We start from the raw sequence: 60948 nt of genomic DNA, 5'->3' as shown, positions 1-60948 counted from the left end.
TTCTAATATTTGAGATATACGCCATTTACGTAACATGTGTTTGTTTAATTTATTTTAGTTCGTCACATTTTCAATAATCATACATATTTCTTATTAATCAACATTTGCCTTTTATTGAAATTGATCTAGGGCAGAATCATATCTTAAATGAAAATGAAAATGAAATGGAATTCCGCTATTGGAAATTGCCGTAAAAGTAAATAATTGCTCGTTTGTAACGCAATGTGTGTTTGGGTGAGTGGGGGTGTGTAGGGGGGGTGAGTGACGGGTGAATCATATGTTAGTCCCAAAATGACCTCCCTCTCTCTCCCTCCCCCCTCTCTCCTTCTCTTTCTCTCTCAGTCTCTCACACGTAATAAATTCCGATATTTTTTATGCAGGTGTATATTCTGCAGAGGACCATGAAGCAAAGATTGTTTATTGTTATATCGTAAGTATGAAGCTAAAGGCTTGTCTAATTCTGTTACATTCAACACACAGAGAACTATCTACTTTGATAATAGATCTCTGCCCTGAATTGGTGCCATATTTAAAAATTAGTATACTCTGCTGTAATGTCGTTCTAATCCGTTTTTCATATTTCATACACACAAAGACTTAACATGCATTTTCAATTTTATTACATGGACGTACAATTCTAAATATACTTAGTGTTTTCGGCAAAAATCGTCCATTTAGGTATTAAAATGTTGGTCAGTTAGCTTGAGGCTTACAGGCATTGATTTAGTGAGTTGGCTCAGGTCCTCACCAAACCTCAGTACACCACTGCAACAGATAATACATTGTACAAAGCATATGTGTGGGACTTCATTTAAATGCTTAAGTCATTGGATGAAAGTTTTGTGTACCTCTTATCAATGGGTTCATTAATGTCAGAAATCCATATCATTTTAATACGAGTGTACGCTCATAATTGACTTGGAAATAAATTACCGTCACCTGTCACCCCGTCCCTAATTCTGCAGTTGAGAGATTAAAGGATTTTTTTTCTGAGAACTAATAATAATTTGTCTTACTTAATTACAGATTTGTATTTCTCGGAATTTTGTGTATTCACTTAATTGTGGGTAGAAAAAAAATCGTCACTGCTAACGATGTACAACGACCAATAGCTATACCTGCTAGTAGAAGCAATAGTAACGAGTTTTCAACCCAAAATGAAACTATGAAGACGGCGCATTCAAAAACAACAACGGACCATACTACAACACAAGTACAGACAACCAACACAAGTGAGCCAAACCCGATTTGTATTGCTAAACAGAATAATATCGTTTTTTTAAAAGTTCATAAATGTGGAAGTTCAACCGTAGCAAATATATTACAACGTTACACATATAATAACGCATTAAATGCTCTCCTACCAGATAAAGACCCAACAGAACAAAGCTACTGGGTTCTTAATCGTCTGAAAGAGCAATACATGTCTCAGATTATACCCATCCCAGAAGGAGAGTCATATAACACCATGTTTGTTCACAGTGTTCATGACCATGATATTTTTAAACGACTGTTTCCGAACAATTCGTATTATGTTGCCATATTAAGAGACCCAGTTGAACGTTTCATTTCGTATACCTTCTACTACCAATTGGTGGCTAAAATGAAAGAGGATTATCCCCAATCAGAAGACAACCCTTACATTTTCTCTAAAGCACTTTTAAAGAAGCCATTTCCGTATGGAGTATTGGGTCCTAGTTACGATTTAGGATTTCTACCGCGGGGGAAAGTTAATAAAACAGAAGTAGACAGGTTCATTGACAACATCGATAAAGATTATGATTTTGTTATGATTATGGAATATTTTGACGAATCTTTGGTTTATCTCCGACACCAGTTGTGTTGGGATATTAAAGACATCCTGTACATCAAGAGAAATGTGAACTTCGAGAAAAGGGGTTACGCTTTGTCACAGAAGGATAGACAGATGATTAAAGCTATACAACCCGTCGATGTTCCCCTGTACGATTATTTTTATAAACAATTCTGGAATATATTAAAGAGACAGCACGTTAGTTTTTTCGAGGAAGTTTATAACTTTAAGAAGATTTTAAGTGGTGTAGCTGATTACTGTAATTTTGGTAGGAAATTAAAACCAGAGGTTTTGTTCGCTAAAACTCAATGGCACGATGCGTTCAGTGTTACTTCTGAAGACTGTAGCAAGATGAAATGGTCAGAAGGTCACGCGATTACCATACTGGCAAAGAAAGCAAGGGAGAAATATAAAAACTCTAAAATGAAAAACTAAACGAGGAACTTGGTCTTTATAAAGGTGGTGACTGTTTCACTGTGTATCTGCGTGTATTGCAGCCCCCCCCCCCCCCCCGCTGCATTTATTTTTATATACGTACAGGAAGTTAACAGTTCATATCTTAAAATAAGAAAACAAAATTCGGCGACAATGTATTATTACTTCTTTGCAAGTCAGAATTTTGTTTTGAAGGATTGTTTATCAAATTCACAGGGGTAGTTTCTTGGGTCTAGTGAAACAAAGATCGGTTTTTGTAAGATTGCCTTTTATGTGGACGTATTTTGTAATCCGGAGATCGGTCGCTCGTCGTCAGTTTCGAGTAATTTCTCTACTAGTTTTCCAGGTATCGTTTTTGTTTTTAAATTAGCAGGAATTGTTGATTGGGTTATAAGAAAGACGCCACTGTTCGATGATTTATTGTTACTACTCCACACGCCGGACTCTTGGGGGATTTTTATTTTCAATATTGCTGGGTTTGCTCACTGACAGGCTCCTATCGCAATTAAGAATTTTTCGATCGTGATTGCAACGAGAAGGCTCATTTTTTTGTGGCCCTGGTAAATTTCGAAAACATTTTGCGGGGTTGTCTTTCCGGTCATATTTTGACTTTTTAAACTTGTGATCAGGTTACGGGATAGCGTTCTCTATGTTTTGTTTTTAAAACTTGGTGGATTTGTTAACTTGCAGCTAAAGGAACCTTCTCGAAATTCATGATGTATTTTTTATAGTTAAATTTACGAAATCCTTTGAATACTTGGTGAATCTGTTCATAATGGCATAGGAAAAATGCTATCAAAGTTCAATATTCGAATCGTAAATATGGAACGCGTTTTCCGTAGTTATTATTTCATTCACATTTTGACTGTTAAAGTCAGTGAACTCGAAGAGACAGTTCTCAATGTGATTTGATAAAACCTAGTGGGGCACGAGGAACACGGTCGAGTATTTTGATGATATGGGTTATCCCCCTTTTACTATTCACGGAATATTTTGAACGAGATGTGATTCCCAGAATTTTGTAAAACTGGGGGAGACGACTCGGTGTGGCATTATAAAGAACCCGACACAATTCTAAAATTTTAAACGCGTTCTAGCGTTCCCATTATGACTGTTAGAGCTTGTGAACGCAATAAAATAAAGTTCTCAGTGATTGGGTGATTTCCATCATGTTCGAAGCGACTAAAAGAAAAAGATTAATCATTCGCTACGATGTGTGAGTTTAAATTTTGAATTAATAAAGGCAACTAACTAGGAATTTAAAAAGAACATGATTGGGGGTTAATCTAATATAAAACATAGAAATGATTATCTAATAAATAATAGAATTTTTTTTCTCAGCTGGGCTTTTATCATGTGTTATTTTAAAATAGACTTCAATATATCGTTCGTTTGTTGTATTTTTATGACCGCCGAATCCCCTTCTGTATTTGTGTTTAAACCCGGAAGAATATCCCTTTAAACAATGTTAATTTTATAGCGTCACAATTGTAGGTGTGTCGATGATCATACCAATACAGCTCAACATCATATTTTGACTTATATAGTCCTGTTCCGTAGGTAAAAATGCATGGAAATGGCCAGTTGAGGTCTGAACCCGTATGCTTAGAGATGTAGTTAGGAGAAATGCACGAAGGCACGATTAGCCTCTGGAGGCATTCAGTTAGTGTGTGTGTGTGCGGGGGGGGGGGGCTTTCCTGTTTTCACTCCCGTCCCCCCCCCCCCGCAAATAACACAAGACTGGGACAAATATAGTTTCATTACAGAGGCATTTATGGAGTGTAACATTTCCTCCTTACTATGTCGGAGCCGCGGTGACTCAGGTTTGCTCCCTGTGTTGACCGAGAGAGTTCTTTGAGATTTTCCGGCGTGAGGCCTGGTAAGTAAAAGCGTTTAGTCGTTCGGATGGGATGGAGGAAACACCGATGTCTAGTGTAAGAATTGGCATGCACGTAAAAAAATCACTTGGTGCCCTGGCCAAAATGTCCACCATATCACACTGCAGGTACAGAACTGTAGGATGCTAAACCCCATTTCATTCATTCATTCATTCATTCCTTGTCATGCATAGTAAAATTCCTTTCTAACCACGTATCATACATTTCAGTAAATGCAATTCAGCCTCAGATTATTCCACCGTCAGAATTGCCGATCAAAATAAAAGAAAATTGCCGTCAAATCCATTAAAATTTTTTATATACACAAATAATGAGATCGGTGACAAGACGACTAATGAAGTTATCAAAGAGAGATAGAGAGAGAAATGGGGTGTAACGTCCATTGGACACAAACTACGTCATTTCTGGACAAACATAATATGGTTCAATTTTATTTCATTAATTCGCAAGCCCGTAGGAGTTTTTAGTAGTAGGAGGAAACCGGAGGAACCGGAGAAAACCCACGAAGTTGGACAGGGGAATCGAAACCACGCCAGTTGACTCAATGACAGGCCTTATGATACAGCGAGCACGAGCTAACCATCCGACCCCCAATTAAAACAGAGGTAACCGTGTTATTCATAATGATGATGTTAAAACTATATATGTGATTAATAATCCGTTCTCTTCTGTAACAATTTCGGATATAGCAGCCCTTCTCAATACCTCCCATACGCCTTCCACATTGTGATAATGAAGTTATCATTAAAGCGGAGGTAACTGTGGAAAAGATATCTCAGATGTTAAAACTTTATATATCATTAATAATCCGTTCTCTCCTGTTACAAGTTCTGGTATAATATCCTTTTTCAACACCTCCCATACTCCTTCCATAGCAAACTTCTTCCATAATGGTTCTAGTCTCTCTACAAATTCTGGTACACGATTTAAGTTGCTTTCTATCATTTCTATACATATGATACCACCTATAGGAACGAACAAAATCATTTAATTATTACAAAGGACCCGATTAACAACAGTGGGTAAATATTGCCAAGCCCGCGTGGTGGCATGTAGACACACATGGCCGTAGAGCAAATACCGTAATTACACACTGATGCTATCGGGCCAGGATCATATTTATTATTTTTTATTTATTACATATGGCCCCAGGATTTTAATTACGCTACCCCCGCCACAAAACAATGCATTTCTGAATATTTATGTTACGATGTTTTCTTTAAAACTGGTCAAATTTGAAAAAATTGATCAAACCTGACCTTTCATCCGTTGTATTTGAGTAGACAGTTTAAATAGTAAATACAAAAGTAACACCGATTCGCCTGCAATTTTACCATGCTTTAAATGTCTTCATTTTTCTTCAAGAAAGGGTTGTGTCAATAATTTGGAGAAATTGTAAGTGTACAAATAAATGATTTAATTTTAATGCGCGCATTTAGGATTCAACAAAATTGTACCCAAATTTCGTACTCTTTACATTTTGGTAATTGTTTATTCCAGCCGAATATACGGAACGAAAACAACATGTTGTTGTAATAAAATACGTTTTAAATAACTACCTGGTTTAACGATTCTAACAATTTCAAACAAAGCATTGCATGGCAAAAAACTTTGTGAAAACCCACCGGATACAACAGCACAATCATAGGCATCTACAAAATATATGGAATTGAAATGAAATTAAATAGAGGTCATAATGGATTCCAGTGGCAATGGCGGGTGTGAATTAATATACAATTATACGAAATTTATATGATATGAATGCCTAATTGGTGTACTTTGTTTTTCAAATGGAAAAAAAGATTGTTTCTAGATACTGTGTCTAAACAGTGATAGTTTAGCATGATAGTGTTGATCCCAGAGCATAAGCCCCTTTAAATATTTGTACAAAACTAATTGAACGTTTGAGACGTAGGCGCCTGTTTCACCTTTGAACTAGGCTATCGCACGGATACAACAGCACAATCATAGGCATCTACAAAATATATGGAATTGAAATGAAATTAAATAGAGGTCATAATGGATTCCAGTGGCAATGGCGGGTGTGAATTAATATACAATTATACGAAATTTATATGATATGAATGCCTAATTGGTGTACTTTGTTTTTCAAGTGGAAAAAAAGATTGTTTCTAGATACTGTGTCTAAACAGTGATAGTTTAGCATGATAGTGTTGATCCCAGAGCATAAGCCCCTTTAAATTTTTGTACAAAACTAATTGAACGTTTGAGACGTAGGCGCCTGTTTCACCTTTGAACTAGGCTATCGCTCGCATCACACTCTTTTGAAAAAAAAGAGCCCACCATTCGTCCCAAGATCTATAAAGCTAACCTGTTTCAATAGGCAGTCTATGACCATCAACATACTCTACATAGTATTTATTAAAGATATTTCTTTTAATTGCAACTTTCATCATTTCTTCACTAGCGTCAACAGCATCCATGTCTTTGAAACCAAGTTTCTTTAGCTAAAAACGTAGAGTTACAAAAAGCATAGTTTCTTTCACAAGTACTGTACTAATAGATGCTAAAGAGTAAATCAAAGAATACATAACTCAAAAGATATAATGGATCATATCAACTAAACAGTAAGTGGACTATTTAATTTGGTAATTATTTGAACAAAGAACTGATGTGTGACCGCAAACATATGAGACATTCAAAATGTACCTTACGTGGGCGTGTCAATATCAATCCAATCAACTGTTTGTATTATTTTCTTGCGACTAAGGAAAGCTGTTCCGTAATGTATTGTATCACCAGCCTTAAATTTGTAGAGTGACTTGGCAATTTAACATAACGCTTACCAGACGTCTCATGCAAACTTGGATAGCCTGTGATGTATCATTGTATTCAGCAGGACACCCTGTCTATCTATAATGAAGTCTTGTTCTTGAAAGCAAAAATATGCCTTTAGTAAACATTATTTACCTCCACAGATACTAATCCAGTACCAGCAGCGACATCTATAACTTTAATATTTTCTCGGTTTGTTTTATAATATTCTCCTACTGTTCTACTAACAATATGGTATCCTTGGTTACCTATAGAATCCATGTCCTGCAAGTGAAATGAAATGGGGTTTAACGCCCTACTGTTCTGCTCCAAACTGGGCTAATGAAGACGGACATACGCCATACAGTGTGTTATGAGGGAAAATTTGCCCGGACAGCGGCACTACGGCCTACTCTTATATCAAATTCCAACTGTCATGGGATCTTTTACGTGCATACGTGCACACCAATGTGTACACGGGACCTCGGTTTTTCGTCCCATCCGAACGACTAGACATCTGTCCTTGTCCTGCAAGTGAAACCGGTTCATACATCATATCGGTTGTATAATATTGCCCTGTATTAAACCATCTATATGTCAGTCCCTTGCACTATACATTTTAAAATATTTTATTTTATTCAGCAAATTTTTCTTAATCCGTTGAAAGGGTTTTATTTTATTTTTAGATAAAAAACGAATTATCTCGCACATTGTTTTTTTGTAAGAATTTTGGAAAGTTTAACAGTCAACGTCTGTGCTTTCTTCATTATCCCGGTTGGTGCACACAATCGGGACGTTAAACCTCATTTCCATTTATTTAATACTGTTGACTTTTATCAATAACAACAGACTTAAAATCGATAACCTTGGCAACCCCATCTTCAGTATATAAATAAGCATTATGCAAGAGCTAAATCTGCCAGTTGCACGTCTTTCTCTGGCTTCAAATGTTATATAAATTATTATTTAGGCACATTGTCACATGCCAAGCCCATCTAGAAACCGGGTGGCTAAGATATTGAATGAATTAGACAATGTCTGACATGTCTTTGTTAACTGAAAATCGAGACCGTTTATTATCATGGCAATAGTACTTGACAATGGCGGCAATTTAGCATATTTCTTGTCACATTTTATAACTGGGCTTAAAATAGGGTATTTTTGGCTAACATTTTGAAAAGATTAATTTTTCATTATCTATTTTTTAACTATTATAGCAATAACGGCCAAATATTTATATTTGTTTAGATAATACATCTTTAAATGCTACATTTACATTTTAATTGGTCACAGAGTGAGATTATTGAATCACGTATTGATTTCACGTAACTTTGAAGTAACGATAAGATTAAAGATAAAGGACAGTGCAAACTCAATACATGTATATAAAACAAACCTAATCAATTCAAACCAGAAGACAAAATGCCGGTCAATGGACAAAATATACGAAGACTAAGTGCCCCGATCCCGCCCCCCTCCTCTCCCCTCCCCTCCCCTCCCCTACCCATTTGAACTTTTCACATGAGAAAAATATCGAATGTAAAATCTCACGTCTTCGTATTTTCCAGCTCTGACCCACTCGTCTATTTTCGCTACCATTTGGGTGGGATTCAATTTTCGTCTTTCTTCAAAATCATCTTGTAGAGTAAACTTCTCGGGCTGACTACCAACGTTTGACATTCTAGCCTTCAAATAGAATTAAAAATAGCATGGAAACACCAACTGCAAATGGCCATCTTTACAAGATTAAACATATACGCCAATAAAAACAAATATTAGCTGAATATATTCTAAAATATAATTTCAAGTCAAATAAATGAAAAAAATATAAAACAAATTTTTAAAATTTGTCATAACTTCAATTGTAAACTGTGATAATTTAAATAGCAAAATGTTTAATTTAAAGTTAGTCACATTTGTATTGCAAACATAATGTCGTTTCTAAGATATATGTTGACGGGTGTAATAATCAAATTTAGCAGACGGGCCATAAACATATAATTTAATTTATAATATTATTTGGTTCATATAACATGGTTAGTAGCTAGTGTTTGACGAAAATTGGTGCGTGGGAATAAAAGATTAAAATGACTGGCAGTCTTTGAAAACGAACAATTTGTTCACGTAGATTGCACAATGATAATTCGGTTTCGAAAAGCCCCCTGTTAACATTCTTTGTCGGTCTGTATGATATTGTTTGAGTATCCACTGAAATATTTATGATAACATTAAATATACTCTTTAAAAAAAGGAGGGGATATTCAGAAACAATACAAAACTGCGGAAATGCACTGCTGTTTTTATTAAAGGTAACCAGTGTATGTTCATAACAGGCCAATTGCGTACACATATACATAAACAGTTCATATGGGCGGCTTATCTGACGGCCCCATTTCACTCGCAAAGAGATAAACTGTCAAAAGTAAAAATGGACGTTTTTGATATCTGTCTTAATAATAAGTAATTGTTCCACCAATCCTCAGATATTCAGCAATTCGTCGTGGCATGCTCCTAATCAACCGTCCAATCACGATTTGGGACAATCTGGTCCACTCCTCTTGCAGTGCCACGGCCAATTCTTGCGATGTTGTCGGTTGACGTTAACGTCGACGAACACGTCTCCCGATCAAATTAAACGTAACACACCAAAGCAAAGATACGCTAAACAGTAAATCTTATGCAAGTACCGATAGGAAAGCAAACATGAATAGTTTAATCCAGCACGCGGCAGTTTTCATCAAACCTTCCTTGAAGTGTCAAATTTGACTATGAACCCCTCCCACATGTATGACGCTATTGCGTGTCGCCAATGCAGCTCGGTGGTTCTGTTGGGGCGATAAGTTCTTCATCTGTGAACGTACTCTCAAAGCATGTCAAGTGTCCATTGTAGCACCATAGGTCTTTTGTCCGACGTGGAGAGCGGACCAGGAAACCAGTCGCCACATCCTACGTAGACCCATGCATCTTTTCTTACTACATATTTCTGTAGCCTTGTGATCGTCTAGAATTTGTCTCTAGCTGTCTTTACTTCTGCTTCACGTTGTGTATTTACTTAATCCAGCACGCGGCAGTTTTCATCAACCCTTCCTTGAAGTGTCAAATTTGACTATGAACCCCTCCCACGTGTATGACGCTATTGCGTGTCGCCAATGCAGCTCGGTGGTTCTGTTGGGGCGATAAGTTCTTCATCTGTGAACGTACTCTCAAAGCATGTCAAGTGTCCATTGTAGCACCATAGGTCTTTTGTCCGACGTGGAGAGCGGACCAGGAAACCGGTCGCCACATCCTACGTAGACCCATGCATCTTTTCTTACTACATATTTCTGTAGCCTTGTGATCGTCTAGAATTTGTCTCTAGCTGTCTTTACTTCTGCTTCACGTTGTGTATTTACTTCTTACAGTTTCTTAAGACGTCTGTCTTACCAGGAATAACAATGCGACAGTTTGCTTCTACATATTTTGTATATATATATAGCTGAATACAGGTATACAAGCATAATAGATAACAATACTAGCTAAAACCATTTCTCTATCCTAGCCAGCCTCGCGGCTGTCTAGGAACTCAGATGTTAGTTCTCTGGAACCTAATTTTGTATCTACTGGTTTTGGACATTCAATTATCCAATTGGTCAAATATGATGTAAATAATTATAGAGATTGGTTAATTGAGCCCAATGACGTCGACAACCCACCCTTATATGGGGGAATGGAATTTAACTGAAGAATATTCTCATGAGATATCTGTTAACATGTTGTTGACATAGAACCAGTTATGTTATGGCTCTACAAGTGTTTTTATATCACAATATATCATTCAAACCCTAAGTTGATTTAAGTATTTTAAGTACATATCACATATTATGCGAATATGTTATTTCTTGAGCAAAAATTCTACTAAAAGTATTACATTCGTCCCTTTCTTTAAGACTTTTTGCTCGGTATTGTGTAAAAGATCCCTCGAATCTTTTATAATAACCATACCAACATCTGTAGAATTATATAACTATTCATAAATGTAGCAGAAATCTAGAAAATCAACATATACTATTCAAAAAAAGTAGGGGATATTTGATTTTTAAGTGTTATTAAAGTCACCTAATGAAACTGACGAAGAAACAAATTACAAAATGAAATGAAGTTCACATTCATCGATTTATTCCAAATGATCGTTAGACTAAGTAAGGCACAGACTGACCATTATAAGGGTAAAATGATACCCGGGGTCAAACAGCAAAGTTACAACAGCATCACATTCAAGTCAGTAACGGGTAAATCCTCCTCTGTTTGCCAAACAAGCATTGATCCGACGTGGCATACTCCTAATGAGACGTCTAAGGTCATTTTGGTCCAGATTGTCCCATTCCTGTTGCAACGCAGCAGCAAGTTCTTGGACATTGGCAGGACGTTGTTGACGTTGACGTAACCTCTGTCCAAGCATGTCCCAGACATGCTCGATGGGGGAGAGGTTGGGACTCAGTGCTGGCCAAGGTAATGTTGTTGGAGGTAACCTGTAACGATCCTGGCCCTGTGACATCTTGCGTTGTCATCCTGGAAGATGAAACGGCGGCCATGACGTCGTGCGAACGGCACAACATGGACTGCCAAGATGTTGTCCCGGTAGTACTGGCCTGTAACACGCCCTGCAACAACATGTAAAGCCGTTCTCCCAGCAACAGTGATGCCTCCCCACACCATAACAGAACCACCCCCAAATCGATCATGTCTGATGACGTTAACGTCTTGGAAGCGCTCGTTTCGACGACGCCACACCCTCCTACGTCTGTCCAAAAAATCAACAGTGAACCTTGACTCATCTGAAAACATCACATTGCTCCAGCGTCGATTATCCCAGTGTTGACGATCCCTACACCAACGACGTCTTGCCTGAATGTGATAATCTCTCAAACAAGGGATCACGCGAGGACGTCGGGCGCGAAGGTGACCCCTATGCAGTCGATTCCGAATCGTCTGGCCACTCACTCTCACACCAGTGTCTGTTTGAAGACGAGCGCTGATCTGATTTGCTGTGATGACACGATTTCTCAAGGCCAATGTACGGATAAATCGATCCTGGGCTTGAGTTGTCGCCCTTGGTCGACCTGAGCGTGGTCTGTCCTGTACAGATTGTGTATCACGGTATCTGGACCATAGCCTGCTTATGACAGACTGAGAAACATTCATCGTCCGCGCCACAACCGCCTGTGTTGTGCCGATCTGTAGCATGCCAAGGGCACGTAACCTTTCATTTTGGGTAAGCCGACGCATATCAAAATTTGTTTTCTGGTCACTAAAACAATTAAACTGATGTTTCCACCCTGGAATTCAATGCCACAATGACTGTAACATTCAAAGTCAGAGTCGTGCAAATCTTGGGTTGGACCCCCATGATGATCCCAAGCATCACCTGCATTCCATGCGGTAGCTATTGGTGCGTTTGGGCGTCACATGTAACTGGAAATGTTTCTTCTGTTAGGTTCTATAGTGACTTTTTTCGTAGTCATTTGCATATTTGAGTATTATGCCCCCAAAATCAAATATCCCCTACTTTTTTTGAATAGTATATATCACCCCCCCCCCACACACACACACACACACACTTGCTAGATTTATGCTAAATGAACAAGTAGGAGACTCTTAAAACTTCTATGTGCTAAACCCTATAATTATTCATGCAACAGGCAAATATACTATACTATATAACAAAACTGTGAAAACACAAACACACATAATCAAAAATCAAAAGTTGCATGCAAAAGTTCTCCAAAAAGTTCATCACTGTAAAATCATATGAAAATTCACTAAGCCTAAACACAGAAAACACAAATTGTCTTTTTTAAATCTTCAAGTGTCCTAATTTCAAAACACTATAACACATCACGTAATATTTATAAAGTTCAGGTTTCACTTTAAATTCTGTCTCAGGATATCTCAATTTGGTAAACTGGTAAACCATATCTTCTTCTTGGATTTGTATTGGTCTGTTTCAGCTACCATGGTATCAAGTTGAAAACTTTCTTTTTTTCTTCTAAGTATGATTGGGTTGTACAATTTTATCCGTCAATCAAACATGTCATTGCCATCAGACCAAGAACTAACTATTCCTAAATCTTTAAAACTATTTTGATATTAGTGTAATATTATTATTAATATTTTATTCTGAAACCTTAAAGCAAATCGTACTCTTAATTAAAATTAAACTTCATTTAATCATTAATAAACTTTGATGTGTCCCTTTAATTATAAATCTTGAAACTAACTTTGACCTCTTGACCTAACTCGATCAGTAATGGACAATTTTATAATTACGTTTATGTTTTAAAATTTCCGTTTTTGTTTTAGAATTCCGCCATTATTATTTTATATTTCTCAGTCAGTAATGTGACCTTTTTGACCTAATCATTTACAATTTTGTATTTCGTTTTTTAAAACACTAACCATTATTACATAAACATTTCCTATCAGACTGACACTGACACAAACTGAACTCACACTTATGACATGTTACATTTTACCTAGAATAGAACTGTCAATCAAATATGGCCAGTATATGAATGACATTCCATTTTATCCTACAGTACCTATTCCATCATTAGTATTTTATAAACATTTTTTAGAATCATGTTCAAAGCAAGTGACATGCACTTCTCTCCCTCGGAACACCAGTCTATATTCTATAAACAAAACAATTAGAACTTACCTAACTTTTAATAACACATACAGTTAACTATATCCTATATATTATATTAATGCGATCCGTGACTTTTACACACGTCAAATTTAACACAGTATGAAAACTATTGTTTATTATAATTCGACCTCATGTCAAATTACATCTTCCTAATCATTGCGTACATATCGACAGCAATTAGCAGTATATATTAAACGTAAATATTACGTTTCTAAAGCAAAAATTTAATTACATAAAATTATATACGGACAAATTACATAAAATTATATACGGACAAAATTTTCTAAAAAGTGTCGTATTCTTAACTTCAACCTCCTATAAAACTCGTATTAATGACTTTGCGATAATCTCACAATTTAACGAGCCGTTAATTTTAGTTTTTTCCCAGGAAAACTATATCCAACATCCCTAGATGAACCATATGGGATTTTCAACATAACCTAACTTTTTAATCAAAAGTTAAATTACAACAACTCTAAGGCCTGGACTAAGGGCCTAAAAATTATATAGTATATGAAACAACAAAAAACACAAATTAACGTATCACAGTAGAAAGCACGGTCATCTTGGAAACTAGAGTTAATCACTCACAAACGTCATCCTTAGATCTGCCGTCTTCCCACTGCGATCCGGAGACAACATTAGTTCCTTATTTTATCCCCTATTCCGTTTCTTTATCATTATTATTCCTAGTTATATCAAAACATTTTTTTTTTTAAAACCTACTCCCTAAACTTTCTCTTTAACTTTAATTTTACTCAAATTTACTACAGGTCATGTTAACCCGATAATATACATACCTAACTCATGATATTATATGTTTACTAAACCTTTCTATCAAAACTTATGAATGGCTATAATTTATTCTCTATACAGTTAAATTTTAAATGGGGAGTGTCACCAAAAAACACCATTGCAAATTAGTCACGAATTGTGCTCTGTGAATACGATTACCTTTATGTGCGGACCATGAATAACCACATGGTTTCGGTGTTAAGAATACAATACAAAAGTAGAGCACATATTGATATGATCAATGATAGATAGGCGTCCACCGATGATTTGCTATCCAGTAGACGTGGTACAAGGGTTAATCAGCGAACTGGATGTATGAGATGTGTTGTTGACGTTTCGGAAAGTAGGACGAGGGGAAATGTGTAGGGAGTGAAGTGCTGTAAAGGGGTAGTTAGATGTATTATGAATGGTTAGAGTGGCTGTGGTGTTACGGTGAAATACTATGCCGCCACCGTAACACCACAGCTTTATGATTTGTTAGACAGGAGTGATGTAATGGGTGTCAACAACTGGGTATGCTGGTACCGTCGCAACGTAGCCGTGAAATATATATTGTGGGGGGGAAGGGCGGAAACGGAAAAATATACAATGTTGACAGTATGTGCCAGGCATGAGGCTGCGCAGACCGAGCGGCAGCTCGATAGGGAGTGTGTGGGAGGGTCACCCTCATAAAAATTTTTTTTTTAAATTTCAGTTTTCTGTAAGCAGTGAAAACACTATTTTGGCATTGTTTGCGGGATTAAACCTAAAAATCACATTAATACACCTATTGCACGATATTGTGAAACTAGCTGACAAAGACAGCTCGGGCGGCGATTGTTCGACTCGGGGCTGCTCTGTCAGTATCTAACAAACGCATTTAGTTCGCGTACAACTTTTAAAAACCGAATGTCAGTATGGTATTTCTCACATAATTGGTTATCGCAAAAACAGAGTAAACTGAAAGCGAGTAATCTCGACTCAAACCTATAGTCTATAGCCTACTTTAGTACTTACTACACTCGTCACTAAGCTTCCTATATTATTGTTTGTGGACGGTTTACTACTCAGTGATAAGCCTGCGCCGCAAAAAGAGGTCTCGCCTTTTATTATTAGTATAATGACTTCCTCATGTGCGGCAGGTTAGTTTGCTTCTAAAAACACTGTTTTCCGTTCCAAAAAATACAAAAGTAATTTTCTACCAGATGACCATGGTTTTTTTCACCGAGACTAGATAATTTCTCTCGGTGTAAGGATATAGCTATGGATAAGTTCATACAAGGTCAATAAATCCGCGGTCACTTCTGGTCACACTGTTGAGAAAATAAACCGATGGGTTTGTTTAGTAGCAAATCGAGCGTGAATCAACTGAGTTTCTACTGAAAAATTTTTGAGTGATATGTATGAACTGTCTTCACACATTCGGTTTATAATTAGCGATACACAGGTAAAGTGGCAAGTGTTGTACGTCACAGACTGTTTACCTCCGAGCTACCTCCGCACGAAATCCCCGATTTGGGTACTTGTTAAAAGAAAAAGAAATAGTACCTGTGCGCATGCCAGTAAAAAAAACCCTAAGAGTTCGCGCATAAAAATGCCCGAACGTACCAGGCGCCAGGTCATCCAGCATTGAATTGGACAAGTACCCCGATGATTTGAACACTGTAACCAAAACTATCCATGGCAATAATCACAAGCTTATAGGCATTGTTAATCAATTCCTGACAACTACTGGGCATCGGTCTATCATGACGACTGTGTAACGTTTGGTGACAAAGACATTCAAAATAGACTGGTCAGACTGAAGACAAAGACTAGGAAGCTGGGTAAAAGTAAGGCTAAGTCCAATAAATCTATAAGATCATGCGACGATTTTCTTGACACCCCATTTTCCCCCGGTATAACGAATAGCGGACGAGACTCCATCGGCAGGATATTAATAAAATTAATTTCATAAATAGAGAGACTCGGGTATCTGCCGATGCGACTTTGACTGATTTATGTAGGAAAAATAGGTATTTGCGGCGATTGTCAAAGTATCATAAGAGAACAATCGCCAAGTTAAAACATCGACTTAGGAAGACTAGAAAAGAAATGATTCGCATGTAGGCTAATAACGAAAATAAATTTAAAAAAATTGGCAGGTAAAATAAAATTGGTTGCAAGTCCAAACCTTTTAAGAAGAACTAAGTACTTTTGTATGATGTCGAAAATCAAAGATACACCCCAGAATGCCATAATTTGGTAATGGAACTTAAAAATCTAAACGTTTCGAATGATAACTTAGCAGCGGTTATAACCGCATGTTTGACTGTCGCGGGACTAAAATCTAATTACACTCCATTAAAATCTACAGTTCAAAGAATATTATGTGAGCCCGTCGGTGTATCTTTAAAACATGTTTCGGAAACCTTAAAGTCAGCGAAAAATACCACATTATATACAGACGAAACTACAAAATTTGATTCTATTGACTGGACACATACGCTACAAATTCTAGTTCTTCGTGAAATGGCTGATAATATCTGCGCAAACTACATCAAACATTAACCGAAATATTGGCAGATCTCGACGAAATTGCTGGACCATTTAGTAAAACCGTTATTTCCGAAATTAAAATACAATGTCATACAGGGCCTGCACCGAAAAGCTGTTTGATTCCTTATGTTCGCAATACAGAGGCAGTGTTTGCGCTAAATTAGTAGAAAACTGGTCAGATTTATCAGATTCGGAGCGAAAGATTCATATGAATATTAATCATTTCTTGTGTGGTCTTCATTTATTTACTGGTTTGGCGGATAAAAGCGCTCTGGTATTGAAGAAAACTGAAGAACTGTATTTTAAAACGTTCTCGGCCCAAATGTTTAAAACCGCTAACGAATCGAGGTGTGTTCGATTGGTTCGAACTATTTGTAAGGCCTTTTACTCAAGGTCACGATGAAATGTGTTTTGTTAAATGTTATTTAGCGCTTTGGATGCCTTATAAATGTATAGAAAATAGAACCCGACAAGTCGACTTGTCGACTTCTTCATAAGGCGACGATTTAGATGACATTTGAATGGCCGCTAACAGCAACCATATTATTCAACAACGTATTCTTTTTTCATAACAAACATCATGTGGCACCTCTCATTCCATTATGTTTTCCTCTACACTGAAAAAACCCTTGTGTTGGATCTCAACACAAGAACTTGTGTTAAAAATATTTAACACATGTTTGTGTTGTATTGCATTGCAATGACACAAGTTTGTGTTCTTTTCAATGTCTTAACACAAACTTGTGTACATTTATAAAATCTTATGTGGTTTTTTTTTCCATATAATTAATTACGTCGACATTAAAGATAACATTTATTATGTTCCTTTATCACATTATGTTTTTTATTTATTGAGAAAATCTGAATGGGATTTGGGAACTGGATTAGGGATCTGGCCTAGCCTATATGTAAAACCACTCTTCCTGAATTTGAATGTCGAGTAATTCACTTGATTTATTTTTTAATATTTCTAATTATCTAAAAGGATATTATATTAATTATTACAAACATTAAGTAGAAATCGCAATGTATGTATCGTGCGATGCATTTAATATCTCTTTTAAAACAACGTATTTTATAACAGTATACTGATATAAGAGATCAAAGTTTTAGTCAATTATTATCTAAATATAAACTATTTATTTAATTAGATATAATAAAAGATTATTCTGATTCTACTCTTTGTTTATTTTCACATCTTGTCTCAGACAATATACAGAGACAGGTTATTACAATGTCTGCATTTGGAAGTGTCTGATTGATATCGCCCCAATAAACTTGACACATCAAAGACAATAACAATTGTGTTATATCTACGTTTTAAAAAAATGTTTGAATGGGCGTGGAAATAGTCGAGTTAATCTTTTTATTTAATTTAATTGGTTCATTAATCGAAATTGGAAATTTATTCTTACCTGTAAATGACCAATTAAAATGAATTACTCTTAAAACAAAGAAAGAAATATTTATTGAAGTAATTTTGCGGTATTAAACCCTGTGGTACTGCAAATGTTAACTGTATTATTAAGCATTAGTATCGAAAAAAAGTGATATTGTTGTGAAAAAAGTTTGTTCAGAAAATAAGAACATCAGGTTTGTGATTTTGGTATTTTTTAATACAATGTATTTATAACGCAAATTTTTCGTTTCGGTTAAAACAAAATATACGTCCATTTTAATTGGCCGAAGGATGTGTGACTAATAGAAATATGGCGGGCGGACAAACTGACCAAACAGTATATTTCGAGGTATTTGAGGTAAGCTAATTTAATATTATATCATAACTGCATGTGCATAATTGTGTTCTGTTTGATTAAATATTCAAAAAATCATTCTTAGGATACAACCTCGACACCAGTCCGCCCTGAATTGCAATGTTTGTTTTGTGTTCTGGGCGCCATTTTGAATATAATACAATCCAGCGATAGTGTAGTCTAATTCCTTTAAAAGGGAATCCGAATTTGTTAATTTTCTGCAATATCACTTCGGTGGAAGCGGACGTTAAATAAAGCTATTTCACGTACAAAGACCTACAATAAAATCCAGGTGGATTGGGAAAAATATTCATGTATTTTCTTGATGAAGAGTAGCTATTTCAATTTGTAAATGCCCAGTCATCTTAGACAAATAATAATTCCAACTTCAAATCAGTTGTATTTATTCAAATCATACCATGAAGAATTGTATTTTTCCACTTGCATAATAATAAAAACTTGACTTTTATTATTTTATTTCTTCAGGCCAAGAGCATGGAAAATTGGTAATTGCCTTGTATCACTGCTAACTATAAATCACAGGGAGCCTTGGGCAGAAATGATAATATGGTTCTCAGATATGTTACTGTGTACAGACTGAACAGAAAATATTTATACACTTGCTATTACAGTACTGGCCAAATTAATAGCAATTTTTTCTAAAAACGTTGCAGAAGTAACTCACTAAAATTGAAGTATGAATAAAATCATACACCGTGAATATATTGAACTGAATATTCTTACACATAACCATAGGCGTACGGGGAAATTTTTGACTGGGGGGCGGTGGTGGTTGGTGCCCCAAAAATGTAGTTAGGTTCTTAGTATGTTACATAATAATAATAAATTCGCTGTTAAATTGGACACATTCAAGAACACAATATTTCTTTATACAACTTTTACAAAGTACAATTGTGTGCCCAAATTTTCCCAGCATTTGGTTCCCAAAATCGCCGCCCCCAGCCCCCCCCCCCCCAGCTCGTACGCCTATGCACATAACCATATTGACATCTACTTCACATTGCATGGTTGGTCGACGCAACGCCGTGTATAGATAAAGTTGCGACAACTGTGAAGCCAGGAATTTCATATGACGTCATGCAAACTTATTATCTATTTATATGACCTATTATATTGTTGGATGTCATAGATTTCAGCGAATAAGTGTATATAGGACATAAAACATACATTTTTTAAACGAAAAGTATAGCTGAACATACTATTATTAGTATTATACAACAAGAAGCGCACATTATTGTTATATAGCCTTATTCTATAAGAAAAATCAAAATAAAAGATACACTAGATAAAAGTACTATTAAACCAGGGGCGGATCTAGGAATTTTGAAAAGGGGGGGGCTGCAAAATGAAGGCATTGACCGCGGAGACGGGGCTTGCCGCTGAGGGGGGGGGGGGGTCCCCAAGAAAATTATCCGTCATTTCCTTGCATCTGTAGCCATTCCAAGAGCTATTTCCCAGACTGGTGTGTTTGAGTCGATGGTTCGAGTCATTTGGGATCCCTACAACGGGTTGGGAACTGACATATTTTAGTCTGAGAAAAGGCACTTTCAGCCGTAAAAAAGGGCACTGTTGAAAATTAGGGAGGGGGGGAGCCCCTCGCGCCCCCCATTGAATCCGCCTCTGATTAAACATATTTAACTTGCATTCGCTTTTAAAGGAGCTAAATCGCTAATATTTGGGAACTAGAAATTGTCACAAATGGGTCGCACTAACCTTGATGTTGACAAATACGTAAGACGATATGAACATCAAGGTGATATATGCATATATCCAGCATAGATAATTAAAACTTCTATTCAAGTTAAACCAACTGTATCTATTTATGTCTTACGTCGAGCTGAATACATTTTATGATTTATTGTCATTAAAACATCTATTGGTGGTTAACAGTGTGTAACTAAAAACTAAAATTGGATCTTATTATTGCCAATGATATAATGTACCTTGAATTTTTCATCACGAAGTCTATCGCATCCAGATATTTAAAGCGCGTTTAAAATATATTCATTTTTTTGTATCGTAAAATTCATCTTCATTTGACGAACTACACCCAAACTACAGTCAGTGTAAACACGGTTTGGAGACTGTATCTGAACTACAGGGTACATCGAACTACAGTGTACATCATGCTTAAGAGACACTATCTAATATCCAACAGGAAAAATGACGATTAATTTAATATCCGCCAATTGGTGTTGCTGCTATTTTGTATTTTCAAAATTTATCTTCAAATTCAGAGACATCGAAAACCATATAAAGGACATTGCAAAAGTCATATCTTACGTATCTTAAGAGATGCCCTTTTAGTCTTACCAAATTTATGTTTTTTTTGTTAAATTGCCTTATACATGTATTACCAAATTCGGTAGCCCTTTTAAAAGAAATGCCCGGCACCACATGGAAAATACATTTCTTTAATTGATGTTTGTCAAATTCGATTTCCGCACATTTCGCGTACATAACCACGATATAATGGTCGAATATTACGTACATCAGATAAACTATTTATAAAGCCCAAAACTATTCAACTAGTCTCTTTTAGTTATCAAGCACCTGTTTTATGGGATAATCTACCATTTAGTTTAAGATCTTGTACATCTCTATATTCTTTTTAAAAAACAACTTAAATCACATTTATTTAATGAGGCTTTTAACTGACTCTGTATACAATTGTTAACATGTCCATAATCTTGTTGTTTATTTATGATTACATTGTCACTTTGTAAAGTGCCCCTGAACATGTTTTATGAAAGGGCGCGCTATAAATATGCTGTAATAATAATAATAATAATAATATTACCAAATTTGGCGGCCATTATGAAAGAAACGCCCGGCACCATATAACAAATACTTCTTTTTTTTAATTTGACGTTTGTCAAATTCGATTTTTCGGCACATTTCGCTTGCATAACCACTCCGTGTTTGAGGAATTTAAAAAGAAATCATTTATAATCCAACGAGTAAATAGTAAAACACACTGATTACGAGATATCGCTCTCAGAAAAAACCCAGATTTTGGGTATGATTTTGTTTGATATATTTATCACTGAACCAAACTGCATTGGTTTCTTTTGCATTTTTTTTTAGGGTAAAACAATATATTATCCCTCAACGCCTAATACTGCAAGAAAAAAACAAATTTTGGTATGTAAACCTGTATGAAGCCATGACGTCATAGCTTTTATGGCGTCATAATTGGGACCCAAAATGGCGCCTGGAAATGAGTTGTCGTAACTTTCCCACAGTCTACTCACTCATGTGCTCATCGTTGTATACCAACTATCGTTGAAAAAATCAATTTACGTCGATTTTTGAACATTTTAAAAGCCGTAGTTCGATTCGGCGCCCAAGAAAAGATATAAATCTACACCAAAAACATGGCAATCAATCAAGTTGAAGCGTTTTGGCGTAAAACATCTGTGTAAGCGAGATGACGTGTTTTTGGTGTACATGAGTAAGCAATAATGCTACCTGACTAAAATACCCCCCCCCTCTTGCATTCGCATGTAGTCATACATATGAGTCTCAAAATAATATAATATATTGTTAAATTATGCTCTTTTCAACTCTATACCCATGACTGGTGTACCAAGTTAAATCCACATCAAAACCCCATTTGTCGATAAGTGTATTTATAATAATCACTTGAACATCCTTGGAGAATTATATCTATTTAGTGAATATTAATACCAAAGAAAGAAAACAACTCTAAATTCTGAATATAAAGTCATCAAATTCTTTTACAGATCTTATTGTGGAAACCCAAAAGTTATATGTCACCATTGCCTTTTTAATCACATTTTTTTTTTAATGTCAAATACCAAACCATCTCTAATATTGTTTCATTATATATAATGCAGTGTAATCCTAAACACTAAAGATTTTGCCTGAAAATTTAAAATAATATAGAGGGATCATCAATAATTAATAGTAACATTCGATAATTATAAAAATGTATTATTGTAGGATGAAATCAACCTTTATTTTTAAACATTTAGTGAACATTTCGAATGTTAATGCCTCTTTTATATAAAATGGTTTTATTAATTAATCAATTTTTGTTTTACAAATTTTTAATTTTCTCCATTTTGTTTGATTTTTATGCTATATTTATTTTATCTATCTATAATTATTTGCCTGTGCTTTATCTATTAGTTCCCATTTATATACTGTAGAAAATTTTGAATTCCTAATCTGTTAAAGGGACTATTTTTTCTTAAAAGTATTTCAATTTAGTGCATTATTAATGTCTTTAGTGCTTGGTTTGGTTGATATTAAATTTAGATATATTTAAAATGTATGTTTTGGGACCATGGGGTAGGGATATTGTGAACATATATATTATATTCTCAGTTCTTATTAAGGTTAATTGTAAAAAAAAATTAAATAGCTTTTTTTGAGGGGTGGGGGGATATTGTTATTATTGAACACAATTTTATTAGTATTGAAATTAACTTTTTTGATTAATATTCCAAATGTCTCGGTGCTTTATTTTTCAATTTAAATAGCTACTTTTTATTTAATAATTGGGAATGGGGGTGGGTATTTTTTCATTGTATAACACAATTTTATTAGTATTGGAATTAACTTTGTTTATTAACCTTCGAGATGTCTGTATTGGTATTAATTAGGCATTAATTTATTTTTTCATATCATTTATTGAATACATAATAATTTAACAAACAAAATTATTATGTCATTTATCAATAATTACAGTTTAAACAGAACGAATGGAAGGGGTTGCATTCGAAAGGTTGTTATACTGGATATAAATTGGTAAAATACAACACAAGTTTGTACGAAACAACACGAGTTTCAGAAATTTCAACACAAGTTTCAGAAATTTCAACACAAGTTTCAGAAATTTCAACACAAGTTTCAGAAATTTCAACACAAATAATGTGTAGATTTTCACATAAGTTTTGTGTTGTTTCAACATTTAACACAAGTTTTGTGTTGTTTCAACATTTAACACAAGATTGTGTTGTTAAATAGAGACACCTAACTTGTGTTGAAAATAACACAAGTTTGTGTTGTTTCAACACAAGTTTTTTTTCAGTGTATTTTATCCGACAAATTGTTCTTTAATCATAACAAACATCATACTGCACAATATATTATCTATGGGACTAACATTAAAGTGTTAAATTATTAGAAAATGCAATCGTCTCATACTTAGCGGCAAGAAAATAAACGATGTTTCCCGACTGCGACTGTGATTTGAAATTTAGTGTCACAAAGAGTTAACTGCCTTGATAGTGTGCTCTGAACATATTTTTAACCAATTTTTCAAACATGCCAAAATGGTTATATCTTCAAAAATCAAACGTGGCCAGACTTCGATTGTTGATGAATGAAGTTTTTATGGTAAGTCTTACCATATAATGCTAAAATAAGCTCGAATTATTGTCTGTGTTGTCAAATTTGTTGAGGTTGGACCACTCTCTACACTGAAAAAACCCTTGTGTTGGATCTCAACACAAGAACTTGTGTTAAAAATATTTAACACATGTTTGTGTTGTATTGCATTGCAATGACACAAGTTTGTGTTCTTTTCAATGTCTTAACACAAACTTGTGTACATTTATAAAATCTTATGTGGTTTTTTTTTCCATATAATTAATTACGTCGACATTAAAGATAACATTTATTATGTTCCTTTATCACATTATGTTTTTTATTTATTGAGAAAATCTGAATGGGATTTGGGAACTGGATTAGGGATCTGACCTAGCCTATATGTAAAACCACTCTTCCTGAATTTGAATGTCGAGTAATTCACTTGATTTATTTTTTAATATTTCTAATTATCTAAAAGGATATTATATTAATTATTACAAACATTAAGTAGAAATCGCAATGTATGTATCGTGCGATGCATTTAATATCTCTTTTAAAACAACGTATTTTATAACAGTATACTGATATAAGAGATCAAAGTTTTAGTCAATTATTATCTAAATATAAACTATTTATTTAATTAGATATAATAAAAGATTATTCTGATTCTACTCTTTGTTTATTTTCACATCTTGTCTCAGACAATATACAGAGACAGGTTATTACAATGTCTGCATTTGGAAGTGTCTGATTGATATCGCCCCAATAAACTTGACACATCAAAGACAATAACAATTGTGTTATATCTACGTTTTAAAAAAATGTTTGAATGGGCGTGGAAATAGTCGAGTTAATCTTTTTATTTAATTTAATTGGTTCATTAATCGAAATTGGAAATTTATTCTTACCTGTAAATGACCAATTAAAATGAATTACTCTTAAAACAAAGAAAGAAATATTTATTGAAGTAATTTTGCGGTATTAAACCCTGTGGTACTGCAAATGTTAACTGTATTATTAAGCATTAGTATCGAAAAAAAGTGATATTGTTGTGAAAAAAGTTTGTTCAGAAAATAAGAACATCAGGTTTGTGATTTTGGTATTTTTTAATACAATGTATTTATAACGCAAATTTTTCGTTTCGGTTAAAACAAAATATACGTCCATTTTAATTGGCCGAAGGATGTGTGACTAATAGAAATATGGCGGGCGGACAAACTGACCAAACAGTATATTTCGAGGTATTTGAGGTAAGCTAATTTAATATTATATCATAACTGCATGTGCATAATTGTGTTCTGTTTGATTAAATATTCAAAAAATCATTCTTAGGATACAACCTCGACACCAGTCCGCCCTGAATTGCAATGTTTGTTTTGTGTTCTGGGCGCCATTTTGAATATAATACAATCCAGCGATAGTGTAGTCTAATTCCTTTAAAAGGGAATCCGAATTTGTTAATTTTCTGCAATATCACTTCGGTGGAAGCGGACGTTAAATAAAGCTATTTCACGTACAAAGACCTACAATAAAATCCAGGTGGATTGGGAAAAATATTCATGTATTTTCTTGATGAAGAGTAGCTATTTCAATTTGTAAATGACCAGTCATCTTAGACAAATAATAATTCCAACTTCAAATCAGTTGTATTTATTCAAATCATACCATGAAGAATTGTATTTTTCCACTTGCATAATAATAAAAACTTGACTTTTATTATTTTATTTCTTCAGGCCAAGAGCATGGAAAATTGGTAATTGCCTTGTATCACTGCTAACTATAAATCACAGGGAGCCTTGGGCAGAAATGATAATATGGTTCTCAGATATGTTACTGTGTACAGACTGAACAGAAAATATTTATACACTTGCTATTACAGTACTGGCCAAATTAATAGCAATTTTTTCTAAAAACGTTGCAGAAGTAACTCACTAAAATTGAAGTATGAATAAAATCATACACCGTGAATATATTGAACTGAATATTCTTACACATAACCATAGGCGTACGGGGAAATTTTTGACTGGGGGGCGGTGGTGGTTGGTGCCCCAAAAATGTAGTTAGGTTCTTAGTATGTTACATAATAATAATAAATTCGCTGTTAAATTGGACACATTCAAGAACACAATATTTCTTTATACAACTTTTACAAAGTACAATTGTGTGCCCAAATTTTCCCAGCATTTGGTTCCCAAATCGAGCGTGAATCAACTGAGTTTCTACTGAAAATTTTTTGAGTGATATGTATGAACTGTCTTCACACATTCGGTTTATAATTAGCGATACACAGGTAAAGTGGCAAGTGTTGTACGTCACAGACTGTTTACCTTCGAACTACCTCCGCACGAAATCCCCGATTTGGGTACTTGTTAAAAGAAAAAGAAATAGTACCTGTGCGCATGCCAGTAAAAAAAACCCTAAGAGTTCGCGCATAAAAATGCCCGAACGTACCAGGCGCCAGGTCATCCAGCATTGAATTGGACAAGTACCCCGATGATTTGAACACTGTAACCAAAACTATCCATGGCAATAATCACAAGCTTATAGGCATTGTTAATCAATTCCTGACAACTACTGGGCATCGGTCTATCATGACGACTGTGTAACGTTTAGTGACAAAGACATTCAAAATAGACTGAAGACAAAGACTAGGAAGCTGGGTAAAAGTAAGGCTAAGTCCAATAAATCTATAAGATCATGCGACGATTTTCTTGACACCCCATTTTCCCCCGGTATAACGAATAGCGGACGAGACTCCATCGGCAGGATATTAATAAAATTAATTTCATAAATAGAGAGACTCGGGTATCTGCCGATGCGACTTTGACTGATTTATGTAGGAAAAATAGGTATTTGCGGCGGTTGTCAAAATATCATAAGAGAACAATCGCCAAGTTAAAACATCGACTTAGGAAGACTAGAAAAGAAATGATTCGCATGTAGGCTAATAACGAAAATAAATTTAAAAAAATTGGCAGGTAAAATAAAATTGGTTGCAAGTCCAAACCTTTTAAGAAGAACTAAGTACTTTTGTATGATGTCGAAAATCAAAGATACACCCCAGAATGCCATAATTTGGTAATGGAACTTAAAAATCTAAACGTTTCGAATGATAACTTAGCAGCGGTTATAACCGCATGTTTGACTGTCGCGGGACTAAAATCTAATTACACTCCATTAAAATCTACAGTTCAAAGAATATTATGTGAGCCCGTCGGTGTATCTTTAAAACATGTTTCGGAAACCTTAAAGTCAGCGAAAAATACCACATTATATACAGACGAAACTACAAAATTTGATTCTATTGACTGGACACATACGCTACAAATTCTAGTTCTTCGTGAAATGGCTGATAATATCTGCGCAAACTACATCAAACATTAACCGAAATATTGGCAGATCTCGACGAAATTGCTGGACCATTTAGTAAAACCGTTATTTCCGAAATTAAAATACAATGTCATACAGGGCCTGCACCGAAAAGCTGTTTGATTCCTTATGTTCGCAATACAGAGGCAGTGTTTGCGCTAAATTAGTAGAATATTCAAAAAATCATTCTTAGGATACAACCTCGACACCAGTCCGCCCTGAATTGCAATGTTTGTTTTGTGTTCTGGGCGCCATTTTGAATATAGTACAATCCAGCGATAGTGTAGTCTAATTCCTTTAAAAGGGAATCCGAATTTGTTAATTTTCTGCAATATCACTTCGGTGGAAGCGGACGTAAAATAAAGCTATTTCACGTACAAAGACCTACAATAAAATCCAGGTGGATTGGGAAAAATATTCATGTATTTTCTTGATGAAGAGTAGCTATTTCAATTTGTAAATGACCAGTCATCTTAGACAAATAATAATTCCAACTTCAAATCAGTTGTATTTATTCAAATCATACCATGAAGAATTGTATTTTTCCACTTGCATAATAATAAAAACTTGACTTTTATTATTTTATTTCTTCAGGCCAAGAGCATGGAAAATTGGTAATTGCCTTGTATCACTGCTAACTATAAATCACAGGGAGCCTTGGGCAGAAATGATAATATGGTTCTCAGATATGTTACTGTGTACAGACTGAACAGAAAATATTTATACACTTGCTATTACAGTACTGGCCAAATTAATAGCAATTTTTTCTAAAAACGTTGCAGAAGTAACTCACTAAAATTGAAGTATGAATAAAATCATACACCGTGAATATATTGAACTGAATATTCTTACACATAACCATAGGCGTACGGTGAAATTTTTGACTGGGGGGCGGTGGTGGTTGGTGCCCCAAAAATGTAGTTAGGTTCTTAGTATGTTACATAATAATAATAAATTCGCTGTTAAATTGGACACATTCAAGAACACAATATTTCTTTATACAACTTTTACAAAGTACAATTGTGTGCCCAAATTTTCCCAGCATTTGGTTCCCAAATCGAGCGTGAATCAACTGAGTTTCTACTGAAAATTTTTTGAGTGATATGTATGAACTGTCTTCACACATTCGGTTTATAATTAGCGATACACAGGTAAAGTGGCAAGTGTTGTACGTCACAGACTGTTTACCTTCGAACTACCTCCGCACGAAATCCCCGATTTGGGTACTTGTTAAAAGAAAAAGAAATAGTACCTGTGCGCATGCCAGTAAAAAAAACCCTAAGAGTTCGCGCATAAAAATGCCCGAACGTACCAGGCGCCAGGTCATCCAGCATTGAATTGGACAAGTACCCCGATGATTTGAACACTGTAACCAAAACTATCCATGGCAATAATCACAAGCTTATAGGCATTGTTAATCAATTCCTGACAACTACTGGGCATCGGTCTATCATGACGACTGTGTAACGTTTGGTGACAAAGACATTCAAAATAGACTGAAGACAAAGACTAGGAAGCTGGGTAAAAGTAAGGCTAAGTCCAATAAATCTATAAGATCATGCGACGATTTTCTTGACACCCCATTTTCCCCCGGTATAACGAATAGCGGACGAGACTCCATCGGCAGGATATTAATAAAATTAATTTCATAAATAGAGAGACTCGGGTATCTGCCGATGCGACTTTGACTGATTTATGTAGGAAAAATAGGTATTTGCGGCGGTTGTCAAAATATCATAAGAGAACAATCGCCAAGTTAAAACATCGACTTAGGAAGACTAGAAAAGAAATGATTCGCATGTAGGCTAATAACGAAAATAAATTTAAAAAAATTGGCAGGTAAAATAAAATTGGTTGCAAGTCCAAACCTTTTAAGAAGAACTAAGTACTTTTGTATGATGTCGAAAATCAAAGATACACCCCAGAATGCCATAATTTGGTAATGGAACTTAAAAATCTAAACGTTTCGAATGATAACTTAGCAGCGGTTATAACCGCATGTTTGACTGTCGCGGGACTAAAATCTAATTACACTCCATTAAAATCTACAGTTCAAAGAATATTATGTGAGCCCGTCGGTGTATCTTTAAAACATGTTTCGGAAACCTTAAAGTCAGCGAAAAATACCACATTATATACAGACGAAACTACAAAATTTGATTCTATTGACTGGACACATACGCTACAAATTCTAGTTCTTCGTGAAATGGCTGATAATATCTGCGCAAACTACATCAAACATTAACCGAAATATTGGCAGATCTCGACGAAATTGCTGGACCATTTAGTAAAACCGTTATTTCCGAAATTAAAATACAATGTCATACAGGGCCTGCACCGAAAAGCTGTTTGATTCCTTATGTTCGCAATACAGAGGCAGTATTTGCGCTAAATTAGTAGAAAACTGGTCAGATTTATCAGATTCGGAGCGAAAGATTCATATGAATATTAATCATTTCTTGTGTGGTCTTCATTTATTTACTGGTTTGGCAGATAAAAGCGCTCTGGTATTGAAGAAAACTGAAGAACTGTATTTTAAAACGTTCTCGGCCCAAATGTTTAAAACCGCTAACGAATCGAGGTGTGTTCGATTGGTTCGAACTATTTGTAAGGCCTTTTACTCAAGGTCACGATGAAATGTGTTTTGTTAAATGTTATTTAGCGCTTTGGATGCCTTATAAATGTATAGAAAATAGAACCCGACAAGTCGACTTGTCGACTTCTTCATAAGGCGACGATTTAGATGACATTTGAATGGCCGCTAACAGCCACCATATTATTCAACAACGTATTCTTTTTTCATAACAAACATCATGTGGCACCTCTCATTCCATTATGTTTTCCTCTATTTTATCCGACAAATTGTTCTTTAATCATAACAAACATCATACTGCACAATATATTATCTATGGGACTAACATTAAAGTGTTAAATTATTAGAAAATGCAATCGTCTCATACTTAGCGCCAAGGAAATAAACGATGTTTCCCGACTGCGACTGTGATTTGAAATTTAGTGTCACAAAGAGTTAACTGCCTTGATAGTGTGCTCTGAACATATTTTTAACCAATTTTTCAAACATGCCAAAATGGTTATATCTTCAAAAATCAAACGTGGCCAGACTTCGATTGTTGATGAATGAAGTTTTTATGGTAAGTCTTACCATATAATGCTAAAATAAGCTCGAATTATTGTCTATGTGTTGTCAAATTTGTTGAGGTTGGACCACTCTCTATACGGTCCATGATCACATCACATTGTATAATATGTCAGAACGTTTATCGACCCTACGATCGTATCGACCGGCGGCTGCTGAACATAAATAAAACATGTACTCACAGCCTGACGTTGTTGACCTATTTACTCAACAATGCACGGTTCAACATAATATTTTTTCAAATGTTCTGTTATATTTTTGTTTCTGTGGGTTTAATATGCGAGATGAATATATGTTATGTTGGATGGGAAGTACATAGAAACATATAATTTAATTAAAGAAATGTACGATTTCTTGTTTTTGATTTGTGGGCTATAGGCGACAGACTTAAATAATTATATTTTTTTTTACGACATGTTGACTTTATTGTTTACTAGCAGGTTACGTGGCTTTGTTCCGGGGCCACAATTCGCAAGGGGGTCCAATTCGCCAAGAGCCCAAATTAGCTCATGGCCCAAATTAGCCCGGGTTCCGATTCGCCCGGGTCGCAAATTGATCATATTTATATATATTTATCTCAATCGTAAAACATCAGTGATCGATATTTCGGAATGTTGGCCGTATGTCTAAATGCAAAAGGTTTGTGTTTCGTTAATTTAAATCATATTACCTAGGAAACTTGGCACACGTCCACGTGAAGAATCCAATATTTGTTTCAGCGCTGTTTTAACACAACTGGTGAGAAGGAGTAACGATTTACAAACAGCGATTAATAGTCGTAATGAAAAATAGAATAGCTTGCTTGGTTCGGATTCACTGAACTTGATATGTATATCTTCACCTTTGTTATGGCTGGATTACTTCAAACTGATAACGAGGTCACTAGTCGACTGAACTTGTTTATGTCACGATCCGCTTCAACTTCGTTATAATAACTATTCGAATCGGTAGTTTGTAGTACAGTGAATCGCCTGTTATTGCAGGTCTTTCTCTAGGCCTGAAATGTTATATGAATTATTAAAGATACATTATATAAGATTTAGATAAAGAGCTAGCCATTCTTACTATAACAGTTAGAAAATAGATAATTCTAAAATGAATAATTTGGAAATTCCATTCAAATTACTCTATTGCGAGCGAAGATATTAGTCTTTGAAGGTTTGACAAGACGTGTGCAATAATTTCAACCACCGTATTGTTGTTCGAAGCCAAATCTCGCTCCTCCATTTTTAGCTTAAATCAAAATATGGCTGAACTGTTTTAATCTATTTAATATTGGAAAAATCCGATGCCATCGAGAGTTGATTATGGCCTGGATAAGTTAATTAATGTCTAATTAATAATTTAGAAAACATTTCAGGCCCAAAGAAAGGCCTGCGATAAGCAGATTTAGCTCTTGCATAATATATGTTTAAATAGACAATAAATAACTTACCAAGACCATAATCAACTCTCGATACCATTGGGTGGCTGCGATAAATAGATTTAAATACGTTTTGTAGTCGATACGGTTACCGTAAAAATGAATGAGACTTTGTTTATTATCGTAACAACAGTAGTAATGATAATCGAGGCTAGCCTATAATTGTATCGCCGATATCTAGACTCAAATTGAAGTAATTTGACTGAAATGTTCAACATATTCTCCTTTCAGTATCCATTTTGAACTATTATGCCGAAAACTTTTAGCTTTTTATCTAATTGTACCTAATGCCGGTTTAAGCTCTTGTCGTACAACGAGTAGGTGGTATATAGTTGGGTATTTAGTAACTACGCCATCCAGTGAGTAAATGTTTTATGGCAGTTATCCAGTATACGATCGTACCATCAACATTTATGCATTGCAATTCCAATGGGTTATAATATCAGTGTTATTGTGATAAGTCACGAACCTGGTATCGATGGTAAGGTACAACTCGTCCAATTCAAACTACCGACTCTGTTTCGCCTGTTTCATAATATCTATCTATGTAAAGTGTGCGACCTGTCGACCCTCTTTTGTGACCAAGGTGTCATATCACTGTTTAAATATGAAAACTAGTCACTCTAATCATAACATAACGATGTAATGGGGTTGTCCACTCGCGCATCGATTCTCGGGTGGCGCCACTGGAGTATAGGTTAGTCTTTTCATAGCAGACAGCAAATCATGCGGAAAATAATTACGGTCGATTTACTGTTGCGAAATTGAAAGACGAGTTAACTAAATGAGGTGCAATTGCAACGGGCAGAAAAGAGGCACTTATTGAGAGGCAATAAGTGTTATCGAGTAAACATTATAGACCTAAGTATGTCCTGTTTCCATTCCAGCGATACCTTAATGTGAAATTATTGTCCTTCTTCAGGACACGGAACCTCGTTTTTTTTTATCCCACGTTGTCCCTTGTCAGGTCTTCCGTCCTACACCACTGACAAGAGTAAACCCCACCAGAAAAATCCCGGGCAAACGTCCTACTCACTGAGCCGCCGTAACTCACACTTCATTTCGATTCCAGACACGGGACCTCGGTGTTTTGTTTTATCCCATTCGAACGACTGACTATACGTTGTCCCTTGCCAGGCCCTCCGTCCTACACCACTGACAAGGGTCAACCCCGCCAGATAAAACTTGATGAACATTGATGAAGTAAGAGTGCAAACGTCCTACTGACTGAGCCGCCGTAGCTCCCATTATTTTCATTTCGATTCCGGACACGGGACCTCGTTTTTTTTATACCATCCGAACGACTATACGTTATCCCTTGCCAGGCCCTCTGTATTACACCACTGACAAGGGGAAACCACGCATGAAAAATCCCGATGAACTTTGATGAAGTTAGAGAGTAAACGTCCTACTCACTGAGCCACCGTAGCCCCCACTTCATTTCGATTCCGGACACGGGACCTCGGTTGTTTTTATCCCATCCGAACGACTATACGTTGCCCTTGCCAGCCCCCCCCCCCCCCGTCCCACAAAACTGACATGGGGGAGCCACGCATGAAAAATCCCAATGAACGTTGATGAAGTTATACAGAAGATTTAAATTGAATACAGAATTCAATACTATATGTGAAGAACAGATTGAAATTGGTTAGGACTATTACTGATGCTAGTTATATGTTTGATAGGCCCTAATTTCATTTGGAATCCGGGTGAGAGATTCCGCTCGGTGTATTGCTTCACAGTCAGAATATACTCCATCTTGTGGTAACTATGTATTGTGACCTCACATCTTGTGACAACTATATTTGACATCATAAATTAGTATGCATAGATAGTTATTTACATTAAAAGATCAAACTTCTTTTTTGAGTGTTATTAAAGAATTTATTGTTATAGCATAGATAGTTATTTATATCAAAAGACCAACTTCTTCTTTTTGAGTGTTACTAAAGAATTTCTTATTGTTACAGCTTTGTAAATGTATTAATTGGTTTTATATTTTATTTTTAACTTTTTCCACGTTTTCACTTAAAAATGTGGTATGTGTTTTCTTGAAAATTAATAAAAACTTACCAAAAAAATATTTTCTTTAAATAAGTTCACATAAACAGCTTCATTCTGGGCTTTATTTCATAGACATTGACAGAAAACTAGAGCAGGTAGGATGTAGGATAAAATTGATATAACGTCGGCGGCCATATTTGATGACGTCATACCGGATAACCTAGCAAAGCCTTGTATATACGGATTTGTAACCTACCACGTAGTGAGTGTCCACGCAAGTTCAAAATACTCACTTTGGCACCCACTAAACATTTCTACAAAACAATTCTCCCTACCCAAACTTTCCTACAGAAGCATGGTCAGATTCTGGATTAATACACCATACAGTGTTCTATGGGGGACATTTTGCCCAGAAATCGGGCTGTGCCCTATCTTATATCGAATTCAAAGGATCTTTTACGTGCATGTCGGTGTGTACACGGGAACTCGGTTTTTCGACCCATCAAAACGACCAGACAGGTGTCCTTGTGAGGCCCTCTGTTCTGCACCACTGACAAAGGGAAATCACGCCGAAAAATCCCAATGAACTTTCCATGTCAACCCAGTGCACTCGCGAGCCAGTGTCTCACTCACTTAGCCACGGTGACCCCCGATGTGTAAGAGAACCACGACATTGAACTTATTAATCATATGCCCTTTAAGAAAACATTGTCAAATAATAACAGAACAAAAACGAAAATTATATTTATTGGAGATTTTCTTTTCTTCTAACATTTACATTTAGCTTTATCTGCTTGTGGAAGACTCTTCACGTGAACTAAATGGGTTAAACCTGAAAATACACACATAATAATTATACGTAAATTACTGTTGAGATGATACTAATAAAAAATTAATGTATTCTAAATATAGGTATACATTCCTTAGAAATCAATATATAAATATATAAGCTTACTCTTCCGGACACCTGTTACCACTGTTTGTCGTGTATTGTACACTATTTTGCCTATAACGTTTTTTAGGACTTCGAATTCTGTCTTATGGTTTGGATTGTTCGTACTTGGTTTTATTTTATTGCAACTATGTGAAATTCTGTTCACATATAGTTGGTACTAGCATACAAGCTGTATTGCCGATAAAACACAACCTTTTGATTATTTTCAAAAAAGCTTAATATTTTGAGCTTTACATTACTAGTATATTTAACACCAAAGGATTTTATATTATTTTCAAAACTGTGATTTGAAATGGCGATATATTCGAATGCCGTTAAGATGTATAAAGGCTATTAAACTAGACTGGAATATTTAACCCCACTCGTATACTCTGTGAAATCTGACAAGGTACGTTTAAATTCACAGCAGGGCTGCCGACAACCAGTATCGCAGCGCAATTTGCGATACATATTTTGTCCGTTGCTAATCAAAAATTAAAATCTAACGTTTTTGATTCGCAGTAACTGCGAATCATTAATATGCCTGTCATTATGGATATTGACACAAGGATAATCCACTTTCAACGTGTATAAAATGCCGAATAAAATTTTATAAACAAAACTGAATTCTCCGTGTGACATTTTCTTCTCGAACTACCCAGACACAATTCATTATACTACATGTATATAATAAAGGGACATAACTCTATGAATAGCGACTATTAAACCGGAAATAGGGAATCAAGTAGTACCACTCACGTTGCGGGACATGTCAATTTCAAGTAATTATATCAGAAAACATTTTGAAAGAAATAAATCCAGTGTATGCCCGCGTATTGTAAATAAAATTTATAAAACTAAATACATCTTAACGTATTGTAACATGATAAATCAAAGTAAGAATTCCCGTAAAATATTATTGTTCATATCGCGTGTGTCTAGTTAATAATAATAAAGGTGCGCGCGATTGAACCAAAATAGTAATACACGATAAAAAGCTGACGAAATTGTTTTCTAAAGAAGATTTCTAACGTAACAAAGAAATAACAATTAAAATGAGTAGGGCTTCGGAAGTCACTGCCAAGATTTGGCTTCAGACATTCACATTCACAAACTGTCACAACTACATGTGGCAGTGCTAAAAAAAATCTAAGAATGAAATCTAATCATCATATTTGTTATGAATTAAAGTAATTTCTTGTTATTTAGGTGTTTTATGTTGAAACTGAAAAACTGCTAATCAATTTTTATATTTGCTAATCAAATTTGGCGAAATTGGACTTTTTGATTAGCAGTGCTGCTAATCAACTGTGAAAAATTACCGACAGCCCTGATTCACAGTAGTAAGCGCATCATGTCTCTTTATTGCTTCTCACATTTTATTTCGACCTTGTGAACTTGGCCTGTAACACGTTGACTTATCAGTAGTTGGTTATCAAATTAACAAGTAGCCTACTAGTATTAACCGACCTTATCAAAAGATACAGGAGACAAAGATTACCACTAAAAGACAACGTACCTGCAAGAGCTGATTGGAAGCCCGAATTATAATCACAGGCTACTTCATTATGGACGTAATCGTCTCGTTTATCAGTATACTGATCTCTGGCATCTGGTCCACCAACTAGAGCTCCAACTAACACATGAGGACTAGGACTAGAACTGTGGAGTACATTAGAACTGCATGTTTGGGGTATATTAGGACACGATCTAAAATGAAAAATATCAATCTATTCAATATTTTTAACGTCCCCATACGGCCATTACATATACCTTTACTCTTCCGCTGATCTGAAACCAACAGGACAACAGGAGTTTCCATACCCCGTTTTGAATAGGTCTGCTATAAGTAAATCGCATTTTAGTACGTCTTTATTTTAATTTCCAATTGGCCACATTCCTGTTTAAAAATTTCAAGTATTTCAAGTCTAAATAAAAAAAAATTATACTTAGAGAGATTAACACAGCTGCGATTTGGCTGACCCTGTAGTGACGTTATATCTGTCGGAGGTGTTTGCAGCGTAGTGCTGAGATTAGAGGCGAAATTCTAATGGTCTGAAACGAATCTTACTATATTTTGTTCATTCTGAAGATATGTGAATTAATTCTACTCACGCTGCTCTGTGGTGAGGTCTCAATGGATATTTATTACCGAAACCAATCATATAGCTGAAACATTTATTGTTGTCGCCAAGAATATAGTTGATCTGACTCTGGGCCCATTTTCGGTATTGTAGGGCGTTGATGCCATGATCAGCAGCCATTAAAGCAACGAATGCGGAGTTAGCTGCGGAAAGATTTATAATTATTACATACACAAACACACCATGATAAGTTGTGTGAATATTCCAAATTGTTGCAACTGAAAAGTTGTATTTCATTGGGGGGGGGGGGGGATGGCTGCATGGTTAGCGTGCGCGCGCTGTATCATACAGTCTGTCATTGAGTCGACTGGCGTGGTTTCGAATCCCCGGTTGTACGTGACAAGGAGTAGGGTCGCCTGTCCAACCTCGTGGGTTTTCTCCGGGTCCTCCGGTTTCCTCCCACTGCTAAAGACCCCTACGCGCAAGCGAATTATAGAAATAAAATTAAACCATATGTTAGTTTGTGTCGAGTGGACATTAAACCTCATTTCTCTCTCTCTCTCTCTCTCTGTATTTCATTGAAAGAGTAACATACCCTGTCTCGTGTAAGACCCTGTCATTCGCCACTCCTTAAACCATTTTGACACAACAACCTTCTTGGAACGTTATGATGCGAATAGGGGAGATATATAATATGATGCACGATATCAAGAATATGCGTACAGTGTCTAGGCAGTATTTATATATCGTAATTTTTCTGTGGAGTGGACGTCACTGTGGAGTGAACATCCCTTTAATAAATATAGTCAAGCTATAAGTATTTTGTTTTTCAGATTTTTCGTTTGATGTAGTGTTCCGTTTTATAATTGTTTAATAAAATGTTTATGCTTTCATGAAGCCAAAATTCGTAGAAATAAAAGTTAAAAAAATATATTTTTCGAACTTACCTGCATATCTGGTGGAACCCCATTGGTCCCTCCAGGCTAATCCACAAGGGGTATATTTGATAGAGCCACCAGGTAGCCAACCCTTAAAGTACCCCTCTACTTCCGTCTTGTAAGCGTTGTCCTTAGTGGCTTCAAACAACAACAGCTAAAAAAAAAACTAATACGTCAACACACGAATGACAAAGTTGTCGCAACCCCATGATCTAGTTATAAGTTCCATTCATAATACAATCCATAAAACCAATGCATATATTAAGCAAGTTGCGATCTGTATCCTGTTGCACGGACAACCCACAAAACATACTTGTTTTGAGAGGGAAGTGTAAATCTTGCCTCCACTCTCAACACTAGTAATGGAAATTTGCATCCCCTCAACACGAGCCTGGTAATTTCATGACTTGTGTGGCTTTTTCAATAATCCCGATGCGCACAGGTTTTGTTTGTACATTTGAAGTAAGAGTAAACCTACATAAATGAAATATCCACGGTTTAGACTGGTGAAGCTGCCTCATGTCACGTAAACCCACGGGATCACGCTCCTAAATAGCAAAGATAACGCACATTATACCCCCCCCCTCCCCACCACCACACATACACACTTATATGAAATATGTGATATATCAAATAAAATTGATATGTAACAAAATCATAAACTAATATAACAATATAAGTCAGTCTACCTGGCAAGCAACTTTCTTATCATCCCACGATAAAGCCCAAGCCCAGGCGTTTTCGTGATAACTTTTAGCTTCATTCAGGTATCCCTTATCTCCTGTAGCTTTATATAACCATATAGCAGCTTCACACAGTTCATCCTTGTAACCACTAGATCTGTTAATGTACAGAATTACTTTAATTCAATTTGTCAGCCATGCGCATCCAATCTATAGGTAATAACGCAGTTGATATAATTATTAACTTACAACACAGGACTAATCTTGATGAAACCAGTTTTATCACGTCATCACATATGTAAAATTAGTGGGCACCATCATTGTCCTTTAAATAATGAGATTCCCAAATCAGCGTTGGCAAATACGCCTGACCGGTCGTATTAAAATACAATATTATTAGTGCACTTCCATGTCGTCTTTCAAGGCTGAAGTGTCTAAATAGCAAAAATCCGAAATTGGCAAGAACATTAAAGCCATATTGTGGAAAAGGGATAGTACCCCTCACGTGTATTTCGCTAGTTTCAACTTTTTGTACCTCTTCGAAAAGGAACCTAATTCTCCATCAATTTGAGTACGATCGACATGAAACTAGCCATGCTTGTTCTTTAGACACTTGCACATCGATTGACGGACTTTGTGATGTAAAGTTACAATTTAAATATGTCGGGGAAGCCGTCATGTTCGGTGCTCTCTCCACATAATACTCCAATACTTTTTGTTACAATGTAAACCCAAAAACAAAATGATAAAATCGTGATCAATCACACTCATTGATCCACGCGTTGTTTTTATTTTATCAAATTTAATACAACTTACGAATAAAACTGAGCAGCATTATGGATGCTCTGACTGTAAATTCCTTTGTGGGATTTAGCGAATGTGTACAGACTTTTGGCGGCAGTAAGCAGTTTTCCAGAATATCCATGATCTAATTTAAAAAAAACAATACTAAAATACATAATTGTGTTCGCTGGTTCTAATTCATTTTCTTGCCATTTAATCATCATGTTATTTCTAGCTAAAGGACTTCATTCTCTATACTATGTTCAAAGAGAAACATGCAGTGATCTAAACCGTGGGACGTACTATTCTCATTGTGGACGTACTATTCTCATTCTCCCGGAAGTGATTATCATAATCTCATTTGTGTAATTCATAGACCAGTAATAGCTGCTGATAATAATAACTACATGTATAATGTATTCGCCATTTACTTTAATGGTTGTTTTCGTCTATTTGACTGACTCCAACTTTTCCCAAAATTGTCGTTGGGCTAACACTTTCTACCAGAGACAGGGTAACACGTATGAGGATCGCCCAGGAATTCTTGTGATACACAAACATGAAGCAGCATACTAGTAAACGTGTAACTATCCGCCCTACATTTCCGCGTAACCACGCTCTAAACTGTGCCGTGTTATCAATCCGCCTAAAAATCATGAATATACACCAAAACCTGGTAGAAAATGTAAATTTAAACCCTTTTTTCGATTATACACAAAATACGTCAACAAATGTCAAAAGAAGAAATGTAGAAAAGCAACAGATGGTGGCAGATAGAGTGTTAGAAAAATGGGTTTCGCATCCACTTGATACTAACCAGGTCACCGTGATCATTGGTAGACCCGCATAACACAGTTTGTTGTTTAAGGACGTTTTTTTTATAATTTCGTGCAATCCACATTATACAATGGAATGGAATTAAATGCGGTTTAATATCTTGTCATGTTGTTTCTCTGTGTTGGGTGTCCGATGTGAGGTAGGATAATTTTGCCCATGTACTCATTCGTTTGAAACTGTCTATGATTCTTTTGGGCCAATATTTTACTAAGCTTACCATGTGATTTAAAGGCAATGGATCCAGCAGCCAAAGCGGCGGCGGTTTCTCCGGCAACATCACTTCCTGGTTTACTTGCAGTTACTTTAAAGGCGGGTCTGTTCATTTTCATATCCTCTGGTCGACCCCAGAATGAATGGTCAGCATTTCCATCACCAACCTGACAATTACAACAAGCCAACAGTGAGGCTGATGTCCCCCGCCGAAATAGGAAAATAATTAGAGGACACATATAAAAATCAAATTGCGTATCGCTCTGCTTACCCTGAGCAGAAAATGCTCATTATCAAACTTAGTCAAGGTATTACTGTAATGAAACTATACACCAAGTTTCATCAATCTCACTTAATTAGAACTAAAGTTATCGTGTCCCAAAGCATCAACCAATCAAATTGCTTATCTCTGCTTACCCTAAGCGGAAAATGCTCATCTTCGAACTCCATCAAGGCATTGACCTAATCAACACATACACCAAGTTTGAACATTCTAGCTCAATTAGGAAGAGAGTTATCGTGCCCCAAAGTTTTAACCAATCAAATTGCTTATCTCTGCTTACCCTAAGCGGAAAATGCTCATCTTCGAACTCCATCAAGGCATTGACCTAATAAACACATACACCAAGTTTGAACATTCTAGCTCAATTAAAAGTTATCGTGTCCCAAAGCATCAACCAATCAAATTGCTTATCTCTGCTTACCCTAAGCGGAAAATGCTCATCTTCGAACTCCATCAAGGCATTGACCTAATCAACACATACACCAAGTTTGAACATTCTAGCCCAATTAGGAAGAGAGTTATCGTGTCCCAAAGCATCAACCAATCAAATTGCTTATCTCTGCTTACCCTAAGCGGAAAATGCTCATCTTCGAACTCCATCAAGGCATTGACCTAATAAACACATACACCAAGTTTGAACATTCTAGCTCAATTAGGAAGAGAGTTATTGTGTCCCAAAAAGTGTGACGGACAGACAGACGGACGGACGGACGGACAGACAGACGGACGAACCCATTTTAATAGTCCCCTGCTTTCTTCGAAAGGCGGGGGACAACAATGTTAAATGAACCCCTACGACATATTATTCGATCGTGTTCTATTAGACGTATTTCAGTCATAAATCACTGTATCAATGCGACCATTTTTAAATATATATATACCCCTACTATGATGTGGATAAAAAGTGAAACTGTCGATTTTATAATATGATCGCTTTGGTGGGATGCGAACATGACTTCATTCAAAACATCACGTCAGTAATTGTTGGGATATAACCAATTGTGTGTTCTCGTGTCGACACAGTAATCCATAATGAAACAAAAATAAGTAAACAAACCGGCATTCGCTTAATCTTTCGGGACTCAAGTTGAATCGTATAGAGCTTGTATTATTATTAATTGACTTATTACTCCAAATTAACCCAAATTCAATGATTTATTTTGACTTAACCAGGTTTAAATCATTTAGTGTTGTTCAGATTTGCACACAGACTTTTGTTTCGTGTCAAACATATTCAGTTTTCCAGTTTCTAAAGTTGCCACGGTAGTCGTTGAGCGTTATTCTTAAAAAGTTTATTTTAACTGTGTGTTTAAACTCGGCCAATGCATGCATTTACCTGTGCATAGTAAGTGTGGGTGTGAGGATTCCAGCACTTGAGAAAATAATCTAACGGCCATTTTATCATGTCGTACATCTGATTCAGTTGATTAGCTGATTGGTAGGCATCCTTCCATTGAATCATACCCCACAATAAAATAGTAGCTGACGAGGCCATTGGCAGGTTAAACTTTACATTGTCACCGGCTGTAAGGAAAAGGGAATTATACGCTGCTTAGCGGTTCAAAAGAAAGGGAAAACGGAGTGTCAATACTTTTCAATAGAGATGTTTCAGTCACCTCTTCGTCGAATTCCAAGTAACCAGCGTCAAGCTATGTTTTCGTGTTAGCACCGCAGACACTATCCAGGTTGAAACATTAATGATAAAGGAAAATTCTTATCAACTAAATGATAGTTTGGAAATGACCACACTCGGTGTTTAGAAACTACTTGTTAAAACCAATAAAACATTTTCGAATACATATCAGACACATATATGTAAAGATTTAGAAATATTTACTAACCATCATACCATCCACCCGTCAAATCTTCACCATTATCGCCTTTATCGTGTAAAGCTGAATCACCTCTCCAGTGGATGGGATTGTTATGGGGTAATTTACCGGAACGTTGGGCATCATAAAATAAAATTGATTTACCCAGAGCGCTAGCATAGTTGTGAGCTGGATGACCACCACCTTAGTTTTTTGGTAAAACACACAAAACACAGATTAACGTATTATAAATAATGTGAGTCCTGTAACTGTTAGATTGAAAACATCACAGTTAAGTAATAACATGTATTACGTGTATCCATGTGCTGTTTCGTGTACCGAATTCATTACTCTAAGCTAAAATCATTGACAACCATGGGAACTCCACAGTAGACATTGGTACAAGCCGTTTTATTCTAAGCTAACTTCCTCTTGATCATTACAAATTACTCAGAAGTTATGGTAATTTGTGGGGGCATACAAACTCATTCAACATATCTTCAATGCTTGCATTTGACCGCCAAATGCATCAAAATCGCCGACTATCTTGTAAGGAATTGATATATCTGTTCTTGTCCAACATAATATTTGGGGAAACAACTAGCCAATGATCTTCGAGTAGTAACCAAAGATATACACCCGTTCCCTATTTGCGTGGAACAACGTGTTTTACATACATGCGAATAATCTTAAATAACTTTTAAAATTTACTAAACGTTTACCTGTTACTGGCCCTGCTGCCCAGACTGATGATGCGACCACTGCAACGAATGCTAATAACTTCAACATTATCTGGAACTAAGCAGACAAATCCCATATATTATTATTGTATATTTAATGATTGTATTTATATATGGTTAAGTCAACTCTGAAACCTGACAAAATGATTTGCAAAAATTATGAATCCATTTCCTGATGACTGGTTTGAACCCGGATTTTATGAATAAAAGATCATCATGACTGGACATGTGGCGTTTTATGGCGGATACCTTCGTATTACACATAACGAAAACAACTGCAAATTGTCGTTATCAGATAAAAATAATCGACCAGGAATCCGGATGTAAGACTTCGATAACGAGCAGGTAATTCTTGCTATATCAGTTAAACAATAGAAAATGGAATATATAGACAATTTCAGTCAAATTACTACTTTCTGAGCCAAACTATGGCCGTTTGAAGAATAGTATTTTCTCGAGTGCCATTGCCACTGTTGTTACGATAATAAACAAAGTCTCAATTATTCATTTTTTAATTAAAGTATAAACTGGCTATCGTGTTTAAATCCAGTTGAAAATCACAACCAGGGCCCGATTCCTAGACAATTCTTAAGCACGTTCTTGTACTTAGATTTTAAGTAGACTTTGCATTTAAGTAAACTTACCTTATTTTGTGTTCCCAGAACATTCTTAAGAACGTTCTTGTGCTTATATTTTAAGTAGGCTTCACTGTAAGCACAAGAACGTTATTATGCGTTCCAAGAAAAAACTTAAGCACAACTTCGTTCTTAAAAATAGTCAATCTAAACACAAGTCCCAAGCAAGGTATACGGCTTGCTTACCAACCTTAAGTCTGTTTCAGCTTTAAAAAGATGGCTGACCGTAGAGTTATTCGACGGCATTTCCGACACCTTTTGATACCAAAGAGACAATTACAAGACAGAAAATCCTTCTCCAGAAGAAATTAAGAATGCTAGGCTATAGAAAATTTCGTTTCTACCCTGAAACCATTTTATTTATTTGCCAATTAGTAAACAATAGGCTACAAACACACAGGCTACTTTAAGATCAGGCGCTCTCACAATTATTCAATTAGTTTGTATGTGTCTGCGTATTTTATCTTGTGGCACATTTTATATGTGTATAGGGGACATGTCAAATGCATTTAAATGAACCATATATGACGGCAATGAAGCAGATGACAAATTTATGACGTAATTCGCATACCAAAGTTGTTTTTATGACGTTAAAGAGCATCGTAGTCTCAGTTTATGGTAAACTTTACCAGTCACAATGTGCTTATACTAATACTTGACTTGTGCTTACGTAAGAATGGTCTCCAGAATTTTCTAGGGACGGTATTTTTGTAAGTTTCTTACGTAAGAAAAAGTGAATCATGACTTCGTGCTTACTTTAAGAATTTTCTAGGAACTGGGCCCTAAGTTCATTATGGGCTTGGCATGTGAATAAATGTCCAACTAATGATTTATATAACATTTGAGGCCAAACGAAAGATCTGCAATAGGCAGATTTAGATCTTACATAATGTAGCGTTAAACGACGCTTGTATACTTCCATATTTAACAATAAATGAAAATAATGTTATCATACCTGCCTGTTTGGCCTTCCAAACGTTTAGAGAATAACCATTATAATCAGGCGGTCGTTTTAAATAGCTGCCTTATCTTCAATCATCTGTTCTGTCTCAAGGCTTGGAGTTGACAAGATTACCTTCACCCAAAGAGGCAACATACTCGCACCCACGTGTAAGATATTTTTTTTCTAACTTGTTTTGCCTCAAGCCTCGCTGTTTACAAGATTATCGTCATCCAGTCAGGTACCCCCCCCCCTCCCCCCACCCCCACATTATGTAAGACAGTTATGACCATCTAAAGTGAGATTATAACATTGTTCTAGAAGATAGAAAAGGTTTGAGGATTTCTTATTTTCTAGGAGTTTGAGTAATGTTTTATGTAATTCACATGCCCGGTGCACTCAGCCATCTCACCAACGCCCCCAAATGGAGAGCATGTCTTTGACATAAAGGCTATTCAAAGCAGGAATTCCAAACATACCATGTCACAGATCAGTGTATTTGTAGTTTGTGTCCCGGGATGGATCAGTGGAATATCGTTCCACTGGCAAATGTAAACTTACATTACTGCAAATAAATCAGATATTATCGATAGAGAAATTAAAATGATCTCTGTTATCTAGTTTGGGTTGTAGTTGTCCTAACATTAGTTTCGGTCTTCTCCCAAATATTTCGTAAAAGGGAGTTAAAAGTTGTTTTGGAAATAAACCTTGTAAGAAGCAGATCTATCATATCAGGTATTCAAACTTGAACCTATGAATGAAACGTAGATATGTATAGACCATGACGACGTTAACCAAAGAAGATTATCAATTACTTCAGAAACTATACTGGCTTATCATGTTCGAGATTTTGTTATTTGCTAATTCAAGGACCTTGTTTGTATGACAGATTAGGATTGGTTTAAACTATATGTCATTGCGTCGACCTAGAAATAGCTTTTATTCTGTAATCAGCAAGATCTTATACTACAGAGATATATCGGGACTTTCAAGGACTACCGATTAAGATACAACGGCAGTAGAAAATGGATATTTCGAAATTGCATGCCAAAATAATAATAATAATAAAAAATTAATGTACACAATGAAATTATTTATACTTTTGGATTGAATATCAATCATTGTCGAATTTTTGGAATTGATAATTAACAGTTAATTTTTTCCATGTCAACTTGTTTTATTCCCATAAGCGCTTCTTAATTATGTGGTAAAGATTTTCTGCCCTTTATAACGTCGCACACATGAACAATAGTTAAATCCGTATAAAACCAATGACAATTCTTGATAAATGTACTTTAATTATAACCAGGAACATCGGAAACCTAGACGATCGGTGCATTTTTGGTTGGTCATAATACAATTAAAGAGAAATTCCCACACAACCCGGTTGCTGGCGTTATACCCTTAAAGGAAGGTTAGTTTTTAATCACAGCTCCTTGATTAGAATACCACCATTTATCGTTGGGAACCACCAGAAGCATTAACAGAATGCACTGTCTCTACCATCTGTGGGTGACAGGCTCATACATTTGTAGTAGAAGCCTGAGTCTCGAGAATACAATATCATTTGGACTTTCATCGTGTACATATTCATAGATACAGACAGCTATGTATGACCCTTGATTCGTACAAAACGTATCACTAAATCCTTTCTTTCTTGTAAATGCTTTGAACAAATCACATTTTGAGACCCCCACCCACGTAAAAATGTTTAATTTTAGTCTTAAAACGTTCGCAATGATTAGACAGATCGGAACTCTTCTCGTTAAGTTTGATGAACAGACATTGTCTAATATACTTCTCTAATAAATTAATATATTATTGAGACGAAAGGATATTACATCATTCATAAACACAGTTTTGTTGATTTAATACATCTTATTTTAGTTCATGTAATGTCGCAATAACCTTTCGTGTATTTCTATCAACCACATTTAATTGTAACAAAAAAATAAGCAATGGAAGACTGTTTTATAACTGACACGCTTCATATATATCATATTACCGACACGCTTCGTATCATGTTTTAACAGACATTATAAACCTGTAACGGTAAATCTCTCTCTTTGATCATTGGGGTATATTCTATGCCCGGAATAACTTGCGGTCTGAAAGTCGGGGCGGCTTTGTATATATACAGGGAAATTTGGGGGTTATTCTTCTGAAAAATTTTCTTTAAACCTGTACCGGGTTATTCTTCCAGGGTAGGGTTTTTTTCCATAAGAAAACATGATATAATGTTTTTTCTTACGGGAATTCTGGGATATTCTCATCTTGCGTATATGAAAACATAGACGGTTTATAAGCAAGATAAAATCCTCGACTTCGGTTATGCCGGCCTCGGTTTTTCTTTTTCTCGGGTTATTCTTTCCCCAGCATAACCTCAGTCTCGTGCTTTATCCTACACAGAATACATGTTTTTTAATTGATTGCTGTTCTTCTTAATATAGCAGAAAAGGAAACGTTTAACACATGAACTATCAGACCGTTAAAAAGGATAACTTTGTAGACAGATTTATAAAACCCTTTGATCGCGATAAAATTATAAAGGTGGCCTCAGAAATTTGCAAGTTTCAATATTAATGTTAGTTAAAGATACATTATGGAAGATTAGAGAAAGAAAGAGCTGGCAGGTCACACTAAAATCGTTAAAAATTAAAAGATATAAGGGAAATATGCTGAAAATGTCAGTCAAATTGCTTCACTCTAAGCCGAGAAAGCCTTATTTTAAAATCATTGTAGCCTCGATTGTCATTGTTGCCACTGTCACGATAATTATCCAGCGGACGTTGAACAGTAGATCCAATGAAATCCAATGAAATTCGGACACATAAGATGGCATCCATAGTTCATCAGGCCTAAAGACAGACCTGCAACAGGCAGATTTACCTCTGGCATAATGTATCTTAATCATCGTGTATGAAATGTATGTAACAATGGGCCTTTAAAATATTAAGAAAAAAATAAACACAATTTATCTAATAGATGCATCTAAGTTGAACAAGAATACATTTTGAAATGTTTTGTTTTTTGCCGTATACAAAGATCACACACCAAACAAGTCAAGTACACGTGCAGCAAATACAATTCACGATATTATCGATTCAGTGGTTTCAACTGGGTGTGTTATAACGTGTGCGCTATTATCTAGGCAAGTTATGTTTATTCCTATTTTCTCCCACTTTGTGACAAGCGAATTATCGAAGCGGTTAGTGACAAGTGCCCCCCCCCCCCCCACCTGTCTTTCCTTCCCGCTCAATGCAGAAATACTTGGTTAAAAACTTCCGAACAACAAAACTTTGGTTAAGCAATTTTATATTTTGGACTGTACATTTATGACATTAGCATTGTGTTTATCTTCCTGAACCGCCACCACAGGTATTGTAGCTGGTTGGTAATTTCTGTGTAATTGCTAGATGCTGTAAACCTGCAAAACATTATGTTATAATGAGGAACAAAATTATGTCTGTTCACAGTACGCTTTTCTCTTTAAATCTGATACTGATACCAATTGTTTGGATCAAACGGGTTGCAGCCGTTTTAATAAAATAATGGGTGCCCTAAATCAATAATAGAAACATAACGACATTCAGATCAGAATGGCAATGCAATAAAAGGATCGTCAAAATTGAGATTCACCAATCCATCCCCATTGTAACCTCGGTTATAAGAAATAGACCACAAAAACGTCTGGGTACTTTTGGCCCCATGGCTAACATAATAAAAACTATGTTATACCTGCTATAGCAGATTGGAAACCTGCATTATAATCACACGCTACTTCATTGTGTACGTAATCCTCTCTATTGTCAGTATAATCATCAGATGACCCAGGTCCTCCAACCAAAGCGCCGTATAGTGTATGTGGATTGTGTCCTTTGTTCTGCTGTTCTTCCCAACCACATGGGGCTGGGAGAAGAGGACATGAACTGAAAGTAGAACAGAGTTGTAATATGCGATTGGGACCTTTAATTTTCGAAATACAATAATGATCTCGTCTGTTGGTTCAAATAAGCACAATGTTTCAATGCATGGGGAGGGAGGGGGGCTTCATCACCATCATTGATGATAATATGTGATGATAGGGAATGGTCATGTTATATGGTCAAATGGAATTACTCATCAATACTGACATGACTGGAAACCAACCAAGACAACCAACCAAGGGGCTACCACTATGGGAATAATAACGTCTATATTATTAAACGAAACTTTACTTTCAAGTCCCACATAAATATTCTTACTGCAAACGATACCGCTAACGCTGCGTCTGGAACTAGAACTTTGAACAGACTATTATAGATGCAGTAATCACACGAATGTCACATGTAGATTCTCACCTCCCTCTGTGATGTGGGTTTTTAGGTGGGTTTGTTCCGAAGCCTATAACAAAACTTCTACCGGCATCACCAAGAGCATAATGTAATTGACTCATTGCCCACTTCCTGTATACACCTGGGTTAACGCCCAGGTCAGCTGCAACTAAAGCCAGGAACGCAGTGTTTGCTACAAAATATAAATGGGAGAGTAGTTGTATTTACATAAAACCTGCGGTGCGCATAGCTATCAATTTCTTTATACAATTACTAAAACGTTATTTCTGATTGTTTCAAGTTGATTTTATTAACCTCTGTTAATTTAAAGAGGAAGTAGGACGTCATCACCGGTTGATTCCCGAGATTTGAGTATACAGTTAAAATTGTTGAAAGTTCTAATTTATCTTTAAAGATTTTAGATAAGAAAAAGAGAGCTTATATATAGCCTACGTACAGGCATACCGTAATGCTCCCCACTGTAGTCTGAAAGCTAAACATTTGGGAGTGTAAGGTACACTTCCTCCTGGCATCCAAGCTGTCATTGTGGCAACCATATCTTGTTTATAAATATCCTTCTTGGTCGCTTCATATAACAATGTCTGAAAAATAAAAATAATGTCCCTGGGTAGCCAAACTAAATAAACTACTTAGCCATTTCCCCAGTATTGTATGGATTGTCTAACTAGCGTATCGAAGATAGCAGCGGATTATTGAAATAACACTATTTGCCATACCTTTGGGACACAATAACTCTACTTCTAATTAGGCTAGAAAGTAGTTTGATAGGTAAAAGGGCGGTTGTGTGGCCGAATGGTTGACGCGTGCGCGTTGGATCAGGAGGCCTGTCATTGAGTCAAATTGCGTGGTTTCGATCCCCCGCTTATACTGGCATGATACTATTCGATAAAATAAGAAGTTTAGATATAAATAGGTATTTACATTTGCTCCGCCTATCTTTTCGTCCCAGGAGAATCCCCACGATTCACCGGGCAAGTGAGCAGCTTCAGCATCAGCAAGATATGTCTTATCTTGTGTAGCTTTATATAACCAGATAGCACCCCAGCTGTTTTCATCACTGTAATTCTGAGATCTAAAATGAATCAGATATACAAAATTTGTTTCTAATATTTTAAAGTGTGTGACAGATTATGTTTATTTTAGCTGACTTCTACGTCTTATCAGTAAAATCAAAATAAACTTCAATGATATTTGAAAATAACACCCATGGTCATATTCGGGTATAGTTTATTGCATTCAAATTGTACGACGGTTTGTGGCATACGAAAGCACAGCAAAACCCTCCTAAGCAGCGATAACGTACATATTAAATGAGAAATGATATACCACTTCATTAACCAACTTACAAATCTGGAGAAACACGAATGCGTACAAAATAAAAATGATTCCAGGTACCAATGATAAACAAACATACTTATAGTAAGCTGCAGCGGCATTAACACTGGAGCTGTAGAAACCAGGGTGAGCTTTACCCAATTCATATAATTCTTTAGCATGACTCAACAGAGTAGCAGAATAGGCACTATCTGTCATAACAAATATATTATGGCAACTTTAAATTTCTGAATAAAATGTTATAATTCCATAATAAAGTTCAAATAGATATTGAAGCCGCGAGGCTAGCAAGGGAGACGACTCTTTGTAATGTTGGACTTTTATACAATCGATTCATCTTGAATGGGTGTACTGCTGAATGACACCTTTTTAATAAGGCAACGGCATAGTCATATCATAGGCACTTCCTTCGCTAGCGATACTTGCATTGCCCGACATATATAAACTTATCTCATCTACTTATTACTAATCAAAGCTAATCTTGATCATTCTGATAAATGGGGTAATTCTTGGTCATTCTGATAAATGGGGTAATTCTGGTAAATTTCAAACTAATTTATCTGATCACAAGCACTAATTATTCCACGTTAGAACACGTTATATTCTTTTCATTGATACTGCACTTCAGAGATCCATGCGTTATCTTCCGAACTTCGGGCGACATTTACTTGTAACATAAATCAAAGAGGATTCCGTTTTAATTATTAACTGTAATCAAATTGTGAATGTAATTCCCAAACAATGCAAATGATGCATTATAACTGACCCCTGTCTTTAAAGGCAATAGAACCAGCAGCCATTGCAGCAGCAGTTTCCATGACGACATCAGAACCAGGAGATGATGCATCCACTTTAAATGCTGGTCTGTTTCCAGTCATACGTTCCGGGCTAGTCCAACTTCCATGATCAATACCACCGTCTCCTACCTGCATATCGACAATTTAATTTGTTATATAAATACCAAAAGGCCGACCAACACTTTTATTTCTGGATTAATTAATCTAGTATTTGATCATCGGACAATTGGCTATGTGGACAGACGAACAAAGTGAAGAAGACGACAGATTTTGTCCAGAAACGAGCAATATGGATTTAGGTAATTATTACAGGTTATTATGCTTATCCTTGATGCTACTTTCTACTTGCAGTGTAGTCATTCACTACTGTTTATTTTGAATACCGGTTAGGTTCAAATGTGCTTAATATTTATTTATCAACATATTAAAACATGACGTTGTCGAATGCCTAAAATTAACCGAGGCCCAAAAGAAAATATAGCACCTTACCTGTACATACAGTTCTTCTTTCTTGGTGTGACATTTGATGAGATAATCAAGGGGCCATTTAATTGATTTGTACATATTGTCTAATTGTCCGGCACTGTCATAGGCATCTTTGTATTGGATTAAACCCCAGGTTAAAACCGTTGTACTCCAAGCCATTGGAAAATTAAACTTAACATTATCTCCAGCTAGGAAGAGATATTTAGAAGAAATGGTTAATGTCGTTTTACTTCTTAAGTTACTCGGACATCTGACATTACGTGAATTTTCTGACTTACCGTAATGTGGTGGATTTTCACGTCTGGGTACATAAATTGGTGGAAGGCAAAATGTGAATCCATAATCAATGCATTTATTAGGTAATGGATGGAATCGGGACCCAGGACCCACGGGCGTTTACATTAATAGATACATTTGGGTTGTTATTGAAAGTACATCTGCATATATTTACATTCGTTTTGTGAAACCGAATCCAAAAAAATGGCATTCTGGGGAAAAGCGCGTGGGCGGGGAAAAACGCAAATTACTTCATGAATTTAAAAACGTCGTTTACCAATGCAAGAGGAAATTTATTTATGTTACTACTATCCGCAAATAACATACCGTCATACCACCCTCCAGTTAAATCTTCACCGCCAGATCCTTTGTCGCCTAGAGCTGAATCGGCTCTCCATGGTATTCGGTTATCAGTCGGAAGTTTACCAGATCTTTGTGCTTCGTAGAACATAATAGATTTCATCATAACATCGGCATAATTATACTTAGTTGCTTGGGCGCCTTAAAAATAAAATTTCAAACATTTTACCCGAAGGTTCGAGTAATTGTCGAGGTGGTTATTTGATTCATTAACTTCCACTACTCACAAACAAACAAGATCATTTCTGGACTAGCAATCGAAGAGCTACGGTGGCTAAATGAGTAACACGCTGGCTCGCTAGCCTGGCGATCGTGGGTTCGATCCCGGTGTTGGACGAAACGTTCATCGGGAAACCACGATATATGGCGTATGCCCGTCTTCATTAGCCCCGTCGGAGCAGAACATTAGGACGTTAAACCTCATTTCATTTTGTCTTCATTAGCCCAGTAGGACGTTAAACCCCATTTCATTTGATGTCTTTAGCAAGGATCCGTCACAATCTTGCTGTATCCAAAATGGGAAAGGAACAGCATTCAACGCTTTTAGTTCCTCTTGAAACAGTACAAGTTGAAAATTTATAATCGACACCGCGATTCTGCGGGTAGATAACATTTTCAGATTAACTTTGATATAACGAAATAAAATGTTAGAATTCTACATCACCTATAGAAGACACTCTTTTATGTACGCCTCTTCCTACCGATGCAATGAATGAGTGAAATGTGGCTTCAAGCAGACTTTTCTGCTCCAATCTAGCTAATGACGATGTTTTAACTTACCCGATTTTGTGACTAATGGTGGTAGGGTCTGGTGGTCATCAGTCAAATCTACCAGAGTCGCAGTTGCAGAAGGCGTGCCTTTTCCGCAGGTATTACCCATGAACTTTAGGCAGAAGTTTTCGCCCTTCTCATGTATACCTTTATAGTTTTTATTAACCCATTTTATAGTGGTCAAGCATTCACTATCGGAGGGTTTTTCAATCCAGTCAGCGTCCCATTGCTGTAGAAATAAACAAATTATCAAAACTCTACCGATAAATGGAAGTGAATCATATTAGTTGAATTGGCTTTACACGATTCCCATTAGAAACGTTTTCCTAACAGTCCTGGAAGTAGTTGCACTTTATTTTAGGATTAGGACGCGTAATATTAAAGCCCAGAGTTCTGTAACCGCGATAATGATAACGGTAGATGAGCTCATTGGGAAGTGAAGAATAAGTATTGACTTTAACTAATTTAATGTCAGATTTACTGATGTGGTGATTAGTTGTGTATACCTGAATATGCTTTACTGGAGAATCAAAACTAACATCAACTTCCCAGCCAACAATATGACCCGTTAAAGCAAAACAAAGCTCGCCTTCAAAATTATCGTCCCAGTGTTGCTTCAGTGTCATTTTAGTTGTGATATCTTCTGCTAAACATCCCGCGAGAAACGTTAACATCAGCAGACACAACATCTTGACTGTCTTCAAAAACTATCTTCTCCGTTTTACAAATAATGTCGATGTATATATCCCATTCTTATCAAAAATATATATTTATATTTATCTAAGATTAGTGAATGTAGTTTAGTTTTTTATCAAGCACCTGTCATTAATACATAGCTAGTTTCTTTTAGGTCCTAACCGTAATGCACAGTTCTAATAAAACAATACAAGGAATTCAATGTCATAGGCCACCCTTTTTACTTTTATTGCATATCCATCTGTGAATTTTATACGCCCACATTTGCATGTGGACCTATATTGCCATCATCCCTGTCCGTCCGCCCACACTTTGTTTGTGGACAGTCTACAAGTCACAATTTTTATCAGAAATATAAGTTTATCTCCCAGAGGTTCAGGTTCCTTTCGATATTGGCATGTGTCGGATCGTAACTTTACAGATTATGGCCCGATTGTACGACACTCGAGAGGTCACAATTTTTTCCGATTTTATTGAAACTTACAATGTATATTTATAAACCAAATGTGGCGTATGTTGCATGGCACCCGCTTGAAATCTTTGGTCGTACTAACTGTGAGTAAAAAGCTATCAATATATTGATGATTTTGTCTACATAATCTAATATGAACACTTACACGGTCTTGTAAAATTTATGTTCACCAAGTATGTTGACTAGATAGACTAGTGAATCGTAAATCTTATGGCACATACCCAGGTTGGATTACAAATGAAAATGAAATGAAATGAAATTGGGTTTAACGTCCTACTGTTCTGCTCCGAACTTGGCTAATGAAGACGGGCATACGCCATATAGTGTGCTATGAGTGAAATTTTGCCCGGACAGCGGCACTTCGGCCTACTCTTATATCGAATTCCAACTGTCAAGGGATCTTTTACGTGCACGCCAATGTGTACTCAGGACCTCGGTTTTTCGTCCCATCCGAACGACTAGACAACTCCCCTTGTCAGGCCCTCCGTCGGGCATCACTGACAAGGGGGAACCACGCCGGAAAATCGGGATGAACTTTCTCGGCCATTGCAGGGATCGAACACCCAACCTCCAGGCTAACGAGCCGGCGCCTTACCTATTTAGCCACCGTGACCCCCAGGATGGATTACTCGAAAAAGTTGTGAAACACCCTAATGCACAAAGATTTGCACTGGATTTACCATACGACGCGACGATTCTAAACTAGTAAACGAGTCGACGTCCCTTTTATCTTTCGAAATTAAAGTTTGATTGTGTAGAATTAATGTTCCGTTTGGTATCAATATATGTTTACAGGCACATAGATTCCATTTCTGCCATTGTGAATAATGATCGTATGTTAACCAATTGAGCATGTTTCCAAGATGGTGGACATTTTTGGCGGAACGTTTTCGTTTTCTAAACAAATTGAAATTATTTATTTATTTATTTGTCCGTATTTACAGGTTTCTAAATGCAATTATGCTTTGTATTAGCTTGTAGCATGTTATTGGAAGCCAGTAGAGTGTCGTACTAATTTAGTATATTATCCGAGCTGACCACACTGAGCTGGGATAAAACGCCTAACCACCCTGTCTCCTTGCATGAGAGCAAAGACAGCGTAATGGAAGCGTGGCGTGGCTCTATCGGCAAGAAATTGACTCCCACCCATCATGCTCCTGCCATGACACCAAGCGCTCACTACGCCCAGCGGGCTCCAGTCAAGCCCCGACGACACTCTCGTAACGTACTTACCACCTGCTAGTAATCCTCCCGCCAGGCCTATAAAGATTGCGCCTTGCTCACCCCGTCCGCATTCCAGTATGGCGGAAACGTAGTTGAGTGTGGTGGGGTGTAAATGAAGTACTTGCTAAGAAGCCTTCGTGGCATATTTTATATTATCAACTGACTTACAAGCTGAATGTGGAATAAGCAGGTGAAATGTTTTTGCGTTGGAAACATACAGTATGTCACAACTTAGACAACGACGTGGCTGGCCATCTTTGACATCACTAACACCGGGTCTTTTAATGGCGATGGCAGTGCTACCATAGATGTATGTCAGTTCTTGATAATATAACCTATGCAGTCATTATTTTTATTTCAACTTTATATTAAATTCATGGTTTATGGCTCCTGATTGTACGAAACATCACGTTTTTAACATGTAGACACGTCAGATGTCACAATTTTTATCCCATTTTCATGAAACTTGAAATTTATGATTATAACATTTTTATTATGACTTTCGATATTTGCGCAAATCGGACCGTAACTTCCTACATTAGTGTATAGCCTCAGATTGTACGAAAAATCACGTCGTTTTCCTATTTTACGGGGGGTTGGGTGGCCGAATGATTAGAGCGTGCGCACTGTATCATAAGGTCTGTCATTGAGTCAACTGACGTGGTTTCTATTCCCCGGTTGTACGTGACAAGGAGTTGGTTCGCCTGTCCAATCTCGCGGGTTTTCTCAGGTTCCTTTAGTTTCCTCCCACTGCTAAAGACCTAGTTTCTCTCTCTCTCTCTCTCTCTCTCTCTAGAAGTCACAATTATTATCTGATTTGGATGAGACTTAAATATAATATATGTTTATATCCCATAGATCTCGGTTCCTGTCGGTATTCGTGCATATCGGACTATGGCCCCTGATTCTACGAAAAATCTCGTCACAATTGTTATCACCGTTACACCATAATGAGGATTGAGTTCGAATTTCGTGAAAATCGGACCGAAACTGTCCGACAAAATGACCGCTCCACGTACGCAAATAATGTAAAAGTATGTAATACCAAGGGTGTGGACCCTCTAGATGTTACCATTTTTATCCGATTTTGATGAAACTTACAATATATGTTAGCTTGTTCTCTGACCGTCTCCTCCAAATGTGGGCGTATCTTGCACTGTAAGCGCTTGTTAATTACATTTCCCAAAGTTGTAACTCACATTTTTTGTTTAAAATCGTGAGATTTGTATCTATTACTGATAGACAATGATAGACAACATAGTTTGAAACTGAAAGTCTCGATGGCGCCATTACGTTATAAAATCAGACCGGGGTATTAGGCTGTATATTATTTAAATAGTGTCAAACATGTAATATCTTTCAAAGTTTATATAACACGCCCAATTTTGTTATGGAAAAACCCGACAATCGGATTTTAATAGAATTCTTTATACGTAAACATGCTATAATAAATTCCTTAACGAGGTATTACTGACAGCTTTGACATAATTATTATTCTATAATATAAATAATGGAGCTGGTTAAAAGAAAAGAGAAAATATAAAAATGCCGTTGATACCTGATGCTGTAAGGGGATAAAGGCGAGCATAGCATATCTAAAAGACAAAGTTAAACATGCATTATACAAGATCTTAATCTGGCCATTGCAGATCTTTCTTTAGGCCTGGAATCTTATCTAAATTATTAAGTAGACATTAATTAACTTATACAGCCCATTAATTAACTCTCGATGCCATCGTTAGACTGCGATATTTGATGGATTTGAATACATTTTGTGACGGATAATTTAACGTCAATATGGATATTCGAGACTTTGTTTAGTATAATACCAACGTTAGTAATGATGATCGAGATTAGCCTAAAATGGAATCGCTAATATTTAGGTTCAGAGTGAAGAAATCTGACTAAAATTTTCAGCACAGTCTGTTTTCATTATCTATTTTGTAACTATTATAGTGAGAACTGCCAGATCTTTGTTTAATCTTATCTAATATCCCTTTAATGGCTTTATGTATTTTGATGAACGGGTAACTTTTGTAAGTGTAAAATTGGATTATCAATGTACAGTTACTAATATTCACACACATTTGCATATCGATGAAGTGTCAAAAGGGTGTATCTCGGGAAATTAGTCAAATACACTTTTTTGCATTTTTAAAATCTCCCAATTCATATGCACAGTTCTGTCGAAGCTGTGTATCTATACCCCAATTAGAACTGTTCTGGGTATCATGTGTAATACTTTTAGTAGAATTTTTGCTCGAGAAATAACATATTCGCATAATATGTGATATGTACTTAAAATACTTAAATCAACTTAGTATGTAATTGATAGTTGACACATAAAAAAGAGCGATTTATCGAAAACATATGTCACTCATTTACCACCGAATTACACGTGAGTGGAATTATTCTAATTGCATCATTTGATTTAAAGTAACCAATCATTTTGTTAATTACACAAGTTCAGGGCCATGATCACGCGTTATTGTGCATGATATTCACTTACCTTTAAAAGAAACCGGGGAACCCTGTAAGTCAGACTTGCATTAGAATCCAGAGATCGAGGGTACATCTGAGTTCCTAGACAGCCGAGAGGCTGGATAGGGTGGAGAAGTGGTTTTAGCTATATAGTATTGTAATTTGTGCTATGCCTGTATACCTGTATTCAGTTATATGCTATATAAAATGTAGAAGCGAACTATGCATTATTATTCCTGGTAAGACAAACGTCTTAAGAAACTAGAAGAAGTAAATACACAACGTGAAGCAGAAGTAAAGGCAGCTAGAGACAAATCCTAGACGATCACAAGGCTACAGAAATATGTATTAAGAAAAGATGCATGGGTCATACGTAGGATGTTGCGACCGGTTTCCCATAGACGCTCTCCACGTTAGACAAAAGACCTATGGTGCTACACATGTGTCCAAATGTTGTATCTTGATTTGTGGAAATTTTGAAATGCAAAAGATTCTATTTCTTAATCTTTAGAAATTCTTAGATACACCTTTTTGATACTTCACCGACTGTATGCTTTTATAAAATGGTGACTATAGTTGATCTCCAACGCATTCCATAATGTGATAGGTAGTTGGTGTTAGAAATTCTTAGATACACCTTTTTGATAATTCACCGACTGTATGCTTTTATAAAATGGTGACTATAGTTGATCTCCAACGCATTCCATAATGTAATAGGTAGTTGGTGTTTGATTTTCTCAACACCAATTTCACATTCTGATTTTCTCAACACCAACACCAAGATGTCTATGGTTTGTACTTTACATGGGGGGTTGGATGGCTGAATGGTTAGCGTGCGCGCGCTGTATCATAAAGTCTATCATTGAGTCAACTGGCGTGGTTTCGAATCCCCGGTTGTACGTGGCAAGGAGTAGGGTCGCCTGTCCAACCTCGTGGGTTTTCTCCGGGTCCTCCGGTTTCCTCCCACTGCTAAAGATCCCTACGCGCAAGCGAATTATTGAAATAAAATTAAACCATATGTTAGTCCCGAAATGACCTAGTTTGTGTCGAGTGGACGTTAAACCTCATTTCTCTCTCTCTCTCTGTACTTTACATGGGTAATCATTCAAATTAGTGTCTATTTCTGCCTATTCATTGCTGAGGTAAAGTTCAATGGACGATCGTGCAATATTAATTTTCGATAATTTAATGTGGACAAACAATGAGAGAGAGAGAGAGAGAGAGAGAGAGAGAGAGGGGTCATTTCGGTACTAATATGGTTCAATTTTATTTAAATAATTTGCTTGCGCGTAGAGGTCTTTAGCAGTGAGGGGGCGGAGGACTCGGAGAAAACCCATGAAGTTGGACAGGCGACCCTACTTCTCGTCACTTCCAATCGGGGAATCGAAACCCATTCGGCCACCCAACCCCCAGATTTAATTGCGATATCGTTTGAAGCACTGAGGTCATGGGAGAATTATCTGTAAATGGCGTGTTCAATAGTGTGTCCTCATAATGTCCAGTTTATGCATAAATGAGACAATCTTATCTGAAATTAACTTTTGAACCCAAAAGCAATATCCACAAACACAAAAAACACCGTTTTGGATTCTATTCATAATTATCTTTATAGTTTAAAATTGAATATAGCAAAACACATACATAAGACCTATTACAAACCTATCAAACGGTAGCAAATGACGATTTTATTAAAGGGAATTACGCCATTTTTGATTTAATATTGGCGGTCATTTTGAATTTTTGATATCGTGGATTCTCAAAATTTATTATTGAGTTCAAAATTGATCCCAGCCACACCGAAACCCATATAATTGACATGGAAGAAATCATACCCAACATGAAAAAATGACGATTTACTGAAAATCTACTATTTGGATTCCATTTTGACTGGCAGTTTGAATTTAAAACCATATAAAATGCATATTATCTTACGACATACCGACTGATAATATGAGGAAAATTCCATTTTATTACCAAAGGTAGTAGCAATGTTGAAAGAAATTGCTGCCACTATGTGAAAAAAAGAAAACCAACATTTATTTTAGTCAAACTCGTTTATTTCGGCACATATCGCTTTTACAATCACCTTATGTTTGAAGAATTTAAAAAGCAATTATTTATTGTCCCAGCACTAAAACACACTGGCTACGAGATATCGCTGTAATAAACGCCCTGGAGGCTGCCATATGGGCCGAATTTATGTATAAAGTTGTCGTATATGTATCATTGAACCAAACCTCCTTTGTTTCTGTTGATATTTATTCGAGATAAAACGTTATCCCTTTCCGTCTATTAAGGTAAAATGTCGAAATGTTGGACGTTTAAAGATGCATTATTCAAGCGCTAAATCTGCCTAATGGTCTCAAATGTTAAATAACCTATTAATTAGACATTTGTTTACATGTCAGGTCCATCAGCAACTCTCTAGAACTTCGGGTGGTTTTGATTTTAAACAGATTTATATACGATCGGTATGGATAATCGAAACAATTTTCTTATTATTGTAACAACGGTAGCAATGACAAACGAGGCTACACTGGTCTTCCAGGGACGATAACTTCATTATCTTTTTTTTAAATATTATAGCGAGAACTGTCATCTTTATCTAAATTTTATATAATGCATCTTTAAGCCGTCCATTTCTTAAATCTAGATTAGGGTGTACAGAGGTTAGTCATCACGACGATTATTGTATTTTCTTTTCCGGAATCTCAATTTCTTTACTTTACGTCCTGCTAGTGATTGTGTTGGTCGCAGGTTTCCTTTATCTGAAATAAGGTCTCCGGTAAATCTTGATTCCAATGCAGCTAAAGAGTTCAACTGAAATATAAAAATATACGTGTTGTATA

General features: G+C 36.2%; 4 protein-coding genes and 1 long non-coding RNA gene across 11 annotated transcripts in view; 1 reads left to right on the top strand and 4 right to left on the bottom strand.

The window, feature by feature from the left end:
- Positions 1-393: 393 nt before the first annotated feature.
- On the top strand, positions 394-3634 carry LOC126826930 (galactose-3-O-sulfotransferase 2-like). Its single transcript, XM_050556085.2, has 2 exons — positions 394-430; positions 1027-3634. Exons 1-2 carry the CDS (start codon positions 402-404, stop codon positions 2246-2248), a joined length of 1251 nt encoding a protein of 416 aa, XP_050412042.2. The 5' UTR covers positions 394-401; the 3' UTR covers positions 2249-3634.
- Positions 3635-4427: 793 nt separating this feature from the next.
- LOC126826938 (uncharacterized) lies at positions 4428-32648 on the bottom strand. Of its 7 annotated transcripts, none has more exons than XR_008788852.1 (7): positions 32455-32648; positions 31998-32032; positions 8473-8607; positions 7078-7206; positions 6479-6614; positions 5706-5798; positions 4428-5111 (listed from the first exon to the last, which is right to left on the bottom strand). It is a non-coding gene; the product is annotated as an uncharacterized LOC126826938 (long non-coding RNA). The 7 variants fall into 7 exon arrangements; XR_008788850.1 differs by lacking the exon at positions 31998-32032 and adding an exon at positions 31404-31559; XR_008788849.1 differs by lacking the exon at positions 31998-32032.
- A 2072-nt stretch (positions 32649-34720) lies between these two features.
- On the bottom strand, positions 34721-44904 carry LOC126827700 (endoglucanase A). Its single transcript, XM_050557159.2, has 11 exons — positions 44883-44904; positions 43275-43350; positions 42583-42756; positions 42078-42265; positions 40466-40625; positions 39445-39556; positions 38635-38785; positions 37955-38099; positions 37039-37210; positions 36443-36633; positions 34721-34821 (listed from the first exon to the last, which is right to left on the bottom strand). Exons 2-11 carry the CDS (start codon positions 43339-43341, stop codon positions 34757-34759), a joined length of 1425 nt encoding a protein of 474 aa, XP_050413116.1. The 5' UTR covers positions 43342-43350; positions 44883-44904; the 3' UTR covers positions 34721-34756.
- Positions 44905-48180: 3276 nt separating this feature from the next.
- Positions 48181-53953, bottom strand: LOC126827699 (endoglucanase E-4). The gene is made up of 11 exons (XM_050557158.2): positions 53733-53953; positions 53236-53455; positions 52423-52596; positions 51823-52007; positions 51303-51462; positions 50616-50727; positions 50123-50273; positions 49638-49782; positions 49208-49373; positions 48606-48796; positions 48181-48294 (listed from the first exon to the last, which is right to left on the bottom strand). Exons 1-11 carry the CDS (start codon positions 53913-53915, stop codon positions 48221-48223), a joined length of 1761 nt encoding a protein of 586 aa, XP_050413115.2. The 5' UTR covers positions 53916-53953; the 3' UTR covers positions 48181-48220.
- Positions 53954-60124: 6171 nt separating this feature from the next.
- Positions 60125-60948, bottom strand: part of LOC130010335 (putative carbonic anhydrase 1) — a 9130-nt gene continuing 8306 nt past the window's right edge. The window contains exon 8 of the mRNA XM_050557722.2: positions 60125-60919. Within this exon, the coding sequence (XP_050413679.2) occupies positions 60770-60919 (150 nt within the window). The 3' untranslated portion in view covers positions 60125-60769. The remainder of the gene's footprint in view (positions 60920-60948) is intronic.

The sequence above is a fragment of the Patella vulgata genome, chromosome 7 (assembly GCF_932274485.2).
Source record: "Patella vulgata chromosome 7, xgPatVulg1.2, whole genome shotgun sequence".
NCBI classification, from domain to species: domain Eukaryota; kingdom Metazoa; phylum Mollusca; class Gastropoda; family Patellidae; genus Patella; species Patella vulgata.
The sequence above is the reverse complement of the archived record's forward strand: the minus strand, read 5'-3'. Positions and strand labels throughout refer to the sequence as shown.

What these genes read in the sequence shown, in the direction of transcription:
- LOC126827699 (XM_050557158.2), bottom strand. Translation starts at nt 53,915, where the DNA reads ATGTTGTGTCTGCTGATGTTAACGTTTCTCGCGGGATGTTTAGCAGAA. An exon ending in GCCGCTGCAGCTTACTATAA is followed by an intron (nt 50,274 to 50,615) that starts GTATGTTTGTTT and finishes GATTCATTTTAG; the next exon opens with ATCTCAGAATTACAGTGATG. An exon ending in GGGAGCATTACGGTATGCCT is followed by an intron (nt 49,374 to 49,637) that starts GTACGTAGGCTA and finishes TATATTTTGTAG; the next exon opens with CAAACACTGCGTTCCTGGCT.
- LOC126826930 (XM_050556085.2), top strand. Translation starts at nt 402, where the DNA reads ATGAAGCAAAGATTGTTTATTGTTATATC. An exon ending in AGATTGTTTATTGTTATATC is followed by an intron (nt 431 to 1,026) that starts GTAAGTATGAAG and finishes ACTTAATTACAG; the next exon opens with ATTTGTATTTCTCGGAATTT.
- LOC126827700 (XM_050557159.2), bottom strand. Translation starts at nt 43,341, where the DNA reads ATGTTGAAGTTATTAGCATTCGTTGCAGTGGTCGCATCATCAGTCTGG. An exon ending in CCCACACTTACTATGCACAG is followed by an intron (nt 40,626 to 42,077) that starts GTAAATGCATGC and finishes TGTAATTGTCAG; the next exon opens with GTTGGTGATGGAAATGCTGA. An exon ending in GGGTTCCACCAGATATGCAG is followed by an intron (nt 37,211 to 37,954) that starts GTAAGTTCGAAA and finishes ATCTTTCCGCAG; the next exon opens with CTAACTCCGCATTCGTTGCT.